The sequence below is a fragment of the Diadema setosum genome, chromosome 6 (genome assembly GCF_964275005.1).
Source record: "Diadema setosum chromosome 6, eeDiaSeto1, whole genome shotgun sequence".
Classification (NCBI taxonomy): Eukaryota; Metazoa; Echinodermata; class Echinoidea; order Diadematoida; family Diadematidae; genus Diadema; species Diadema setosum.
The window spans coordinates 39,281,924-39,354,012 of NC_092690.1; the positions used below are offsets into that span (position 1 = coordinate 39,281,924).

Genomic DNA, 72,089 nt, shown 5'->3' on the forward strand with positions numbered 1-72,089 from the left:
GATAAATAAAGAAATGAAATTAAAAAACAGCTTATAAAATAGCGTGAAATATGTTCATAAAACCATTCTATAAGAACGATTGTTACTATTTTTTCAAAATCGAATTCACCATTCTTACCACATATCTGACCTCGTTCACAATCAGTGTCATCCCTAACCTCTTCATTTACACAGAACTTATTGAAATCTTTATTTTTGAAGACTTAAGTAAGCATAGATATTGGTTCAATGATACAAATTGTTTTTAGAATTACCCCATTAGTTTTCTGCTTGGGTCCAATAATGGTGACATTGCGTTATGCATGGACTTATGGAAGAACTTGAACGCACAATTAATCATTTGCAGATTAAAAAAAAAAGCATCAGTACTTTACAAGTACATGTAATTCTAAAATGTGAGTTAGGAATAAAAACAACCACTGTAAAGATTTGAATCGGTTAAATTGATGTTAAGTATTGTTGAATATACAAAATTTGAATAATAGTTAAAATAAAAATTGTTTCTAGACTAAATCATCTACAGTTACGGTTTATTGAGACAAATACAGATACCTCCTTTTATTTTAGGCTTTTTCGCGAAAATTTTATAGGAAAGACCTACACATATGCATTAAAATGTATCCTGAAAACTTATAAAATCACTGTTCCTAAAGCTTAACAGGACCTTTAAACAAGTCATCAGTTCTCTTGGCATCAAGATCTTTCAGTCCCCGGTTGTCCTCAACGATGATATAGTCAGTCAGCTTGTATGGAGTGGTCTCTAGAGTAACTCCTCCTGAAGACATTTCGCCAGCAACCTCTATAGTATCGGTAAAATTTCCTGCGAGATCACCAGAAAGAATATGTTAGTGCATTAAAGTATTCGAGTATTAAAGAAGATCCATATATTGTAGTAAGTTGTTCAATATTGCATCAAGTTGTTCATACTGCAATACTGTGTTTATTATCATTCATTATTTATTTTTGTCCACGTTTCCTGACTTATACATCAGCAAGATTACCTTAAAATGATTTGATGTATCATCCACAGGCAAGGAAGTCTAAGCAGCTCTTAAAAGAAATAATAATGCGTCAGAAGCTTAGGTCCTACTGGTCTTGCACCAGTACATAGAGGCACATTTTGCAGAATAAAATCTTTACAAATATCTTCTCTATGACATAATAAAAAGAAATGCATTTTTTTACTCGTGTTTAAATTTAAACTCAACTAAGACTTTTTATCAAGCTTCACATCCAACTGGACCCCATGGAAGACCAGCTTAGCATAGATGAATATTGTTTATCCAGGCATATTCAGGTAATTAACAAAGAAACAAACATCCAAACAGACAAACAAATTTACATCCAGTATATTAAAGGCCAAAGCTAACCACGGTATTTGTTTTTGAGCCGAGCAAGGATGCTACCTTTCAAAATGGCGGCGTAGACTCCAAGGCTTACAAATAATTTGTAAACCTTGAAGTCTACGCCGCCATTTTGGATGGTAGTTAAATTGTGGTACCAAGAGTCTCACTTACCACTGAGGGCATAGACCAGCGACCTTATGAATGAAGACTTCCCGGCTCCCGTAGGAGCAATAACTGAAATTTTAACCTGGCTTGGAAGTTGCACATCACCAGCATAGCGTGGGGAAAAAAACCCTGGTCTATAGTCTCTGATCCTCTTCCTCCTTTGCTCTGTGCAAGAGACAGGATGTAGATCAAAGAAGGAAGTTTTGGTTTGGTTTTATTTCTGCATTTTCTATCTCCAAGTACAATAAGAAATCAAAACAACACGGTACAGAGATTATGCAAAAAAAAAAGGAGTTAAACATACATATCTATGAAGATATTTTTAATTTCATAGCACCATCATCTCTAAAACTTAAGAATTAAAGCAACAAAAGGAATACTGATCTGTATTTGTATGCAAACAAAGGAGAAATCAAGGGACTGATGTGGACAAGGCCCTATCACATGTATGTATATATATATATATATATATATATATATATATATATATCCATCACAATAAAGCTACATGTATATAAAACATATCAATTCTAACTGAAGGTACCTAACACGTATTCCTATTTAGAACAGTGACTGCGTGTTTCAAATGCAAAAACTCAACACTATATTGACTACTATAGTAAACATGGTAAATAGAAGTGTAAGCGTGACAGTGTGTCGTGTGTGCAGGTGACAGTGTGTCGTGTGTCGTGTGTGCAGGAGACAGTGCAAACATATTTAAGGTGAAATGTATGCGCTTGACCTAATGATACAATGTGCAAATAAATACCCTGCAAGAAAGCTTATGGTTCAGGGCTGACCAAGACTTGGAGAAACAGGAAATAGGTTTATATATCAAGGCTAGTTATATCAGCTGGGTGTACATTATAATTTCGATAACAAAATTCTTTCTTGCATTAGCAGTAAATGCCCCCCCCCCCCCTCCCCAACACACACACACACACACACACACATTCCGCGCAATGTATCGCCATAGCAAAAAAATAAAAAACGTGGCCGCGATGTTACAAACCTTATTTCTTTTGAGTCTTCTGCATCTTTTGACCCCAAATTTGCAACGCACGGGCATGCGGTTTCATCAATGATATATTGCTTTGGCTGCCATGTTTGTTTGTTTGTCGTTGTTCTTTTGTTTGTTTGTTTTTTCTCTCCTGAATATTGGACATGCGAGTCTTGTCGCCACAGCGAGGATATACTGTCAAAATAAACATACAACTGGATAAACATATTGTTCACTTAACTGAGAAGTTGCTGAAACGTACCTATTTCGAATTCCTTGGCAGATTTTAGAGGTGTTTGATCAGTAACCGCGTCATCTCCACCTTCCTGCTTCTTTTTCTGCTTTCCTGAGATATACATTGTACATATATTTCATATATTTCATTATATCATTCATACCCAAATAGGTTACTATTAGTACATACTCAGGCAGAATATATAATACAAAATAAAATTATGTCTTGTTAGTTGGTATGTGTGTATGTGTGAGTGTGTGTGTGTGTGTGTGTGTGTGTGTGTGCGTATTGGATGCGTCTGTGTTCTAATAGTCTTAAGTTAGATGTACTTTTAGATATTTTATACTCATTATTGTTCTGAAAATATCGGCGAGGTATTTCCTTTCTCCACCTATGGAGGCCATTATATTGCATTTTTACTTATTCGTTATCATTCCAAACTTACTTCGAATAAGGATAAAGCCAAGTACGACGGTCACAATCAGCCCTAATAAGCTGAGTGCCGGTACAGTTGCCACCACAACCGGCGTGGAACTCCCACCAGGGAGACTTGAATCTTCTATAATGAAGAAGTCATAAAAATCAGTAACAGTAATGAAAACAAGACGATAATGTAACTGACAATGCCATGTGAAACTAATCATACTTTACTTTCACAAACAGAGGGAAATGAAACAGTGACAAAGTTTTAATATGTTTGCACAAATAAAAAAAAAAGGATTAAAACTTTGTCAGTGAAAGTGTTTATGTACTTTCCTTGATACGTTGACTCTTATAAAAGACTCTTATAAAAGGTTTATACATCTCTATATTGGGTTTATTGCATAAATCATACAAGAGACGATATTCTTTCGTTCATTTCTGTTTATTACGTAGTCATAGTTTTTTTTTCTGAGTGGTTATCACATCTTGTAGAAAGAGGTCTTGGCATATGAGGGACATCTTTGTCGATAAAAATGATAATTTCTGTTTATAATGTGCACAATCAGGTGGAGCGTCGTGAGGCCATAGTATCAGCCGATATCACCAAAACTTCGAAGTAACCGATGACACAATGCTATGGCCTCCTAACACTCCACCTGATTGTGAACATTAGGCCTTATAAACAGAAATTGCATTTTTTTATTGAAAAAGATTATAATCACAAACGTCATTTAGAAGAAACGCTTTCGGTACTCTTTAAAAGTCTAAATCCAATAAGAAGACAAAATAATAAATAGACTTAAAAAGCCTTAGGCCTGTACATTTATTTTTTCAAAAAAAAAAATCTGATATAACACTAGTCCTATACGTACGCAGCATCATTGCACAGCGGCTTTCTTTTAAACTGATCGACAAGCGCGAAACAAATTCTAGTAAACGTAATCAAAATAATAGCTTGATATTCAGTTTCGGGGTTGGTAATAAGCAAGACAATTTTGTTGAATACCTTCTGGTTCTTTTTGCAGTAAGACTGCCAGACGGGAAGTCCCTCTAACTGCTTCTCCTTTTGCTTGGCATATCCGGTCTTGACCGATGTCTGATCCTGAAATCTATAAAACAAATTTCAAAATAAAATGTTCAGAATACATGCATTTGCAACACGACATTGTCCGACGGAGATCCCCACTTTGATAATTTCTCCACTTAAGGCAATTGCCTGATTATTATATTTGCTTCATAGCAAGGAGGTGATTGTAAACATATGAATGTTCCTCGTTTAAAATAATTATCGTATTGCATAATATTCATGCATATCAATCTAAGATAGGAACAATACATCCGTGTCGTAACTGGAATGTTGGGTGTTAAATATATGTCATATTGTACAGACAGGAATTCACACACGTACACACCTACACACACACACAAAAACACACACACACACACACACACACACATACACAAACACACATGCATACCTACATCGTATATATATATATATATATATATATATATATGTAAATATATGTATCTATATATATTATATACGGCATAGCCGGCGGAACGGGGGGGGGGCTGTGGGTCCGGTCCCCCCCCCCCCCACACACACCTTTCTTGCACCATAAAAAAGTTATACATAAGACGTCACCACTTTGGGCCATCCCCCCCACACACACACACACATTTTTTTTTCAACCCTGGAAGTGCGTAACTGGCGATGGAAAGGAAAGATAGAAACGTGTTTCTTTTGTTTTTGTTTTTTGTTTTTGTTTTTGTTTTTGTTTTTGCTTGGCAGCTGAAGTTGAACGAGGAAGCTGAGCTGAAGACCATTTCTTGTTTCCTTTTCTTTTTCTGCTTGTTAGCTCATGAAACCCGGAAGTGCCCCCCCCCCCCCCACATACACACACACACACACAAACACTTTTGAAAACTTTCCGCCGGCCCTGATACGGTACTAATGTAATTTATAAGGAAATTCTAGTAACAAGCCTGCTTCTCACTGCAATAACTCGGGACACGGTCAAGAGTCCCGTCTTCACGTCGAGTCTCGTCTCAGTTTCCCCCGCCGCTGGTACCACTTCGCCGGTGAGGGCGTCGATCCACGTCAAGTTAACTGCTGGTCGCACACCAACCACTTCGCATCTCAGGTGCTGAATCGTTGATTCAGATAGGTCGATGTAGTACATACACCACTCAGAACCATTTTTTCGACAATTTTCGACTACGATCGGGTTGAGCTCATCGGCGAGTGCTGATATAAAGGGAAGGATGGACATGCCAACAGTATCATATCATCTGATCTTGTGATTTGTCACTAAAGGCATATACAAACAGCTGAAGCATTGTTTGACTTTCATATTGAAAGATCGTTCTTGCTTTCATTATTTCTGTTGATATTAGGCTACGGTCACAACCCCCCAAATCAGCCTGCTTGGCGACCGGTCGGCGAGTTTTTAGCCAAAACCGGTCGGACAACGACACGGTGACCGACCAGTTACCGACCGGGCGTCACTGATTTTTAGGGCATCGGTCGGTCGCCGCTGAAGTTTTAACGCGGAGTTAAAATTTCAGCGGCGACCGACCAGTTTTCACTCGCTGGCCAAAATACGCTCGGTGTCTGAGCGGGAACGGCCCAGGCACTGACCTAATCGAGCGGTCGCTGAAGAGCGATTTAGGGAACAAAAATAATAGACACAAAAATGACAACAGCACAGAAGAAAACCAAGAGAATAGATCGAGCGGTCGCCGTCGAGCGATTTAGGGACTAAAAATGTTAAGATAAAAATGACAGAAGCACTGAAGGAAAACAGGGACTAGATGGAAAAGATAATCTAGCGTAATTTGGAGGAAGCAGGGGGAGGAATAAGAAACAAGGAACCCCACCAACATCTCAGCATCTCAACATTTCGGCAACCAACATGAGGGGCATGGAAGTCAGAGGCAACCACTTTGGGGCAAAAGAAATGAAAGCTAAAAGTTAGTGTTGATATGTTGACGTAGTAAAATATGGTTTGGTTACCTTATCATTCATTAAAGGCCTATTGATTGAAGAAGAAATGAATGTCAAGAAATGGAGAAAATTAAAATAAGAAAATAGATAGGAATATAAAAATACTGTAAAAATATATTTTGGAAAAATCTAATCTATTCTCATCTTTGTTCCATCTTGGGTGTTCCTCCTTTTTGTTTTATTTCCTAATTTCTAGTTATCTGTGGTATCACATTTGTTAGTTGATAATTCAACTCTTAGATCTTTTGCCTCGTTTTTTATCTTAATTAGTTAATTGATTAATTAACACATCACAAATCACGTTGGTACATTAATAAAAACTGGTAGCTCGTGAGAAATTTCCGGCAAAGACCGGTGGATGGCCGTCGGTACGCCTACGGGTCACCGGTAGATGACCTATCGGTTGCTGAGCGATTTCGTAAAAATCGGCCGGTGGCCCGTGGGAGATCGTCCAGTTGTCGAGGGGGCATCGCTCGGTGACTGCTCGGACTCTGCGCGTTGCAGATTCCCAAAATTTTATTGAAGATCGGTCCGTGACCGACGGGAAATCGACAGGGCACACTGCTCGGCAATCGCTAGGGTTTCACAGCCTCCTCAGCATCTCCCAAAACTGCTGAGCGGTGCCAAAATTTCGAGCAGGCTACAAATCGGTCGGTCGCCGCTCTGAGTTGTGACCGTAGACTAAGCAGTATGCTTTTCATTGTATATTGTATGTGCACACATAAATTTTGCCCACAATGTTACACAGTCAAAAATTGTGTGCTTTCGTAACTCATCTTCACAGCTGACAGAAATAAGTTTGGCAGCATTTGACTCACATGTCATTCCCTGTATTATATTCATGTGTGTTCGTTTGTGTACACACCCGCGTATATTATGCTATAGGGAAGCAGTCCTGAGATTTTCACTGTACTGATAATTAAGAAGAGTAAAAAATATAAACTTTCACCAATCTATACGCTTGGACATCAAAAATTGTCTCCGTACGCGATTTTTGAAAAATAATTCCTGCAAGCGATCGTGAAAGAGCCGGCAAAAAGATGTTACGTAGTGCATGCCCTACTCACCAAGTTGACAGCCGTGCCTCTAAAAACCAGTTTAAGTGTTAAAATGATTAGTTGCAATTTTATCATATAATGTGAAAGTTTGTGGTTTTATAATTTCAAACAAAATATTTCAAGCTTAGATATATATAATTTACGAAAAATTAATATTGTAAACATAAATTCATATGTATTTTTAAACCAAATATACCATGAACTTGACATCAAATAGGCACGGTCGTTTTCTAGCTTCCGTCCGTGTTGCATACTTCTTAGCGTAGAAACCACTCTCGCGCGTAAATCCTTACCATACCAATGTATACATACACAGTACACTCGACTCCGTCCAGTCGATTTTGGCATTCAAACCGAAGATAACCTGTGCATGAGAGAGTCGAATTCTTCAAAGAAAATATTGTTTGTATCTCAATATTTCTGTAAGTAGTCAGATAATCGCCTTTCCTCAAAAAAAAAAATATGACGTGAGCCGGGAAGGGTAAACACAGGGGGTCGTAGGGATATGATTTCGCTCCACTTTGCCGTGCATGTCCAGTCGGCACTGGCAGCAGCTAGCTCAGTGGCACTGTACTGCATTCCAACCCCGGCTGCAGGCCCACGGTAAATTAAACATAGCTAGCCACTTTCCTTACCTCTCTACGCTTTTTTCCCTCGGTTCTCTTCGAAGTCGATGCTCGAGGTGTTTCTGTTTTATAACTCATGTGAGCAAATGGTCAGGATTGCATCTGGTTTCAGGAGTTTTCTCGGTTTATAACCGAGGGCCACAGCCTGCCGGTCCACGTAAAAACATCGCTTCACAAATTGTCCACGCACAGGTAGGTCACAACACGATTTCGAGATTTTGTAGGCCCTAAGTTTCTTATGTTCGGCATCGTTGTACCGATATTTCCCAGCCATACAGCTCACCTTTCACGATACTTTTGTTGGTCTGGGACGGAAAAAAGGATTTTCCTGGGAAATTTTCTGCACGATTCGAGCAAAACTACTGATGTAAGATAGCCTGACCAGACGACGCTGAATGCGGTCGCCCCTGTAGTGTACTAGCAGGCCTGTGTAGAATCGTTTCTACCTACAAATATGTACACTCTGTACGACTATCAACATGCATGAGCGGCGACAGGTAGGGCTGCAGCTGCGCTTGAGACTGGAAAAGTGCGAAGGGCAAACCGCGTACGGGGTGCGTACGCGTATCTACCGTAGATCTATCATCTAGTTGTACCGTCCACACGTGCGAATATAATACACAATACATACACACACACACACACACACACAACGTAGAAACAATGTCAAATACGAGTCGGAGTAGCCACCGACGTCTTCATGCATCCGGGTAAACTAGGGAGCGTACGGATAACGAGCAGAACACGGCTGGGAAGAGTTGTGCATCGACGACGTATGACTCTCCGCCAAGACTTGCTCATTAGCATATTCACCATGCAGAGTCACACTTTTTCAACCAAAATGTACGAGCTTATTTGGTGATTTTAAAGTTTGTTTTTGGTGAAAGTAGTTCATTGGAGGTACCAACAACAACATATTTTTTTTAAATTTCGTGAGGACTGTGTCCCTTTAACCCTATTAAGCCCAAGCTATTTTGACCCCTGGCAGGTCCAAGGGGGGAGGAGCACATTGTGCCGCCCCCCCCCCCCCTATAACTTTTTTATTATTATTTGATGTATCACCGTCATATTTGGCACATGGGTAGAGTAACTCATACTCTACACGACCATACATTTGAATTTTCTGAAGGTCACTCATGGAGGGCGCTATTTACCAAAATATAAAGAAATACATAGGAAATATACTGAAAACATGATTTTTCTGTATAATTTCTTTATCCACATTATATACATATTATTGTAGACCAATAATTTTCATATTTGTCACAAATGATAAGAAAGTGGAATCTTATTATTTGTTATGGTTGAAATTTCTCAAGGTCACCATATGGGGGCGCTATTCATGTAAACATAATAATACATTACGAAACCTGAGATGAAATGTTTGGGATGGGTACATGTATAGTTATGACGTTTCATATTTGAATGATAGTGGAATTTTGAGATAGCAAATTGATAATATGATAAACTAATGCTATTTGAGGAATAACCTGGGTGAAGGAATCAAAATGACACAAAATAGAAGGGCAATCTTTAGAAAATATTATTGTTTTCAATTATCTCCATAATATCTATTGTTTTATGCCTTTGTCACATAAAAACCAAGGAAATAATAAGAAAAACATTCCAGGACCATAATTACTTCAAATTTTGCTCCTTCAACAAATTTCAGCCAAGAAACACCCATTTCATACACTGTAATGCTGTTAAATAAATTGGGAACAGAAAAAACGACGCAGAATCTGACTGACATGGTTGTCATTTTATGGTTGCCATGGCAACCAGCAACATCAACTATAGTTGAATAATATATCAAAATTTCGCACTAGAATTTTAGGAAAAGTCACCAAATTTGGTTGAAATCGGATTAAGGGCGAAGGAGTGGCAAATGAAAATCTGGTAGGGGGGCACAATGTGCCCCCCCCCCCCCCTTGGGCTTTATATAGGGTTAAACTTCCTTTCCTCTAAATAAAAGCAATCACAACAAATTCAGTCAAATTTATTCGCTCAAAGTGGGATTTTGGTCTAGTCTTAATGGAAAACTAAATTCATATATAGGACTGGGTGAATACAAACATAATATCAGAACACGTCGCTGGCTTGAAGTTCAAGGAAAATCGAACACTCTGTTTAAAAGTTAAAAATTATCATGTTTTTCGAGTCGCTGCTGTTGAATAAGAAGACTATAACACAAATTTTGTGATGTCACAGCTTGACTTTCATAAAGATACTACAAGGAGACTTCCACATGCCATTTTTTTTCACTTTAATTGTTATACTGACTTAAGTTAAGGGGAATGGTATTCACCTGCCTTCTGTAAGAGGTCAGTCGAAGGCTGCGTCATTATGCCAGTAATATGAAAATACATTGAATCATCTTCATCTTTTCTTCACGAATTCATGTAGTTTTGTCGTTCAGGTATGGTGGTAACGAAATAATTCATGACTTTTGAATCGATTATCACATTTTCCTTAAATGTCGTTTCGTTTCGTTTTATTTTATTTCCATCATATGATTACAACATTTGAATACACAGATACTAAATACAATGCAATGAAAAACAAACTTTGAAGAATACTGCAATTTCGTAATTTCAGAACGAGTACAGAAAAAAAAATGTTTGGAAATGGATGGACTGCTAGAACGTAGAGCTTTTAGTCTGCAGACCCTCATAGAAAACTGTAGTTAGAAAATTGATAAAACGAGGCAAAGGAAGTAAAGAAGGACAGAGACGAAGTAACATATAGAGACACATTAGCACACACGAGACAGCTCCCTTGTAATAAGGGAAAGAGGAAAGGTAGGTAAAGGTGGAATCAATGACAGGAAGAGACAACCTTCACGGTAGATAGAGAAAAGGGAGAGGGAAGAGGAAGAGGATGGGTCAAAAGTAGGGCACATTAAGCATGATGAAGTTCCTCCAAATAAAGGAGAGTAAAGTTGAGTTGTGGTAACGATAACCGATTGTGTAAAAAAAAATGTACATCATACTTTTGATTTAGTCGATCCACACCCATTTGGTTTTCATTCCTCTCTTAAAGTCAATCTTTCGCAGTCTACAGATCACCAACACAAAGTAACGAAATCAACATCCTTTCAACTTTATCAAATCACAAAATATATCTAAACATATGCCAGTCCAGGCAACTACCCTGTGAAGGATAACGCCGAAATACCCTTTAGAGGATAAAACGGGAGAACCGAGCGAGCTCGCCGAACCTGGCTCAGTGCCAAGCGAATCGCCTTCACGTGTAAAGTCTATTGGAACCGACAAAACCGCTTCGACATGCGTGTGTTTAAACACACACGGTGTATTTTGCTCCCCGCGGATTGCGCTCCTTTTCCCTCAGAGTGAAGATTACTAGTCTTTCCTTTCATAGACCCTTTTGCAGGATAATCCGCGGGGAGCAAAATTCACACGCTCTCTGTCATAGCACAACATGTTCGAACATTTTGTCCACTTAGTCTCATTCAATCCGGTCTGAATTTTGTCAGGCTATCGCTACTGAAACAGAGAAAAACGCGCACACACCGCGTGCCTCCGTGCTGTTAGCCCACGTGGAATGGTTATCGTATTGCTCTCTAGCTCGCGTTGCTTGCTTTGTTGCCACTGTTCGCTGCTGTACGAAGGAACCTTACTAATCTCACATTTGATGTAATGTACATGTAATCACAACTGTAAATTTTGGAAATGAATTATGTAGAATGAAATCGATGCTTACATCTTTTATCAACGCAGTTTATCAGAAAAATCAAATGTGGACTGATCACGTCCCTGCGTCGTTGGGAAAGTGCTGTGACATTGAAAAGGCAGTCTCGCTCGGCAGAGTGTCTGCTGTGGAAAGTTACGTACACATACCAGCCAGGGTTCTTCGGTGGGGTGGGGGAGTGATGTTGTTGTTTTTTTTATCTTAATTCCTTAGTGGGGTTTCCTCGATACCAGTCAGCTGCCACTGAGACCTTACATTAGCGTGGTACAGTCTATCCCTGTGCACTAACTAGGTAAAATTATTCAATTCTCTTTCCACCTCCCTGAATTATGGAATATACGCTGCCATGACTGCATCGATAACATTTTATGAAGACTAAGATGGCGTTTTGTGTAATATCTGCTTGGGACTGTGAGAGAATCATAACTGAAAATACAGCTGTAGTTCCAGTTGAGGAGATGTGTGATACCATCGTCTTTACAGTTCGGCAAGTGTACCGGCCACGGGCAGGTAGGAGAACGAAATCCATTCAGTTGCCAAAACTGGGTTTTGAAATTGCGTTCGATCGTCTATAGAAGATGTTCTTACTCTTATATTATAGATGCGTATATTATACTAATATCCACACTGCAGATGATACAAGATGTGACTATTAAATACAGATTGATACATCATGAAATGATTTGAAAAGAAAAAAAATAGTTTTACGTTCTTCTCAAGAAACAAGTCACAACTGTATCTTGATAACATATAAGATACTCGAATTCAACACTTTCTGAATGATGCCAGTTTTCGTTTTGTTTTTGCTTTTGATGTTGTTGACACCCTTGTGTTTGCTGTGTGTGCTTGTGCTTGTGTGCGTACATGAGTGTGGGGGAACTGTGTATTTTGTTTATTTTTTGTGTTTATATCATCCTGCAACGACGTGTACTTAGTGTAGTTTAAATTAGTTTGGATTTGTGCAAATTGTTGCAATCCATCTTAGCGCGAATTACTTTACAATATAGTGGATGTGAAGACTGTGTGTACGTGGTATCTCCCCAGCTGGTATGTGACGCTGAGACTTGTCCGGCCTGCATGTTGGTGTACAGGGCCACCCAGCTCATGGCGAGCGTGCAGCGCTCGCACGAGCCAGCAAAATCCGCAGAATTTCTAGTCATAAATCGGAACGACCGGCAATGAGAATAGAGATAACGATCGCAACGCTTCGTTGAGCCGCTGAATAGCCCTGAGAGGGTATTTCAGGTTTATCCCTCACAGGGTACTTGCTTGGACTGTATGCGTCTTTCATTTAAACATTCTAGATTGTCTTGACATGGGAAATCGATTGATGATGCTTCACATAGAATTCTTGAAGCAATTTTTTAGCATATCTATTATGAAATTGACTTTTTGCACTGCTGAGCTACAAACGTGAAACTGAATGACATACTGTACATTAAACATGAAGCGAGTTTACTCAGTCTTACCTACGACTCTGAGCTGAGTGTAGTTCGTCACGTGATCGTCAAGCCAAGCCACACGACATGAATACGTTGTCTCATCTTGGACAGACACATCGTGTATCTTCAGAGAAAAATTGGTGGTGATTTCGAACCTCGGTTCTCCTTTAGCTTTGGCTACTCCATCGAAATTCTGCGCTACAATTATTGCACCTTCATCTGGGGCGCCGGTTGAAATGTGTTGAAACCAGGAGACTGCTAAGGGTGGTTTTGAAATCTCACACGGGAGTTCCACTGATCTACCCCAGTATGCTGTTACGAACGGCTTGGTGCTCACTACTTGCTCTTCGGTCACAGATCACGGGAAGGAGGTGGAGAGGGAAAGTAATTCTTTTTGATCATTCTTAGGAAGCAACATGGATGAATTTCAGTGTACAGAATGTACATTGTGAACCTTTATCCGTCATCCCTTTCCCAAGAATATATTATATAAGTGTTACAAAAAAATCCAAGTTTTGATCCTTAAAGGTTAAAAAAACTATATATCAGATGATACTCACATTGATATGACCAATAGCTGAATAGTGTACAATTTTGTTGGTGGTACTCTAAGAAATGAATGCCTAAATCAGTTTTTACAAAATTCAGGATTTATTTTGTAATTAGGTGTTAACCCTCTATATTTAGAACTTTTTTGCACTGGGGTCAACTGGTATGAATAAGAGTGTGTGGTTAACATCCAGACAAAGGCCCTTAACAATAGCCAGGTTTTGAATGCTCCATTCCATAATATGATAATGATAATAATACTAATAGTAGTAATAGTAGTAATAATAATGATAATAATTATATATATATATATATATATATATATATATATGTAATTATATATATATATATATATATATATATATATATAATAAATCCCCTCTCACAGTTAGTCTTTATTCATCGTGAAATGTATGCAAGAACATGAAAACATTTGCTTTTTTTTTTCATGTGCTTGCATTTTACCTTTTTACCTTTTACTGTAAATTCTGAGTAACAGTGTACAGGGCAATCCGTCATGAATCTTTGATAAAGTATTCACGGAAGAAGCCTAGCCACGACCTCTGAAAAGGTGATATTCGTGGTATTCATGTTTATAAAATGGGTTCAAGAATGTAGCCAATTGGAAGCGCTGAAATGAGTCACGTGTGCGTGCATTATTCTCTTCAGGTATGCACTAAGAAGAGTCTCTCTTCCACCTCCCTGGCCTGACGTACGTCACAATGTTTTACACTAGCAGTGCGCACTCAATCAGTTGTTACAAGTGCGTCACGCGCTACTATACGCGCTGTCAATCCTGTAAACAACTTCTAGTTCGGGCCGCGGGCTGCCACAACAGCCGGCGGCCTTTCTTGTGCATAACAGTACGTGGCGTACGTATACTCTTATACGTACGCAGGGGCGGATCCAGGAATTCCGTAAAGAGGGGGCGTGTTTACAAAATTAAAGGGGGGCGCACGCACCCCTCCCCCATTTTTTTCTTTTTATTTCTTTTGTTTCAACAAAAAAATAAAGGGGGGGGCGTGCGCCGGTTGCGGTCCTCCCTGGATCCGCTCCTGCGTACGTACAGTACTTATGTGCGGGATTTCCGAGTGCGACGTGCGTAAATGTTTGGGACGAACATCTTCGGACATCTTGACTTTTGAGCGAGTGCTACATGTAGCTGACTGGTATTGACCCACAAAGGTACGTGAATAATGCTGTTAGTTTTCGACCCATTTTATAAAACTAATGATGCACAGGATTATTTCGTGGCGTTAGTGAAGGTGCGGCTCACTCTCGAGTATTGACAACGGTTGCAAACATGCACTCGGCTGCGCCTCGTGCATGTCGCACCATTGTCAATACTCTCGAGCGCGCCGCACCTTCACTAACACACTCTATCCTGTGCATCATTAGTATACTATTGTTCAGGGCCATTACAAGCACACACTCACATACACACCATTGGTTCTTGTGTGAAACTCCATTTTGTACAGAGAGTTTGAATTTTACCAAAATCTGGAAGTTAAGTTTAGAACTTATCATGGATTTAACGAAACTAATTCATTCTCTCATTTCTCTCAAATCACCTCCAACTAAACTGTACACTACTCAGCTATTACTCAAATCAGCGACAGTGTTGTCTGATGTATAGTTTTCGAACTATTAAGGATCAAACATTTATTTTTTTTTTTTGGTAACACCTAGCAGAATAAATGGCTACAATAAACACTCCAGTCTACATGTATCTGAGAAATCAATTGAATGGGAAAACTAAAACTCGTGATCAAGAAAAGAAGAAGATGGTGCTGAAAATACAAATGTGTAGTAATGTACATTAATATAAAGATGGCTTACAAAATTATAATGAAAAATAAGAAAATTGGTAAAGATATAATAATCGTAATGACAACCAGTGATGGTATGCAACTACTCTGATGACACTCCGTCTTGTTCCGTTATTTTTTACATCTGTTTACTATTGTTAACAGTAAAATAAAGGCATGTATAATGTAAATCAATTTCTATGTCGACGAAATTGCCAAAAAAGAGAAAATGCGATAGGTACTGGCTTCGCTCAGTCAAATTAGAATGTCCTGTTATACCGTACAAGTGTGTTATATACTAATGATCCCGAGTCTGGTATTGTTCTTCAGACATCTTTGATCATTATCCTATATTTACACAAGTACCAATAAAGTGAACTCTCAGGCAAAAATCATCAACAGAAACGTCGTAAGATTACGACAAATAATATTATTGATTTGCAAAATACTTAAGATAAAGATTGGTCTTTTGTACACAATAGTACCTATCTTCATTTGTCTTGTGATTATCATGAAAGCTATCACTTCTAAAATTGATGAACATATTCAGTTTTGTACAAGGAAAAGTAGTTCCAAAAAAAAAAATCCAGACTCCCCTTGGATAACCTAATCTCTTTTAAGATTGATTAAGAGATTTTTTTTTTTTGCATTGATTGAAAAAAAAGTCATCACAAAATTATGTCTTTATCTAGTAAAGTGTTTTATGATATATCATCTAAGCCCAAAAGTATATTTTGACCCCACATATAATCAAGAACTTATTAAGATTGTTTATAATTTGAAAGAAGAGAAAACTCCGGGTTCTGATAGAATCGATAATCATTTGTTGAAAAATATAATTCCCTAATAGTTAACGGATCCTTGAATAGTACACATTATTAATTTATCGCTCATGACTGAACTTATTCCAAATAAGATGAAGACTGCAAGTCACTCATATACGTAATAAAGGGTGGAAGAATGATGTCAACAATTTTACAGACAAATACCGTTATTAAATTCAATTTCCAACATTTTTGAAAGAATGGTATATATCCAACCCATTGCATTTTTAACATGAGTAACATGTTATACCGCACACGATTTACGTACCTTTGTTGAGAGGATAATACATGCACTCGATACATTTTCGCATACAATTGGCATCTAAATGGACTTTTCCAACGATTTTGATACGATTAAAGGCACAATTTACCATTTGCATATGTAACAAAAACCAAATAGCAACAGTGCTTTGAGATAGTTCTAAAATGTGAGATAGGGATGAAAAGAACCACTGTAAAAACTTGAATCCGTAAAATTGATGTTAAATATTGTTAAATGCACATAATATGAACAATAGTTATTATAAAACTGTTTCCAGACTAAACCGTCTACCTATGGTTTATTGAGGAAATAGTGATATCTTCATATATTTTAGGCTTTATTGCATCAACTTATATGGTAGGATGTTTTGTGAAACATCAGATCTACACATATACATCGAATGTTATATCTTGAATTTTTTTTAAACCACTGTTCCCAATAAGGTAAACAAGACCTTTAATCACGGTATACTTCTCTCTGAATTATACGTGGAAAAGCCTTGTAATGGTTCACGAGATATTCATCTAACAGATTGCAATATGTACGTCAACTAATTAAATCAATCTCCTTCAAAATGAAAAGCATTAAGTTTTTGTCATTTCCGTTACATGATTGAAATGCTTGTTATTTAAATGATAATGATACATTCTCAAAGGTGGCATAGAAATATCCTCCTCGATGACTGAAACAGACGTGATTTGCTGCTGTGAATTGAAATGATTGTTATACCAGTGCTAGCAATATTTATTTATTTTTTTGATTGAAAAAATATATACAAATTACATGATGTATAAATTTCAGCAGTTTGAATCCTAAAATCTCGTAAATGTTTGTAGCTGTATCACTTTGAAATGTTAATCTTTACCGATTAATGAGTTGGCATTGAGAAAACAATGGACAGTTTCCTCAGTTTCTGGCAGTCTTCTAAACCCTAGCAATTGCTTAGTGGCGAATCCGGGCAATTACCCCCAGCTAAATACTGGTTAGTGGTAAAGTTAGAGTAAGGACTAGGGTTAGGGTTAGGTTTAGGGTTAGGAGTTTAGGTTAGGGTTAGGGTTAGGTTCAGCATTAGGATTAGGGCCAGGGGAAGGGTCCGAGGTAATTGCCCAGGGGGTAATTGCCCTAGACCCGCCTTATAGTGGATTATAAGGTTATATCCCATACCATAAGGCCTATTCGAGAGTATGGGGGAGGGCATGAACGCACTGCTGAGTGACTTTCCTACCCAGACACTTTAGGCCTATTTAGACGTGGATCTGTGTCATCCGGCAAAGCAGTGCATGAATCGATGATTTACAAGAAAAACATGTATCATCCATATCTATCGTGGCAATCTATTAGCTGTCATTTAAAGTGATTGTCAAGTTCGAAAAAAGGGGTTGCACTGCGTAGAAAAGTCCATGAATTCACGAGGTATACTTGAAGACAAAATTAAAGATATTTCCGGACGGTCATGTAATCTGATATACGCCAGAAATTGGATGAAGGGACATTCTAATTGTATCAAAATATGACGTCTGTCGATACAAAATGTTATTGTATGCTATAATACAGTATCCCGTCAATTAAAACCAAGTTTGTGAAGGTTCTAGGGTTAGAGGACCCCAATCTTTCGGGTTTCATCGCCTTGTCTCACTACCAATCTCGAACAAGATGTGCATGCAGGTTAAAATTCAAACACTTTTCCTAAAGAGTCATGTTACTTTTCGGCCAAAACGATATAAAAGATACGTTTTTGTCACCAGCGAGGTGTTAAGAAGACGGGGAACTGATTTATTGCCTTATACAAGCATAGCGCAGTCGGTAATGGGGTTTACAATCTACAAAAGCGCCAAAACGCATACACATAATTTTCTATACAAATGTACAAAATCATACACACAGAGATTATCTCATGATGCACTTATGAACTCTACTACCCTATATGGTACAATGTATTATGCTTCCTTCATGGTCATGATCGCTCATTCCTATGTAGGCCTGTTTATGATGCGCAACTGTGCATTCAGGAGGCAGGAGCGCATTTTCTCCCAGCTTTCCTGTTTAATTCTGAACTTACCTTCAGCAGATGACGCAACGATCACCAGAAGGCAAAGCAGCGAAATTTGCAAAAATATCATTGTCTTCTTGATAGGATATCATACAGGTATGAAACCATCTGTCGATTCGAAGCAATAATAGGCGTGGATACGCCGTAAAACATGAATTACGTGGGCTGACAACGATGTCTACAGTTATGTACGCTAGCTACGGGAGGTGCACTTTAGACTCTCCAGCATTGTTATTTTCCTACGGTGGTGCACATGCTTTTGTTCGTTCCCTTGCTTTTTTTGCCCATCCTTTGTTCCTTATTTTAATGGATCGCGCACTTTGTGAGCCTACTGCATCAATCATATATATATATATATATATATATATATATATATATATACATATACATATAGCAATAATAAAGTCACAACAGAGGAATGCAGGGAATGCATTTATAGCCAATCTTGATTTAATGAATAATCCGAATTTTCGAGGATCTTTCCTCTTCTTCAGGGATGACAGTGTGAATATTCACAATGATTATTGAGAGTGAGGTGTTACTACCCTACCAGCGCGCGCAATATGTGTAACCATAACAAAAAATAATAGATGATAACTACAAACGCATATTGTGCGACTATTAGCGCCAATACGCGGAACAACTACAATATATATATATATATATATATACTTATAGATAGAAATATAGATAGATAGATAGATATAATGCCATATGTCCCAAAAGCAATATTCAACGGGACTCTCCGCAACGATAACTTTTAAAAGAAGATATCAATCCAAATACAATATCAGGGTATGAAACATTAACTTATGACGCACGTTTTGCAGAAAATCTCATCCGATTTGCTTCAGTGATCAAAGAGAAATGAGGATTTTAGTAGAGAATGTCAGGAATCCCTTCCCTCCAAGTTTTGTCTATTGTGTTCACACATTAAGGCGCTGTACCAAGAGCATCCAAGTGCTGAACTTGGAAGAATCACATCCATGACATGCTTCACAGCGATTCACATTTCTCCGTGACCACTTAACCAAACTGAATTGGGTTTTCTGCAAAATATAGGTTAGATGCTACATTTTAGACCCGGAAATAGCATTTAGACAGTTAAATCATATTGGAAGTTATCAAGTCCAAAATCAGATAGTATTTTTTTTTGGGGGGGGGGACATGCTGTATTATTGTAACGAAATGAGGTGAAACCGATTCGGTTTAACACGATCGGTTACAATTCGCTGTTATCGATTGTGCCTTGTGGCAATAATAGTATAAAAAAAACGACGGCAGTATGTATATGGATTGTGTTTAATGTTTGGTGACAAGAAAACATCAGAGTGTAAAGATTACGAAATTTATGTTAAGACTTGGTATATTTCGGTTTATATGACTTTGTTTCCATTGATGAAAATGATTACGAAATTGATGTAAAGATATTTGTATGATATTTGTTGGTACATTTTGTTTCCCATTGATGCAGAACAAAATATTCTTTAAAACAAAAAGAGAGCATAGTAAGGGCGTCACTATCGGTTTAGATGGATGTTTTAATGTGGTAGTGCATTATGACGAGTTCAAACATATGATGTTTAATATTTGGTTACTTGTTTTCTGTGGATAAGGTGGGATAATTTATATACTCACACCCATTTAGACCGATGGTACAGGTCGCTTCTTAGCAACCATGTTGAAGTGATACTGCTAAAATCCATAATCGTTGTTCTCTTCTTTGCACTGAGTATGAAGTATACTGTATCATGTGCTTCGAGACAAACGTCTCCGTTGTGACTTCTTGTGTCCAACTTTGTCTAACAGATCGCATTAATATATATATTAAAATGTACTTTGAGAAATTCCACTTTAAAGCCTGCTTCTTACTAGAGTAATTCGGGACACAGTCACGAGTCCTGTCTTCTTATTCACGAGTCTCGTCTCGGTTGTCCTGCTGGTACCACTTCGCCGGTGAGGGCGTCGATCCATGTCAAGTTCACTGCTGGCCGTACGCCGCTCACTTGGCATTTCAGCTGAATCGTTGATTCAGATGGGGCGATGTAGTACACACATCTGTCAGTACCATTTCTCCGGCAGTTTGCGACTACAATCGGGTTGAGTTTATCGGCAAGAGCTACGATGATAGAGAAAATGGCCACATATTAAAAGATACATTCATCTTTCAAGTGTTCCGAACATACTAAACAATGTTTGGACCACTAAATTCCGCACGAAACAAACCCGGCCACGCTCGTCACGGTACCTTTCCAAAACTATTATTTTCTTAACCTACTTTAGAATTTGGAACATATCACACTAAAACAGGACTAATTTGCAAAGAAAAAAATGATTATCCTCACAACAAAATCTTTCAAGAGCGACTTCGCATGGATAGTGTATACACATTAAATTAGCTCGATCGAGGCGTGCAATTGAAACAATTTGAAATTTCATTTGTACTTGGAATACCTCTTTAAGGGCATCATGGCGACCTTGTGGGGACTTCCTGGCGACTTGTTTCACGTCACGAAGAGTTCCATAACTTGCTCCTGCGACAATATTGCTCCCACAAAATATCTGCACGCTAAACGAAACATACATTCTACCAACAAACATAATCCTAAACCCGAAACCTATAATCCTCACATCAGAGAAAACATAAAAACCTATCACAACCCTAACCCAAACCCTAACCCAAACCCTAAGTCCTTGGAGAAAATAAGACAGGAGCAATTGTCGCAGGAGCGAGAATGTGTCACTGTCACGGAGACGTCCTTGAGGTCTCTTTGAGGCTGGCCTGGTCTCCAGGGAGCCGCTAAAGAATCGAACATATTAACCAGGAAAATAATACAAACTTCATTCATGTTTGCTTGAAAGACACAGCAGCTGATGGGATAAGTTCTACCGTCTCTGAGTGGCATTTCACTGAACCTCCTAAATTCCTATCAATATTGCAGTCACAAACAGTACTAGGCCTATATTAGACCTCAAATGGAGTTAAAGCTGCCCACACTGCTGAAAGTGAATAAAGCTCAAATATTCACCAAGTGGGGAAAAATGCAGAAATTTCCTTTGAACGCATTAGTAAAGCATGACGGGACTCGGACAATTCGTTCACAAGTTGTCGATCTCTACATTTGATTTGTTTTTGTCACAACTCGCTTTTAGTGTTCTTATCCAGTCATGGCGTTAGCAACGAATTTTTATCATATTGGTACACTGACATCTTGAAATTCATTGTCGACCTACAAACTAAATGAGACCAGGCCGGGGGGTTGAAAGAACCTAAATGGAATACAATACTGTTATAGGAAATGGAACGAGTCTTACCTACTACTCTGAGATGAGTGTAGCTCGTCATCTGGTCGTCAAACCACACCACACGACATGAATACGTTGTCTCATCTTGGACGGTCACGTTGTGTATCATCAGAGAGAAATCGGAGGTGATTTCGAACCTCGGTTCTGTCGTAGCTATGTCCTCTCCATTGATATTCTGTACCACAATTTTAGGATCTTTATCAGGGGCGCCGGTCGAAAGGTGTTCATACCAGAAAACTGTGTAGGGTGGTCTTGAAATCTCACACGGGAGCTCCACCGATCGACCCAAATAGGCTGTTACAAACGGCTTAGTGCTGACTTGACCTTTGGTCGGTGAGGATGGGCCGAAAGGGAAAGGAATTCTTCATATATCATGCTGACTCTCAGTGTAAATAATTCATATTGTGAATCTTTATCGGTTATTACTTATCCAAATAATAAACTCGGTCTATCTGAGCGATCAGTTGAATAGGGAAACTAAAATTCGTGATCAAGAAGAGAAGATGATAATGAAGCGCAAATAATAATGTATATTGACATCATAGATGTCTTACATGATTATAATGAAAAATAAAAAGTAAATTCATAAAGATGATGGTTATGTTGTATCATGATGCTAATCGTAATGGCACACAATAATAGTATACAACTATTCTAATGTTAGTACGTCTTGTTCTATTTTTTAACATGTGATTGCTATTGTTAATAGCAAAATGAAGGTATATACAATAATGAAAAAATTACGAAGTCGATAAATATCCATTGCCCCCCAAAAAAGAGAGAATGTAATAGGAACTTGCTTCACTCAGTCGTATCAGACTCTTCTGTTGCAACGTACAAGTGTTTTTGTATACAATGATTTGTATTAAATTGTCGGTATGAAAAGATTAACAGAAAACATATGCCCAACTGTGAACAGTATGACGTTTATATCGTTGTCATAATAGTCACAAACCATTAAGGATTCGAGTGTCAATCTCGTTGAGTGCAATTTTTTTTTTTGTATAATATTAACTTCTGACTACCCAAGCACTATTTAGACGTGGATCTGTTTCACCTGGCTGAGCGATACGTGGATGGATGATTTACGAGACAAACATGTATCATTCATATCTATTATTGCAATATACTAACTGTCTGGTTAATTGATCGGCCAGTTCAAAAAAAAAAAATAAAACGTCTGTATTTCGTGACGGGGTGTTTACAGACAAATTATAAGGTATTTCTTGGTGTCCAATCCTCGCTGAGTGTGTATTTGTTGTATATGATGTAAACTACGTACTATACCCAAGTACTATTGACATTTTAGACGTGGATCTTTACAAATAATCTAGGCCAAGAATCGGATGAAGGGATATCTGAATGTATCAAAATATGACTTCTGTCGATTGCAAACGTTATAGTATACAGTATCCCTTTAAAGAGGAAGTCCACCCTAAATACATGAAATATATAGACATTTGGAAAAAAAAAGAGAAAAGTATTCCCAACAACGCGATATGTAAAAATGAATGGCAAAATCTTAATAAGAAATAAGGGAGAAATAAGATATTGAAATTTCACATTTTTCCAGAAATAATTTCTTGGCCAGTCCTTATCAATATTCAAATAAGCATGTTGATGATGTCAAGCCTCACAATTTTTTTTTTCTGTTTGGTATAAAAATTGGGATCTGTTTTTTGTTATTCAGCTAATACAGGTGAAATCATGCTCCCATACCAAGATATATCAGAGTTAACATATTGTTTGTTGTTTGTTTGTTTGTTTTTTCATATTTGGTAGTTTGAAGGCAAGTCTTATATTTATACAGATGTGATATGAGGTCTTAGTCATTTCTGTATCTGAAATGAATAAGAAATTGTGAGAGAATGACGTCGTCAGCTTTCAAATTCGAATATTCATAACGCCTGGTCAAGAAGTGTCTTCCGGAAAATGTGTGAAATCAGAATGTCATAACTTTCTTATTTCTTATCATTTTTTATCTGTTCTGCAGGGATATTTTTTGTCTCCTCCTTATGAAACAGATAACAATTTGTTGGATTTCTTCTTCAATCAAACCCTAATTCGTGAAGGTTCTTTGATGAGCTCTAATCTCTCAGGACTCACTAAATATCTCAGGATTTCACCTCATTGCCTCACTACCGTCAGATGCGTAGTATAAAATCTAAAACCTTTACGTAGAGGATGCTGCAAATTTCGGCAATAAAAGATACATTCTTGTCACCAGGGAGGATTGGTGTTTGAGACGAGGATTTGATTAGTAACTTACTTAGCATAAAACAGTCGGTATTGGGGTTAATAAGAGACAATAAGCGCCAAAACATATACACATAATTACACATTGCATGTATACATAATGTATACACACATATCTCACAATTGATGCACTAAAATGTATGAATTATTCGGTTTGGTGACCATGCTTTGTTCATGGGCATGCTCGTTCATTTACGATGAATAAATTAATTAACACAACTCTGCATTGAGGGGCAGGAGCGATATTTCTCCCAATTTTCTGTTTAATTCTGAGCTTACCTTCTCCAGACGGTGATATAATCATCAGAAGGCAAAGCAACAAAATCTCCGAAGATACCATCGTCTTCTTGATAGGATATTATGCAGTTAATATGGAGCCATCTGTCGGATTGAAGCTTTAGACGTGAATACGCTATGTAAAACATGAGTCATGTAGGCCTACAACCCTACCTGCATGATGCATTACGGGTAAGTGCACTTCAGACTCTCCTATCGTTTGTACAAGGCTGACATTTTCTGCACTACAGGTTCAGGGGATCGTACTTTGTACTTCTTCGATCATGTACTATGCATATTACAGTTAATATGAACAGCTGATATTTGCTGTTCATTGTCCAACGATGATGAATGTTCGTATTCTTTTAACTGTTGGTACACTTAGTTGGTACATAGCAATTTTAGTTGTAAATCTAGCGATGTGGTGTATACTATATAAATGCAAATTTTGGCTACAATATGACTATTTGTGACTTAGATATCTATGCTTTTGTAGTAGGTGTTTGTTGTTGTGTTATTATTATTATTATCATTATTATTATTATCATTATTATTATCATCATTATTATTATAATCATTATTATTACTATTATCATTATCATTATCATCATCATCATCATTTTCATAAATATTTTAGGCATGAGAGGAAAAAGCTTGCCTGACCTATATGAGAAGGACCGCCGAGGCTGATTTTGAAACTTGGTAGGTATGACATCAATGTTCTTCAAATTTTGTGCATTAAGATTATAAGGTAATGTTCCACACATTCATGATTCATAATTGATTAAAATGTAGAATAAAGAAGAAAGCGTTATGCACACCAACAAACAATTCCATTTGGTTTCGAAAAAAAAATGGTCAGCCAGATTGTGGCCACCTCAATGCCTATATATACAATGTACCTCAAAGAGCCGACCGATATCACTTCAACAACGTGGGAAATGTAATCCGATTTATGTGCTTTGTTATTTCTCGATTGTAGCAGATTTTGTTGGTATTGACGTTTGTTGGTAAGCCGTTCACATTTACTTCATCATGCTTTTTGAGTGCCTTCCCTTCTTAGCCCCTCCTTCAGTTATCTCTTTCTTTCCTTCTAGTGCCTTTTTCTTTATCTTTCCTCTCCTTCTGCAATCTTCTTCTTCTTTTCTTCGTACTCCGCCCGTTTACTGCTAATAATTATATTTGTGTAATGATTGGAGTGATTTTGGGAGTAAGAAATCTGATTATATACCTTATCAGTTTATTCATCGTGCATTGTTTTTTAAGGATCATTTTATTTCATTATACTTGGGGAATTAATATGTGATAATTTTAAAGATGTATGTGTAATATATCGTAAATTTTTAATGATGTATTAATGATTATGTTCAAAGACATTTTAAGTTTATTGTAATCAATTGTGTAACTGTGTTTTGAATCTATGTTTTGTCAGTTGCAGTTTATCTGTTAACTGTTATTTTTAAATGTTATGTATTTTTTATGTATGTTTTTATCCATTTGAAGGGACCTCATATAAAGCTTTTTTATAACTGACGAGGCTGCCATGGTTAAATAAAACTTGAAATAAATAAATGTTTAAAAAGGGAAGCCTTTCATCATTTTCATACGGAAATGCTGACAGTGACACTAACCAATCGATATATATGTTATTACTGAATTGTCATATTTGTCCCATGAAAACAATAAGACAAGTAACTTTATGATATCGTTTTCACTTGACTGGCTGTCTATCTTCGGACTCATATTTTGAATTTGGCGCAGAACCATCGCTATGAATGACTTTCACTAGATATTATAGTTTTGCGATCTAATTCAACATTCAATGTTCTTTTTGCTTGTGAAATAAATAAAATAAAATAAAAATAAAGTGTAATCATTGGTAATGGTAGATACTAATCACTTTGGGACAATCTGAATCAGAGGATCTAGCTTCTCTACCATCACTGACAACTTTATAACTTTGCAACAGTATCGGCACTATCTTAAGTGATCATTTTCATAGAAAAAAAATAGGTAAGTGAATAAATGATAAGTATTTTTAAATCATGAGGTGTTGGTGTTTTATTATAAGCCTAATTTGTTTAGAATTTCAAGTTCTTAATTACTCTTGTTTTGGTGACCTTCCCTGATAACTGAATTGTAGACACCCGTTTTTTGTGTCTCTTCCTTTCTTTGTTAGGCCTATCTTTAGCTTGTTTTCTTGCCTGTTCTGTCCTCGCTTGTCTTGTCATAGTCATTTTTTGTTTTTGTTTTTTCGCCTGACATCATGATATCAAAATTTTCATACATAAATTCCTTGACGGATCTTGAGATGCCCTCATCTCCTAGAGTAAGTCACAAATTTTACAATCTGTGATTTTCTTGTGAGTTCCTCTTTTCCATATAGAGTTACAAAATACATTTGCATTGCTTTGTTTATCTATAGATAAAAACCAAAGTTGAAATCATTGTAATATAAAATTCATATTTTGTTGAAACTTATGTGATTCGAAGTTCCTTATAATGTAATGTACTCTTGTAAGCATTATGTATATTGCTTGATATTACTTTTCATGAAAATTAAATTATTTGAATTGATTTGTATTGTTTTGAATTGTATTGAATTGAATTGAACTGAATTGAATTGAAGAGTTGAGTCGCCTCTACCTTTTGATTTGTCAATCCATCGACAAGATGATTAAGTTCAAATGCCGGAAGCAAAAATGGTAGCATTTTTTAATAGTTTTTTTTTCTTCTACCGTGAATGTGTCAATGAAGTGAAAAAAAAAGGAATTTTCTGTGTATGAATGTTTTACATGTATTTTTAGTTTTTCCAATAAATCAGTCTCATCTTCAAAAACATTAAAAGTTATGTTTTTTTTTTCCAAAATGTGTCTATACGTTGGGTTCTTTCCATTGCGTAGTGTTGAATAAATTTTCGACTTCGATATCTTTTGTTAAAACAATTATTTTCATTATTGATGTTATTGTTATTATTATGCAACTAATAACGCAGTATTGTTAGTATTCTAATTAATCGTTAATGGAAACATCATTCCAGAATTTCTGTCTTCAATGAAGAGAGGAAACTTATACCAAAAGTTGATATAAGTTTTTGTGGAGTTAAGGTAAGTATCAAATGTATCAGTATTGTGTATTTGTGTGTGGGGGGGGGTGGGGGGTTAATTTCTCACATGCATATACCCAATTGGCTGTTAAATCAGAATTCTAAGAGCATTTCACTAAACGGTGTGATTATGTCAGATACCATTTGCGATTTATCATGCAACATGGTCACGCAAAGCATTTATTCTTTAGTCTTTAATCATGTAATTTTCTCCGTATATTGATATGCATGTAATGAAGACAAATAAACAATGATTCGTCGTCATTGAAAACGTTTAAATATACACACGATGTGAGACGTGACTGTTTGCTCTTTTCTCTCTCTCTCTCCCTCTCTCTTTCTCTCACACTATTTCTTCATCTCTTTTACCCCTAACTCTCTCCCCCTCTATCTTCTGACATATGTAATATAATACAATATCATGTTTATGGAAACCATTTGAATACTCGTCATCCAATGTATACATTTCATTTTTATCATGGAACCTTTAACTAGCGTACAAAAATGTAACAGTGAATTTCAAATAAAAAACAGACATCTTGTGGTCAACAGAATTAAGTACAATTAACTGCATTGAAAATCACAAATGATATCCACTATCTTATTAAAATTACAAATGATTTTTACTATCACAAATGATACACACTAATAGTAAATACAAACTTTACGTTATTACCCAGGATATACAATCAATAACAAAACGTTTCCACTCCTCACATATAAGATACTAATTTCCATTTTACAATGCTGCTCAAACTTCATCAATACAGACAGACAGTAACATTTGCAAGGTTATACATAATCTCTTGTATTGAAAAAAAAATAAAATCAGTACCATTAAGCATGAAAAGCTTAATTCGCATTTCACTTCGAACAATCGAGATTGAAAACTGCATTAGAACGTTAACTTACACTACACAGCGGCAAACAGTAAACAACAGTTTTTCTCTCACTGCCCTCGGAGAAGAGATTTTCAGAGGATTAAATTGAATCATCTGTTGCATGATGGGTAATGTGCAGCGTTGCAGCTGCTGGAAAATTATATTCATCTTGAGGAATATCATTTTTTTTAAATGATGTGATGGCATCATTTGATTTGATTTGATTTGATTTGATTTGATTGGTTCCTGCATTATATCATTGCTCATGCAGATACATACACATTATGTCATACACATTGATGGTACCATACATATAAATGGATATACATAAACATTAATTGCTAACAAGGTAAGTTTCTTCATTACCTTTAGAATGTACAGCAATACAGTTTCTTCATTGCCTTTACATAGCCCCCATAGGCTACTACGCAATGACTAATGCACAATACTTCATAAAATTTCTCTCTTGTTTTAACCAGAGAAAAAGAAGGTGCATCCATTGGATCAAATTTACTGGTTTGTGGCGATGAACTAGCAATGACTATCTATATCGGGAGACAGTTTGTACATCCGTGTTGTGCAGTTAACCTTACCCGAGACCCATCCAATCTACCTGAGTTTTGACTAGTAGAATTGTTGCTTGTATCAATCCGGGGTTTATTTCCCATCGATTTGGCCAGTTCGTTGAATCGTGGGAGGTGGTAGACTTAGGCAAGATGAACTGTAACACTTCAGCTAAATTGATAAGATTTTTTTTTTTTTTTGGTATACTTGCCAAATTAATAAAAAAAACTAAGGGAAGAGCTAAGAGTTGTTACCATCAACATAATTTTTTCTCTCACCTTATTATCATTACCCTAATGTGCATTCTGGCACGATTCTTGCAACGTTTATGTACATGTAATATAAACAATTATTCCATCTTTACAAACTATATACGTACGTGTATAATTATGTATCCTTATGCATTTTGTAAATGAATAAAATTATGAAATAAAATGTACAAGTTTAGAATCTCATTACTTTCTTAATCTACGTGTGACTTCTTCTACGACTCTGTTCGCCTGATCCACCTTCTTAGGACTACCACACTGCAAAAAGTCCGGTGTTAAATAGTGAACACCGAGCTGGTGTTAAATTTTCGGTGCTCATTTATGGTGTTTAATTAACACCTACGGGTGTCATTTCCAAATTTTAAACTGTTTTTTGAAGAGTTTCTTAGTAACTGCACTTCTTTTTGATTTTTTATTTAAACAAGACGATCAAGAATTTTACATTAAAATACTAGATTTTTGAAAAAATGTGAAAATAGATTTACACCAAAGTATTAAACACCAGCTGGTGTGGTCCCTTATTGAAGCTGGACGGGTGTTAAACCATTGATATTAACACCAGCAAATATCAAATCAACACCATGTGGTGTCATTTTTTAATTAACACCATTACAGTGTCAAAATAACACCAGGTACAGTGTCAAATTAACACCACGAAGTGTCAGGTGAACACTTTTCAACACCATCACAGTGCATTTTTAACACCTGTGGGTGTGGTCCTTTATTGAAGTTTGATCGGTGTTAGATTTAACACCCGTAGTGTTAAATCTAACACCGATGTTTTTAAAGTGCATGGTAATGAATTACATGTCAGAGAAGGGAATGTTTTCTTAGTCGGACAATTCTTGGCTGATTAAAAGTTTTCAAAAATCGGAATGCAATGGTATTAATATACATATATCTGGTTACATTCATGCTGGGCAAGACTGCTAGCCCCATCAGATTACATGCAATGACATACATTTACAATTTACAATTCACATCACAATGATAACACACTGGAATATCTATAGATGACAGTTTTCGCCCTCTTGCAAGATCGGAAACGTAAATCATTGGACGTTACTACTGTTACAAATTACTAGTGACGACCGGCATAAAAAAAAGTGGTCAGAGCCAGAGAAATCACAAGTAACATAACTGCTTCTCACACTGTATATACGGTTAAAGCATAATATTACCATGCTTTTGTTTGTTTGATATAAGATAATATGTCTTACCCAGCTGCATTAAAAAAAGTAATAATAATGCATGGATTACAATGCTGATGACAAGGTTATGAACGATCACCTATCATACCTATTTAATATTACCACCACCCGTCATTGTTAGCTTCCCATTTGCTGGGGAATAGAGCACAAACTTCAACTTGTACACAGTTTTAAAAGACTGGCAAAATAGTTGCGGCGGCTAGCGGGACGAAAAGCTAAATAACGTCAACTCTCTCTTTAATAGTTAGGTTTCATAGCAGTCCTAATCACCAGTATCACGTCAATGATAGTCCCATATTGGAGCCCAAATGATAAGTCAATCCTCTATTGTAGTTTACAAAATATTGAAAGACCAGTTAGTGTGGGGAGGCCATCTTGACATTTAATAGTAAAATTTAATTCCAATACCTGTTTAAGTTGACTATAATAGGGACGGGTAGAATGAAAGAAACAAAATGGCAGAATCTCTGTTAAAATTATACAGGAAAAGAATAAAACAGTTATCGGTGTTGTTTTTCAAAATGCATGTATACATTCAAAAAACGTGCTCACAACTCGCTAGCGACATATTATAAATTTAGTTTTCTTTTGAAAAAATCCTTGAATCGACCAGGCTTTTGCTGCATTCCATCTCCTCCCTCCGTGTTTGCTTCTGGGGACGATACAGCCCCTGATGCATGCCGAACAAGATTGTCGTCGGCAAAGTCCAGAAGCTTGAGGAACACGTTGAGGAATTCTAGAGTTCTCACTTCAAGTTTTGGATCGTCCTCGTCCAGCCTCTCGGTGAAGTTTTCGACAAAGAAGAGTTTTTGATCCAAGGCACCTACTGCTTTGGCCTCATCCATGATGCTAACTTTCTTGCCTTCCGCTTCGGCATCGTCGCGGTGGGTTAACACTAGTACGGGGTGGCTTCCTACAATGGATGAGGCATACCAGTAGAGCTTACTCCCTTTATCCTATTCAGGTCTTTATCTCCTATACAATAATCATTGATGTCCTACATCATTTGTACACGAGGCAGTTAACAGTGGAAATGATGGAGCAACCACAATGCCATCAGGCAAGTTAGGCATTGCATGCAGTGGAGGTGGTTAACTAATCAGATGTTCCTTTTGAAAACGATTGATTTAAACGTCAACTGGCTTCTACGTCCACTAACGCTACCAAAAATGTTATACGCAATTGCTGCAAGACCACCTTTGTCAATCCGATGAATACTACAAATTTTGTTCTACTTTTGGTCCTATCACTGCGCCTGTAACTGATTTTAATTTTCATGATTATGATCATGATTTGCATGATACAGCAGTAAAGCCAAAGGAAAGAGTGATTGTAACAACGACTTTGACGCTAATTCCATCACAATTAAGAAAAAATGGCATGTGGCAAGAAAGAAAAGAAGTGCAGCAACTTATTACTTTAATTCAATGTTTCTTTAGCTAAGACTCTCGTTAGATCCCATAAACTGGAGAAAGCGTGACAAAATAAAAACCATCTAGGGCCTATATTATGTAAAATTGAATACACAAATGTTTTCGAAACACGTTACATGAAGTGCGATGTAACGATAAAAATCTATATCAGGGAAATAATTACTATGATATTGTATATTTCCAAGATTTGTACATATCTATAAATCTTCATTAGCATCAAAAATGAAATAAATGTACATTCCGTGCATTTTTGAATATTCTTGTAGTCCAGAAATAACTCATGTTGCTAAAAATAGATGGGCACCAATTCAAGCACTCCTGTGCTGTTTTGTTTAAAGACTGAAATGACGTATCTACTGCTCTTGTTGTTTGACTTGTAATCAAATGCCGAATTATCAATTGCAATCCAGTAGATTATAGCGTCAACAAAGTGCGAGGGTAGAACTTACCAAATTCCTTGCGATTCCTTGAAGTGAGCTCCGATAGAAAGTCCCTCACTGAAGCAATTGGCTGAAGAGAGCTAGTGTTCAAAGCAAGTAGTACGAAGATTAGCTACAGACTGACAACTCTGTAATAATAATCATGCAAAAGTATGGATCGGTAGAAGTTGTTAAGGGTGTATAATTCATTCTTCAAAATCTTTGTTTCTTCAATCAATCAAAAATGTTGGCTAGGTGATATAACTTGATGCCATGGAAACCTTTTTTTTTTAATGGGGTAGAATATGTTGACATAATGTAGGCCCATATCAAATATGGACTAAGATAACATGTACTCGACGCATTTGAACAGTATCGAAAGGTGCACTCTTTCAGAGTTGTTTAAGGTTAGAAAAATGCCACGACATAAATGCATTAATTGATTTTATGCAGTCTTTTGCTCATATTCTTATACAGACAGGATGTTTTACATAATTATTATGCTTGAAAATTATTTATATCCCCTCCGAGCATGTTGGAGTAAAATGATTCGATCATTTTTACAACTTCATATCATGTAAATATTGAATTTCATTTTGATGAAACAAACATTGCCTCTTCCACCTTCAATCACGAACTAGACGGCAAACATAATTAAAGAAACGAACGCCCATATAAAAAAAAATCCTTTATCAAAAGCCACATTGGGTTCTTTTAAATGTGTGAGTCATGCTATTTGAAATGACAAACGGTTGAATATCATTGTTCATTAATCTTTTTCAAACAATGAGTACACAACGATGACGCATTCCTTTATATGTATTATACCGGTATTAGGCAAAAAAAAATAACTGTAAGGAAATGTCATACTCACTTGTACACTAATATAAGGCAATGGACTCCTCTGCCTCCTTCATAGATCAGATATGTGAAAAAAATATATAAAAGAAGAATTATATTTCTATATTCCAAAGTGATATTACTGTATTATCCCCTGATCTATTCAATAGTTTGACTGTTCTAATTTATGGATTGTGAAAATGATGAATGAAGCATTGAGTCCTGGTTAAAAAGAAAGCAAGAAGTCACAAAAGACACAGGGATTATTTCAACCTATATGCTATATCCACATTTTGAATACATGATGTTAACATAATTTAATTCAGGGGGTGCGTCGGGTGCCAACCTCCTCCTCCCCCCCCCCCCCACCACACAAACCTTAGGAAATTTTCCCTTAATCCTTCATTTACTATGTTTATACAAAACTTATTAAAAACTTCATATTTGAAGACTTTAGTTTAAAGCACAGATATTGGTTCAATGATTCAAATTGTTGATAAATTCCCCTATTCACTTTTTCTGCTTTGATCCAATAATGATGAGATGACGTTATTCATGGACTTACGGAAGAACTGAAACAGGACATCAGCTTGCTTGGCACCAAGATCCTTCAATCCCTTGTTGTCCTCAACAATGATAAAGTCGGTCAGCTTGTATGGAGTGGTCTCCAGAGTAACTCCTCCTGTAGACATTTCGCCAGCAACCTCTATAGTATCGATAAAATTTCCTGCGAGATCACCAGAAAGAATATGTTAGTGCATTAAAGTATTCGAGTATTAAAGAAGATCCATATATTGTAGCAAGTTGTTCAATATTGCATCAAGTTGTTCATACTGCAGTACTGTGTTTATTATCATTCATTATTTATTTTTGCCCTCGTTTCCTGACTTATTCATCAGCAAGATTACGTTAAAACGGTTTGATGTATCATCCACAGGCAAGGAAGTCTAAGCAGCACTTAAAAGAAGTCATAATGCGTCAGAAGCTTAGGTCCTACTGGTCTTGAACCAGTACATAGAGGCACATTTTGCAGAATAAAATCTTTAAGAATATCTTCTCTATGACATAATAAAAAGAAATCATTTTTTTTTTTACTCGTGTTTAACTTTAAACTCAACTAAGACTTTTTATCAAGCTTCACATCCAACTGGACCCCATGGAAGACTAGCTTAGCATAGATGAATATTGTTTATCCAGGCATATCAGGTGATTAACAAACAAACAAACAAGCAAATTTACATCCAGTATATTAAAGGCCACAGTCCCACGGCATTTGTTTTTGAGCCGGGCAAGGATGCTACCTTTCAAAATGGCGGCGTAGACTCCAAGGCTTACAAATAATTTGTAAACCTTGAAGTCTACGCCGCCATTTTGGATGGTAGTTAAAGGGTGTGTACAGTTCTGGTCGAGGTGTAGATTTAGCTTTTAACATTTTGCGAGATATTCAGAAACCACTCTTTGAGATGTAAGGGGGAATGCAGTTCTAAGGGGTATCAAAAGTTTATTCGATGAAAATCGGTTTTGAAATGGCTGAGATATCCAAACACAAGGTGAAACAAAGAGATCCTAATAAAGTTGTGGCATGTCGCCTTTTATTATTAACACTTTTTGGGATATCTCAGCCATTTGAAAACCAATTTTTATCAAATAAATGTTGAATCCTTCTTAAAATTACATGCTCTTTCATATTTCAGAAGAGGCTTTTCATTATCTCACTTAGGAATGTTCAAAACATGAAACCCTACCTCAACCAGTACTGTGCAGTCCCTTTAAATTGTGGTACCAAGAGTCTCACTTACCACTGAGGGCATAGACCAGCGACCTTATGAATGAAGACTTCCCGGCTCCCAAAGGAGCAATAAATGAAATTTTAACCTGGCTTGGAAGTTGCACATCACCAGCTATATAGCGTGGGGAAAAAACCCCTGGTCTATAGTCTCTGATCTTCTTTCTCTTTTTCTCTGTGCAAGAGACAGGATGTAGATCAAAGAAAGAAGTTTTGGCTTGATTTTCTATCTCCAAGTACAATAACGAATAAAAACAACACGGTACAGAGATTATGCAAAAAAAAAACATACATATCTATGAAGATATTTTTAATTTCTTAGCACCATCATCTCTAAAATAAAGCAACATAAGGCATACTGATCTGTATTTGTATGCAAACAAAGGAGAAATCAAGGGACTGCCATCAAAGGCAGAGATTGATGTGGACAAGGCCCTATCATTATATGAAGAGTTTGTTTGCAAAAAAAAAGTCCATTTTTGAAGATTTTGAAGTATGGTCTCTGTCATAAAGTACAAAATGATACCTTTTAAATGATATATTGGTCACTACATATAAAGGTACATTTTTGAAGTTATGGTCAAAAGAAGCAAAAATTTTCTTATTATTCTCTTTATTTTTCTTGACCTTTAATGGCAAATATCTCCATTTGACAAATATGTACATGTATATATATATGTATATATATATATATATATATATATATATATATATATGTATAGGTATATATATATATATATATATATATATGTGTGTGTGTGTGTGTATATGTATACGTATATACAATCCCAATAAAGCTATATAAAACATACTATCAATTCTAACTGAAGGTATACCTAACACATACTCCTATTTAGAACAGTGACTGCGTGTTTCAAATGCAAAAACTCAACACTATTGACTACTATAGTAAACATGGTAAATAGAAGTGTAAGCGTGACAGTGTGTCGTGTGCGCAGGTGACAGTGTGTCGTGTGTGCAGGAGACAGTGCAAGCATATCTAAGGTGTAAGGTATGCGCTTGACCTAATGATACAATGTGCAAATAAATGCCCTGCAAGAAAGGACGAGAGGGAAGAGAAGAAATAAATCTGAAAGCATTTTGTTATGGTTCAGGGCTGACCAAGACTTGGAGAAAAAAGGAATAGGTTTATATAGTTATCAAGGCTAGTTATATCAGCTGGGTGTACATTATAATTTCGATAACAAAATTCTTTCTTACATTAGCAGTAACCACCCCCCCCCCCCAACACACACACACACACGCACACACACACACACACACACACATTCCGAGCAATGTATCGCCATAGCAAAAAATTGTGGCCGCGATGTTACAAAACCTGTTTCTTTTGAGACTTCCGCATCTTTTGACCCCAAATTTGCAACGCACGGGCATGTGATTCTATCAATGATATATTGCTTTGGCTGCCACGTTTGTTTGTTTGTCGTTGTTCTTTTGTTGTTGTTTTTTTTTCTCTCCTAAACATTTGACATGCGAGTCTTGTCGCCCCAGCGAGGATATACTGACAAAATAAACATATAGGGCCTAAACAGGATAAACATATTGTTCACTTAACTGAGAAGTTGCTGAAACGTACCTATTTCGGATTCCTTGGCAGATTTTAGAGGTGTTAGATCAGTAGCCGCTTCTTCTCTTCCTTCCTGCCTCTTTTTCTGTTTTCCTGAAATATACATACATTTCATATATTTCATTATATCATTCATATCCAAATAGGTTACTATTAGTACATACTCAGGAAGAATATATAATACATAATAAAATTATGTCTTGTTATTTGGTATATGTGTGTGTGTGTGTGTGTGTGTGTGTGTGCGTATTGGATGCGTCTGTGTTCTTAGTCTTCAATAAGTTAGATGTACTTTTAGATATTTTATACTCATTACTGTTCTGAAAATATCGGCAAGGTATTTCCTTTCTTCACCTATGGAAGCCATTGTACTGCATTTAACTTAATCGTTATCATTTAAACTTACTTCGAATAAGGATAAAGCCAAGTACGACGGTCACAATCAGCCCTACGAAGATGAGTGTCAGTACAGTTGCCATTACAACTGGCGTGGAACTACCACCAGGGAGATTTGAATCTTCTATAATGAAGAAGTCATAAAAATCAGAAACGGTAATGAAAACAAGACGATACTGTAACTGACAATGACATTATTATATGCTTTTTTTATGAGAGACTAAGCTCACTTTACATTTACAAACAAACCGAATTAAGACAGTGACAAAGTTAACTATGCTTGTGCAAAAAAAAAAAACAACAGAAGGATTAAAGCCTTGTTAATAAAATATTTATGTTTCATCGATACAGCTACTCAAGTTTATACAAATAGGATAAGATGTAGATTCCGTCGCCTTACAATCATCTATTTGCACCTCTGTTCACGTCTGTTTTTGGTTTGTGGCATGAATCGTAAAAGAGGGCACTGTATTCTTTGGTTCAAGTTTTTTTTTTTTAATATTATGTAATACTTTTTTTATTAGTGGTAATCACAACTTGAACAAAATGAGTAAGTATCAAAGCGGTCTTGGCATAAGTATGAGGGACATTTTGTCGATAGAAATTGCAGTGATCTCTCTCCCCCTCTCTCTCTCTCTCTCTCTCTCTCGCTCTCTCTCTCTCTCTCTCTCTCTCTCTGGTGATCAAACAAAAGTAATAAATTCAAGATTTTGGTGGTCAAAAAAGGAAAGACTATGTACACTAACATGATGATTTTTTTTTAAAGTTTGTTGGCCCGACATCAACTTTAGTGGCCCTGATCAACCGGCCATCGCCAATGTAGAGCCCTTGATAGATTATTGTTATCACAAATGTCATTTAGAAGTAACGTTTTCTTAGTACTTTTTACAGTCTTAATCCACTATGAAGACAAAATGATGAATAGAGTTTAAAAGCCTTAGGCCAACATGTATCAACAAATTCTGATACGTCGCAATATTACACAATAACTTTCCTTTGAAACGACCGACAAGCGCGAAACGAATATACAAAATTAGAATAATAGCTAGATTTTTCGTTTTTTTTTTTTTTTAAATAAGCAAGACAATTTTGTTGAATACCTTCTGGTTCTTTGTGCAGTAAGACTGTCAGACGGGAAGTCCCTCTTACTGCTTCTCCTTTCGCTTGGCATAAAATCATCCGGTCTTGATTGATATCTAATCCAGAAATCTACGAAACAAATATCAAAATAATATGATCCCACTTTGATCATTTCTCCACTGATAAAGATAAAAGGCAATTGACTGATTACTATATTTGCTTTATAGCAAAGATGTGGTCCTAAATATATGAATGTTCCTCTTTTAAGATGTTTATTGTAATGTATAATTTTCATGCATATCAATCTGAGATAGAAACAATACATCCGTGTTGCATATGGAATGTTTGGTGTTAGATATACTACTTGGGGGTGATTAAGGGCAAATGCTACATTGTATAAAAAGACAGGAATTCACATATACATGTACACACACACGTTTATACATATTAGATATATATATATATATATATATATATATATATATATATATATATATTTATATATATATGCATACATATTTATAATATATCAACGATATTAATGTACTTAGAGAAATTCCAATTAAAAGCCTGCTTCTCACTGCAGTAACTCGAAACACAGTCACGAGTCCCGTCTTCGTATCCACCCTCTCATTTGTTTTCCCCGATCGTAGCATTTCGCCGGTGAGGGCGTCGGTCCATGTTAACTTCACTGCTGGCCGTACACCAACCACTTCGCATTTCAGCTGAATCGTTGGTTCGGATGGGTCGATGATGTACATACATTTGTCAGTACCGTTTTTCCGGCAGTTTTCGACTGTAATCGGGTTGAGCTCATCGGCAAGAGCTGCGATAGAGAAAATGGGCACAGATTGATGCATTTATTTTTAAGTGTTCCGAACACCCTAAAGAATGTTTGAATCACCCGCTGTTTCATTCTGCAAGAATCGAATCGGGTTTTGCTCGTTTCGTTGCAGTGTCAACTGTGGGAAAAAAAAGTCAGCGGGAACACATTTGCAGTTTTCTCCTTGTTCCTATAGCTTAAGATATAAAACTGGCATTGCGGTATCTTTACAAAACTATCATAATTATTTTCTAAACCTACTGTAGAAATCGGAACATATACACTAAAACTGCATTAATTCGCAAAAAAAAAAAAGGGAGAAGAATCCTTCCTGTGAAATTTTTCATGCGCGACTTCGAATGGGTAGCGTATACACATTTAGCTTGGTCGATCCGTGCAAGCTCCAGTGCTGTTTCCAACTAATGACTTCTCTGCATATTATCATAAATTAGATCTGAAGCCTTTTTCCAAATTTGGCGAGAAAGCGCTCTCAAACTGCTCTATGTATGTCATGTCAATTCTCAATATTATGTATATATAGTGGAGGACGAATGTTTTATATTAGAGGGTAAGGATTTGTCTAATAAAAATTGAAACCGTTTGAAATTTCATTTGTACTTGCAATACTTCTTTAAGGGCATCATCGCGACCATGTGCCGACTTGATGGCGACTTATCTCGCTTCAGTCGGGGAGGGTTCCATAGTTTGCTCCTGCGACAATTACTCCTGTCTTATTTTCTCCAAGGACTTAGGGTTTGGGTTAGAGTTGTGATAGGGTTTTATGTTTTCTTTGACTTGAGGACTATTTTTCGGGTTAAGGATTATGTTTGTGGGTAGAATGTATGTTTCGCTTAGCGTGCAGATATTTTGTGGGAGCAAACTTGTCGCAGGAGCGAGAATGTGTCACTGTCACGGAGACGTCCTCGACATCTCTTTCAGGCTGGCCTGGTCTCCAGGAGCCGCTAGAGAATCGAACATATTCGAATTTTACCTTGACTGCTTCCAGTGTCTATCTGGTCTCGGAGACGTCTTGGCAATATTTATTCTTTGCGACGTTTAATTCAATTCATTGTATTCAAAGGAAACAATTTCAAGGGCAATAAAGGAAACAATCTCAAGGGCGACGTCTCGGAAATCACCCTTGAGTCGCTTTCCTTTCTTTTTCATAGCGCCGTCATTTCTCTTTTACATTTTTTTTTCTATTTTTTTTTTTGTCTTTCGAGTCGCGCAAGTTCCTGTGACGTCTCTTCTTGTGAGATTACTTCGAGAGGGACGTTCCTTAAAAAGTGATAACCAGGAAAATAATAAGAGCTTCATTCCACCAAACTTTTCACGTAGTTGGTAATGTTTGTTTGGAAGACCCAGTAGCAGACGGGATAAGTTCTACAGTCTCTAAGTGACATTTTACTAAACCTCCTGAATTCTAATCAATATTGCAGTCACAGACAGTACTAGGCCTATATTTGACCTCAAATGGAATTCAGCTGCCCACATTGCTGAAAGTGAGTGAAGCTCAAATATTCATCAAAATTAGTGGGGAAAAATATAGAAATTTCAGCTGAACACATTAGTAAAGTATGAAGGAACTCGGACAATCCGTTCTCAGTCTCATTCTCATACTCTATATTTGACTTTCGTTATTATCTTTTAGTTCAACTGTGACCTCATTACTCTCTTTTTGTGTTACAGTTTGTATTATCCAGTGATGGAGCACTCTTTGATACAATATAGGCCCTATTAATACACTGACATCTTGAGAATTTTATTGTCGAGCTACAAACTATACGAGACCAGGCCGGGAGGTAGAAAGAGACTAAATGAATTGCAATATTGTAATAGAAAATGGAACGAGCCTTACCCACTACTCTGAGCTGAGTGTACCTCGTCATCTGATCGTCAAACCATCCAACACGACATGAATACGTGGTCTCATCTTGGACCGTCACGTTGTGTATCATCAGAGAAAAATCGGAGGTGATTTCGAACCTCGGTTCTGTCGTAGCTATGTCCTCTCCATTTATATTCTGCACCACGATTCTTGAAGCTTCATCAGGGGCGCCGGACGAAATGTGTTGATACCAGAAAACTGTGTAGGGTGGTCTTGAAATCTCACACGGGAGTTCCACCGATCGACCAAAATAGGCTGTTACAAACAGCTTAGTGCTGACTTGACCTTTGGTCGGTGGGGTGGGTGGAAAGGGAAAGGAATTCTTCATACTCAGTATATCATGCTGACTGTCAGTGTAAATTATGTAGGCCTATATTATGAATCTTTATCGGTTATCACTTACCCAAAGAATAAACTCGGTCTGTCTGAGAGATAAGATGAATAGGGAAACTAAAACTCGTGATCAAGAAGAGAGGGCTGATGGTAACGAAGTGCAAATAATAATGTGTTTATATAAGTGCAGAAGTGCAAATAATAATATAATAACTAAAACACTGATCAATTCAGTGCTTATTTACGTTGATGTAGGGCAATTTGTCAATCAGTTGCAGTTAACATATTGTTGTTGTTTTTTTCACTTTTGGAAGTTTGAAGGCAAGTTTTATATTAAAGGGAATGTCTAGTAACTGATCAGTGGGAATGAGAGGGAATGCTGGGGAATGGTTGTTCCAATTCTTGTGGGATTCATTTAAAAATACATTATATATATTGTTGTGTGAAAATTATTTGCGTCAGAATGGTCTCATATTCAAGTAATGTGCAGTTTCATGCAGTTTCCGTCACTGTACAGGCATGCTAACCTGGAACCATTAAACTGCACATTACTTGAATATGATACCATTCCAAAGCAAACAATTTTCACACAACAATAGATTATAATGTACTCTTCAATGAAAAAATTAGAACAATCATCCCCCAGCATTCCCACTGATCAGTTACTAGCCATCCCCTTTAATACAGAGTTGAAATGAGGTTTAAGTCATTTCTGTATCTCAAATGAATAAGAAATTGTGAGAGCATGACGTCGTCAGCTTGCAAATTTGAATATTCATAACGCATGGTCAAGAAGTGTCTTTCGGAAAATTTGTGAAATCAGAATGTCATAATTTTCTTATTTCTTATCCGATTTTCATCATTTTTTCTCTGTTCTGCAGGGATATTTTTTCTCTCCTTCTTATGAAACAGATAACATTTTGTTGGATTTCTTCTTTAATCAAAACCTAATTCGTGAAGGTTCTTTGATGAGCTTTAATCTCTCAGGACTTCACTAGATATCTCAAGATTTCACCTCATTGTCTCACTACCGTCCGATGCGTAGTATAAAATCTAAAACCTTTACGTAGAGGATGCTGCAAATTTCGGCTATAAAAGATACATTCTTGTCTGCAGGGAGGATTGGTGTTTGATTAGTTACTAACTTAGCATAAAACAGTTGGTACTGGGGTTAACAAGAGACAATAAGCGCCAAAACACATACTCATAATCTCACAATGCACTAAAATGTATGAATTATTCGCTTTGATGACCATGCTTTGTTCATATGCATGCTCGTTCATTCACGATAAATTGATTAACCCAACTCTGCATTGAGGGGCAGGAGCGAAATTTCTCCCAGTTTTCTGTTTAATTTTGAACTTACCTTCTGCAAACGACGTGATGGTCACCAGAAGGCAAAGCAAGAAAATATTCAAAGATAACATCGTCTTCTTCATAGGATATCATACAATTAATATGAAACAATATGTCGTATCGGAGCTGGGTGTGGATACGCTATATACAAAACGTGAGTCATGCGGGCCTACAACACTGCATGTGTGATGCAGTACGGGAAGTGTACTTCAGACTCTCCTGTCGTTAGTTCAAGGCTGACATTTTCTGCAATGTAGGTGCAGGGAATCGTACTTTGTACTTCTCCGATCATGTACTAGCACATTATGGATTAAGAGAAATTATAGTTTATATTTGCTGTTCAATGTCCATCGATGATAAATGCTTGCATTCTTTTAACTGTTGGTACACTTAGTTGGTACATAACAATTCTTAGTTGTAAATGCAGCCATGGGGTGGATACTAAATACAAATTTTGGTTAAAATATGACTTTTGTGACTTAGATATCTATGCTTTTTGTAGTAGGTGTTTGTTGTGTTCTTATTATTTTCATTATTGCTCGGTGTTATAATTATAATTATTATCATTACAATTATTATTAGTATTGTTATTATTATTATCATCGTCATCATTACTATCATAATTTTTTTAGGCGTGAGAGAAAAAGCTTGCCTGACATATGAATAGAAGAACCACCGAGACTGATATTTACGTGAAACTTGCAGGTATAGGTCTGACATCAATGCTCCTCAAACTTTGTGCATTATAAGGTTATTTTAAATGCTAAGTCAAATACTGTTTAGTAATTGGCTAAATGCAGTCACGTGATGGAGGCAAATTGGTTATGTTCTCCCATGGGAAAACATTTTCACGTAACAAATGACAAACGATACCAACTCATAACAGATGATGGTATTTGACTAACCCATATAATATAACAGATGATGACTTTTGTTCTCGGGAACATGTACCAAACGTTCCACCCTAAGGGTTTGAAATGCTATTTCGAGAGGCTATAAGTCCTTCGACGTCGTCTCGGGACTTTAACCTCCCTCACAAGCATTTGAAACCCTTCCCGTGGAGCATTCGGTATGTTTCCTCCCCCACCAGTCATCATCAAATGCTCCTCACATTCATGATTCATAATTGATTGAAATGTAAAATGTAGAAGAAAACGTAATGCACACCAACAAACAATTCCATTTTATTTTAAGATTTAAAAAAATGGTCAGCCAGATTGTGGTCACCTCAAGGCCTATATACCTTGAAGAGCCGACCGATATCAATTAAACAACGAGGGAAATATTTTAAGGGATGCCGTTCATCATGTTCATAAGGAAATGCTGACAGCGACACTATCCATTCGATATAATTACTGTATTGTCCTGTTTGCCCAATGAAAACAATAAGGCTACGGTCACAACCCCCAAAGTCAGCCTGCTCGGCGACCGGTCGGTGAGTTTTTAGCCAAAACCGGTCGGACAACGACCGGTGTCCGACCAGTGACCAACCAGGCGCCACTGATTTTTAGGGCATCGGTCGGTCGCCGCTGAAGTTTTAACGCGGAGTTAAAATTTCAGCGGCGACCGACCAGTTTTCACTCACTGCCCAAAATACGCTCGTTGTCCGAGCGGGAACCGCCCAGGCACTGACCTAATCGAGCGGTCGCTACCGAGCGATCTAGGGAACAAAAATAATCATGATAATAGAGACAAAAATGAGAACAGCACAGAAGAAAACCAAGATAATAGATCGAGCGGTCGCCGCCGAGCGATTTGGGGACTAAAAATGTTAAGATAAAAATGACAGAAGCAACCAGGGACTAGATGGAGAAGATAATCTAGCGCAATTTGGAAGAAGCAGGGGGAGGGATAAGAGGCAAGGAAACCCCATCAACATCTCAGCATCTAAACATCTCTGCAACCAACATGAGGGACATGGAAGTCAGAGGCAACCACTATGGGGCAAAAGAGATGAAAGCTAAAAGTTAGTGTCGATATTTTGACGTAGTAAAATATGATTTGGTCACGTGTTGGTTACCTTATCATTTATTAAAGGCCTATTGATTGAAGAAGAAATGAATGACAAGAGATGGGGAAAATTAAAATATGAAATTAAATAGGAACAGAAAAATACTGTAAAGTATAGAAGCAAACAAGATATTTTGGAAAATTCTAATCTATTCTAATCTTTGTTCCATCTTGGGTGTTCCTCCCTTTTGTTTTATTTCCTAATTTCTAGTCACCTGTGGTATCACATAGATGAGGTTTGTTACCATGGTTACTGTAGTTGATAATTTAACTCTTAGATCTTTTTACTCGAGTTTTATCTTAATTAATGAACGAATTAATTAATTAATCAATTAACACAGGTACATAACACAGGTAGCTCGTGAGAAATTTCCGGCAGAGACCAGCGAGTGGCCGCCGGTACGCCTACGGGTCACCGGTAGATTACCTATCGATCACCCGTCGGTCGCTGAGCGAATTCGTAAAAATCGGCCGGTGGCCGGTGGGAGATCGTCCAGTTGCCGATGGGGCATCGCTCGCTGACTGCTCGGACTCTGCGCGTTGCAGATCCCCATATTTCGCCAAAATTTTACTGAAAATCGGTCGGTGACCGACGGGAAATCGACAGGGCACTGCTCGGTCATCGCTAGGGATTTACAGCCTGCTCAACATTTCCAAAAAACTGCTGAGCGGTGCCAAAATTTCAGCAGCGACCGACGTGACCGAGTAGGCTACAAATCGATCGGTCGCCGCTCTTGAGTTGTGACCGTAGCCAACGACAAGCAACTTCTTGATATCGTTTTCATCTGATTGGCTGTCTATCTTCGGACTCATATTCCGAATTTAGCGCAGAACCATCGCTATGAATGATTATCACTAGTTATCATAGATGTGAGGTCTTTTTGCTTGTGAAATAAAATGCCGATAAAGTGTAACAGTAGATACAAATCACTTTGGGACAAGGAGAATCAGAAGGATCTAGCTTCTCTACCATCACTGACAAATCAATGACCTTCCCTAATAACTGAATTGTAGACACTTGTATTTGCTTCTCTCCCTTTCTTTGTTATGCCTATCTTTAGTTTGTTTTCCTGCCTGTTCCGTCCCTGCTTTCGTTCTTGTCCTTATCATAGTCCCCTTTTTTTTCTGTTTGCTTCGCCTGACGTCAGGATATCAATTTTTTCATACATGGAGTCCTTCACGGATCTTGAGATGCATCATCTCCAAGAGTAAATCACAAATTTTTCAAGCTATGATTTTCTTGTGAATTCCTCTTTTCCATATTGAGTTTTTAAAAAAGTTGTATTGCTTACTTGTTTATTTATCTAAAAACCAAAGTTCATATCATTACAATGTTGTATCCATGTTTTGTTGAAAGTTATGTGATTCAAAGTTCTTTAAAATATTCTGTAGACCTACTCATGTAAGCGTTATGTATATTGCTTTCTATTACTTCATAAGGAAATGAGATCATTTAAATTAAATTGAATTGAATTGAATTGACTTGACTTGAATTGAAGAGGTGATTCGCCTTTCCCTTTACGCCCACTGCTTTGTCAATCAATCGACAAGATGATCGAGTTGAAATGCCAGACGCAAATATGGTAGCCCTTTTTTTCTTTGTTGTTGGGGGGGGGGCTACCGTAAATGTCTCAATAACGTGAAAAAGGGTATAGTTCCTTGTGTGAATGTAATATTCTTAATTTTTCCCAAAAAGCTGTCTCATCTTTCGGAAACATTAAAAGCGATGGCTTTTCTTAGAGATTGTATCTAAACCTTGGGTACTTTTCATTCACTGACTTCTTCCACTTTGGGTTTTTTTTTTTTTTTTGTATATACGACGGTTCAATTTATCTTTTCGTTGATGTTCTTCTCCAGAGGGACCCATATACTACAAGCTCTGTCTTTTTAGTGGGTCCCTCCATGTTTTCGCATTTAAAACAACGGTATACATGTATTTCGCTTTGATCACTTCTGTTTCTTTCTTGCAATACAATGTATGATTACTATAGGTCCTCAATTGTTGTAGTCTTTTTATTTCACTATGTTCTACTTAGCTTATTTTCTGTTACTAAATGAAGTGAAACATATGTTTTTGTTGAAAAATGAAATAAACTTTGAATTGAATTACTTCGTGTTGAATAAATCTTTCGATTTCGGTAACTGTTGTTAAAACGATTATTTTCATTATTGCCGTTATTGTTATTATCATGCAACTAATAACGCAGTATTATTGGTAGTCTAATTAATGTTAACATCATTTAAGAATGTCAGTCTTCAATGAAGAGAGGAAACTTATAACAAAAGTTTATGTAACGATTGTGTAGAGTTGAGGTAGACATTAGATGTATCAGTATTGTGTGTGTGTGGGGGGGGGGGATTAATTTCTTACATTCCTATACCCAATCGGTTGTTAGATCAGAATTCTAAGAGCAGCATTTCACTAAACGGTGTGATTATGTCAGATAGCATTTGCAATCTATCATGCCACATGATCAAGCAAAGCATTTATTCTTTGGTCTTTAATCATGTAATTTTCTCCGTACAACTGTGTATATTGATATAGGCCTACACGGAATGAAGACAAATAAACAATGATTCGGTGTCACTGAAAGCGTGAAATATACAAGCGATAGGAGACGTGATTTTTTTCTCTCTATCTTACTCACTCTTTCTCCCTAACTTTCTCCCTCTCTATCTTCTCATATGTTTTGTAATACAATATCATATATGGAAATCAATGGAATACTCATCATCCAATGTACAGATCGTTTTTATTGTTGCACCTTTAACCAGCGTACGAAATTGTAACTTTAAAATGAATTTCGAATCTATATTACCACGACAGACGTTTTGTGGTCAACTGAATTAAGTAGAATTAACTGCATTTAAAATCACAAATGATATCCACTATCTTATCAAAATTACAAATGATTTCTACTCTCACATACGATATACACTAATAGTAAATACAAACTTTGCGTTATTACCCAGTATATATAATCAATAACAAAATGTTTTCACTCCTCATATATAAGATACTAATTTCCATTTTACAATGCTGCTCAAACGTCGTCAATACATACAGACAATAACATTTGCAAGGTTATAATCTCTTGTATTGACAAAAAAATAATAAAATCATTACCATTGATCATGAAAAGCTTACTTCGCGTTTCACTTCGAACACTAAAAATTGAAAACTTCAATACAACGATAGCTTACAACTTATACAGCGGAAAACAGTAAACAACAATGTTCCTCTTACTGCTCTCGGAGACTAGATTTTCAGAGGATTAAATGGAATCACCTGTTGCATGATGGGTACCGTGCAGCGTAGCAGCTACTGGAAAATTACAGTAACTTTGAGCCATAGTGTGTTTTTTTTTTAAGATGGTATGATGGCATCATAGCCCCCTAAACTACGCAATGACTAACACACAATACTTCATAAAATGTCTTTCTTTTTAACCCGAGAAAAAGAACGAGCATCCATTAAATCAAATTACTGTTTTGTGGAGATGACCTAGCAAAGAATATCTATATAGGGAGACAGTTTACACATCCGTGTTGAAACTAGTAGAATTATTGTTTGTATCAATCCGGGGTAGAATTTTCCTTCGACTTAGTCAGTTGGTTGATTTGTGGGAGGTGGACATGGGCGAGATGAACTGTAACATTTCAGCTAAATTATTAAGAAATAACAGATTTGTGTGGTATTCTTGAAGAAAATAAAAACAATAGAAGAGCTAAGTGCAGTTACCATCACCGTAAGTTCTTTCTTTCACCTTATATCATTATGCTAAGGTGCATTATACAATTTTGTATGGTGTTTGTGTACATAAATAGATGGAAAGGTTATTATCTACTAGATGTCGTGAATTGCTTATGACAATTAAAGCGTTAATGTGTATGTAGTATAGATGATTATTCCATTTACAAACTATTATGTACGTATGTATATAATCATGTACGCTTATAAACCATATGCATTTTGTAAAGGAATGAAATTAGGAAATAAAAATGTACAAGTTTAGAATCTAATTACTTTCCTAATATACGTATGAACGACTCTTTTCGCCTGATTCAACTCCTTAAGTGTACCATGGCAATGAATTACCTGTCAGAGGGAGGGATTTTTGTGGTGTCTTTTGTGTGTGTTTTTTTCGGGGTGTTGGATGTTGACAAAAACCTATAGGAATGTTTTTTTAGTTGGAAATTCTTTGTTGCTTAGAAGTTTACAAAAATCGGAATGCAATGATATTAATATACACATATGAACATGTGTTTGTATAAGGCCACGTCATTCATGCTTTTCCAAGACTGCTAACCCAATCAGACTACATGCAATGACGTACATTTACAATTTACAATTTACAATCACATCACAATGACAACATACTTGAATATCTATAGTTGGAAGTTTTTACGCTCTTGCAACGATTAAAACGTAAATCAGTGGACGTTCTTACTGTTATTAACTAACTATTGACAACGGACATACGTGAAAGAGTGGTCAGAACCCAAGAAATCACAAGTAACATAACCGTTCCTCACAGTGTATATACAGTTAAACAACATTACCATTGCTTCTCTTTGATACAAGTACCCTTCTTCATTGAAATAAAAATAATGCATAGATTGATGTTGAAGGCAAGGTTATGAAAGATCACCTATCATACCAATAAAATATTGCCACCACCCATTTGCTGGGGAATACAGCACAAACTTGAACTTGTACACATTTAACCCGTTCCATACTAAATTCTGAAACGGTCATAGACATAGTACACGGGCCACCATGTTCTCGTACCGAACAGGTTAAGAGACCGGCAAAACAATGATAATTGCGGCGGCTAACGGGACGAAAAGCTAAATAACGTCAATTATAACTCTCTCTTTAATAATAGATACGTTTCATAGCTGCCTAATAATCAGTATCACGTCAGTGATAGTCCCATATTGGAGCCCCAAAGGTTAGTCAATTCTCTATTGTAGTTTACAAAACAGTGACTGACCATTTAGTGTGGGGAGACCATCTTGACATTAATAGTAAAATGTAATGCCAATACATGTTTGAGTTGACTTTAATAGGAAAGGGTAGAGTGAAAGAAACAAAATGGTAGAATCTCTGTCAAAATTAGAAAAAAAAATAAATAAAACAGTTATGAGTGTTGTTTTCAAACTGCACGTATACATTCATAAAACGTGCTCACATCTCGCTAGCGATATATTATAAATTTAGTTTTCTTTTGAAAAAATCTTTGAATCGACCAGGGTTTTGTTGCATTCCATTCCCTCCGTCCGTGTTTGCTGCTGGGGATGATACAGTCCCTGATGCATGACGTACAAGACTGTCGTCGGCAAAATCCAGGAGCTGGAGAAACGCGTTGAGGAATTCTAGAGTTCTCACTTCAAGTTTTGGATCGTCCTCTTCCAGCCTTTCGGTGAAGTTTTCGACAAAGAAGAGTTTTGCATCCAAGGCACCGACTGCTTTGGCCTCATCCATGATGCTATCCTTCGTGCCTTTCGCTTCGGCATCGTGGCGGTGGGTTAGCACAAGGACGGGGTGGCTTCCTACAATGGATGAGGCATATAGAGCTTACTCCCTTTATTCTATTCAGGTCTTTATCTCCTATATACACAATAATCATCGACGTCCTACACCATTTGTACACGAGGCAGTTAACAGTGGAAATGATTGAGTAACCACAATCCCATTAGGCCAGTTAGGCATTGCATGGTAGTGATGGTTGTTAAGATAAAGATGAAGAATCAGATGTTCCTATTGAAAACGACTGATTTAAACGTCAACTGGCTTCTATGTCCACTAACACTACCAACAATGCTATACGCAATTGATGCAAGACCACCTTTGTCAATATGATGCATACTCCAGCTTTTATTCTACTATTGGTCCTATCACTGCGCCTGTAACTAATTTTCATGATTATGATCATGATTTGCATGATACAGTAGCATAGCCAGAGGAAAGAATGATTGTAACAGTGACTTTGACGCCAATTCCATCACCATTAAGGAAAAATGACATTAAACAAGAAAGAAAAGAAGTGCAGCATTATCTATTACTTTAATTCTATGTTTCTTTAGCTAAGACTCTCCCATAAACTGGAGAAAGCGTGACATAATGAAAACCATCTAGGGCCTATGTAAAATTGAATACACAAATGTTTCGAAATATGTTACATGAAGTGCGATGTAACGACACAAATCTATATCAAGGAAATATGATATTGCATATTTCCAAGGTTAGCTATAAATCTTCAACAGCACCACAAAAATAAATAAACATTCCGTGTATTTTTGAATATTCTTGTAGTCAAGAACTCACGTTGCTAAAATAGATGGGCACCAATATTCAAGCACTCCTGTGCTGTTTTGCTTATAGACTATTGCTCTTGTTGTTTGACTTAAAGGGCATGACTAGTAACTGATGAGTATAGGAATCAGTGAGAATGCTAGGGGATGATTGTTCCAATCCTTGTGGGATTCATGTAAGAGTGAATTATATATCTATTGTGAAAATTATTTGCTTCAGAATGGTCATAATATTCAAGTAATGTGCAATTTAATGTTTCCAGGTTAGCATGCCTTTACAGTGACGGGGCATTTAACTGCACATTACTTGAATATGAGACCGTTTTGAAGCAAATAATATTCACAAAACAGAAGATATAATGTACTCTTAAAAGAATCCCACAAAAATTGGAACAATCATCCCCCAGTATTCGCACTGACTCCCACTGATCAGTTACTAGCCATCCCCTTTAACATTAAATGCGGAATTATCAATTGCAATTAATGAAATCATGTAGATTAGTAGTATGAGCAAAGTGCGAGGGTAAAACTTACCAAACACCTTACGATTCCTTGAAGTGAGCTCCGATAGAAACTCGTTCAGTGAAGAAATTTGCTGAAGAGAGCTAGTGTTCAAAGCAAGTAGTATAAAAAAATGGCTGTAGACTAACAACTCAGTGATAATAATCATGTAAAAGTATGGCTGGTATACAGGCATGCGGATCGTTAAAAGTCTTTATTAAAAGGTTTATAATTCATTCTTCAAAATCTTTGTTTCTTAAGTCAGTCAAAACAAGTTTCAAGTTTCAAGTTTCAAGTTTACTTGAAACTTGTTTTGACTGACTTAAGAAACAAAGATTTTGAAGAATGAATGAATGAACTGTTGGCGAGGTGATCATACAATAGGTTGATGTCATGGAAACTTTTTTATGGAGTATTTTTTTTAATATAATGTCACAGAATACCGCCCTTTGCGCATACTCCTATACAGACAGGATATTGCCAAAAATTAGTCTGATTGATGTGCTTGAAATTGACTTCTTTGCACTCCAGTTGTGTTGGCGTAAATCTATTCGATGTTTTGATCTTTGAGTTAACATTTAAATGAAGCCCCATTCTTTTTTAACGAAATGTAATACAGCCCACTTTGCCAACTTCGATCGCAAACCAGACGACAAAAAAAAAAAAAATAAGGAAACAAAAAACGCTATAGGTCAAACTTCCTTGATTAAATACCTATTGGTTTCTTTTTAAATGCGTTAGATCTGCCATTTGACAAGTTGTTTGAAATGACAAACGGTTTAACACCATTGCACGCTTTTAAAGCAAAGAGTACACGATGACGACACAAATGATAAAAAATTACGTAAACACAAACAAAAACACTGAGTATAGAGAAGTATAATACTCACTTGTACACTAATATTAGGCAATGTACTCCTCTGTCATCTTCACCGCCTGTTAAATGGGGACAATTTCAGCGGATTATAACATTTCAAATAGATTTGGCTCATACTGTCTTATGATTTAGTTATTAGTTTTAGTATTATTTCTTAGTGTAAAAATGATGAATGCAACATTTTGAGTTTTTTAGTAAAGAGAAAGCACGAAGTCACAAAAGACCCCAGAGACTTCAGCCTGTAACGCTACATGAAATTTCTAAAGACATGATGTGTACAAAAGACACTCAGCTGAGGGTGTGCGTCAGGTGCCAACCTCTCCCCCTCCCCCCCCCCCCCCCCAAAAAAAAAAAAAAAAAAATCTGAAACGTTCACTTTCACTTTTTTGTACACTTATTCTTTAAAATGACTTATTTCACATGTCGGTCTTTCGCTGGCTTTTACCTCAGAGTGCTAAGAATCTAAAGCACTATTTGATCAAAACGAAAATCTCGAGATATTGACACAATAGCTTATTTGAATAAAGAAATAGAACTAATTTAAAAAATGAAATTATCATACGGTTTATTTTAAAATAGCGTGAAATATGCTCATAAACCATTGTATAAGAACAATTATTGTTACTATTTTTTTTTCAAAAACAAATTCATCCTTCTTACCACATATCTGACCTCGTTCACAATCAGTGTCATCCCTAACTTCTTCATTTTTAATACACAGAACTTAAATCTTTATTTTTGAAGACTTTAGTAAGCATAGATATTGGTTCAATGATTCAAATTGTTGTTAAAATTACCCCATTAGTTTTCTGCTTGGGTGCAATAATGATGACATTGCGTTATGCATGGACTTATGGAAGAACTTGAACGCACAATCAATCATTTGCAGATAAAATAAAAAACCAAGCATTATTACTTTAAAGTACATGTAATTTTAAAATGTGAGTTAGGGATACAAACAACCACTGTACAGATTTGAATAGGTAAAATCGATGTTAAGTATTGTTGAATATACAAAATTTGAACAATAGTTAAAATAGAAATTGTTTCTAAACTAAATCATCTACAGATACGGTTTATTGAGAAAAATGCAGATATCTCCTTTTTATTTTAGGCTTTATCGATAAAATTTTGTGGTACAACAGGCCTACGCATCAAATGTCATATCCTGAAAACTTTAGAATCACTGTTCCCAAAGGTTAATAGGACCTTTAAAGAGGTCATCAATTCGCTTGACATCAAGATCTTTCAATCCCCGGTTGTCCTCAACGATGATATAGTCAGTCAGCTTGTATGGAGTGGTCTCCAGAGTAACTCCTCCTGAAGACATTTCGCCAGCAACCTCTATAGTATCGGTAAAATTTCCTGCGACATCACCAGAAGGAATAGGTTGGTGAACTTATGAATATTATTCAGGTATCAAAGTAGATCCATATAGCTGTACGCTGTTCCATATTATTGTACTACTTTGTTCCGTATATAGCATCAACTTGTCCTCGTTTCTGACTTACCCATCAGTAAGATTAATTTCACTCCACCATCCACAAGCAAGGTTGTCTAAACAGCTCTTAAAGAAGCAAAAAGCTTAGGTCCCATTTTAACTGGTCTCGCACTTATATATATTTCTCCAGAGACACGTGTGGACCCATTCCCATGGGAAACAATGTTGTAGAATAAAACCTTAAAAAAGATGTATCAAATCAACAACAACAAAAACCACAGCAATGTCATGCGTGTTTAACGTCGTAGTCAAATAAGATGTTTTTTTCTTTTTACATCCTGCTGATTTAGAAAATTTTCTTCCTACTTTGAATTTTGGCATTGTTCAGGTTTTAATTCTTACGTTTATATATTTAGGATGGTTTAAAGAATGACTTTGGTTTCCATATGTTATTGTTTGTATGAACCCATAACAGAGATGTGAAAAACATACACAAATTGTAACCAAACAAATTGCAAAACTCTTGACAAAATGTACAATCCTACGGAATATAAGATATTAAATTCATAGGCCCCTATTCTAATCGTCGAACCAATCATTGGATTGTTGTTTTTGTGTGCTTGTTGAAGTGCTTTTGTGCTTATCTCCATTTCAACCAATGAGAGCCACAAAAAGGCAAAACACTGTGAAACTCGGTGTTTGTTGCTAACTTTCAAAATGGCGACTGGGACTTCAGGATTGACAAATTGTGGTTCCAAGAGTATTGTTGAAGCAGAGCCCGAAGATCAGTTTACTAACCTTTGAAGGCGTAGTACACCGACCTTATGAATGAAGACTTCCCAGCTCCCGTAGGACCAATGACAGAGATTTTAACCTGGCTTGGAAGTTGCACATCACCAGCTATATAGCGTGGGGAAAACCCCCCTGGTCTATAGTCCCTGATCTTATTTCTCTTTTTTTCTGAGCAAGAGACAGAATGTAAATCAAAGAAGGAATGTTTCATCTTTAATGCTCTTTCTACAATTGCCATGTGCTAGAATTGAGATAATAAAAAAATCATATACACATGTACATCATTTCGGTGAAAAGAAATACGGTCAAAAGCCCGAGACTTTTGGCCGTATGCACTGTTGTGCAGTACACAAGTAATTTGTCTGTTCGTTGGTAGTTGTCTTTTTTTATGTGAAGATGCCAAACTATCGGAGATGAAAATGATAGCGTGCGATAATCTAATTATATACAAAGTGGAAAATGTTTTGTTTGAACAGATTTTATTTTCTGCATTTCATATTTTCTTTCAGAATACAAAAATAACAAAGGCAGGTTCAATTACACAAGTACAATTCTGAAAATTATTGACATATTACATAGTAAGTCATATTTTGTATATAAAGACAAATGAAACGTTAAATAACATACAAAATGTTTATATGGCCAATAATGACTTGATTCACAGTACAATATATAATATATACATATGATGCAGAGGGCCGCCGTTATAAGCCGTGCTTGAACAGACGGACAGCCAGAGTTAAATTACCATTTTTTATTGTAGTACTTGAACACTAATACGGATGGGCCATGTTAAAGTGCGTGTAAATCCAGTTTTATACAATTACTTGGTAAACAGGAGTGGTGCCTGTGAGTGCGTGTGCAGGTGATGAAGCGCGAAAGTGTTGATGGTCAGCACTTCTAAGAAAATGATTGAATATGTTATAATATGGGCGAAGGGTCAAGCAGCAAAGTAAAAGAAAAGGAAAAGGGGGTGGACCAAATATTGCCTTGTTGTTGAGTATAAGAGGTACATGTTTAATGATTACTGTACCGTATGATATTGTGCCAAGAAATATTTCTTTGTATTTGCCTTAAAGGAATAGAGAGATGTGCACTGTTTTATGTGGAGAGGGAGTGAATTCCAAATATCAGGCCCGTTATGCCGAATTGATTTTTGAGCTAATAGGAGTTTAGGGTTATTCAAATGGAAATCATTACGATGGCGCGTGGGGTAAGCATGGACATCCCTGTTAAGGGAAAATGCGTTGTGGAAGAATGGGAGTAGATTTTGCGTGTATTTGAACATAAATATTGCTGTTTGAAATTTGTGTATATCGTCAACTTTAAGAACTTTTAGTCTAAGGAATAATGGATCAGTATGTTCTAAATAATGTGAGTTGGTACATATTCTTATTGCCTTTTTCTGTAAAAGAAAAATAACATTTACTTTGGTTTTATTACAGTTTCCCCAGACAACATTACAATAATTAATATACGGTAAGATTAATGCATTGTATAACATAGTGAGTACTTTTTCCATTACAAAATATTTTAATCTCCGAAGTATTCCAATGACTTTAGATATTAATGTGGTTATATTGTCAATGTGGTTATTCCAATTTAAGTTGGAGTCAAGGGTTACCCCTAAGAACTTGGTTGATTTTTTTCCAATAATGGACATACCATCAATAATAATGTTATTAGGCATTATCGGTTGCAAATGTGAAGTATTAAAGTTTATAAAACACGTTTTATCTATATTTAGTGATAATTTATTGCATTTAAACCATGTAGAAATTTTTGCAAGCTCAGAATTAAGTATATCCACTAGTGTGTTTAAACAGTTGTGAGAGTAGAGAGTAGTTTTGATGATATCCAAACAATCTTGGAGACATTTCTCTTGTGATAGTGTGTAGCTAGATTTAAAAAAGTATATATTTTTATATAATTACATATATATATATATATATATATAGAGAGAGAGAGAGAGAGTTATATACTTACATTTATTAATAAAAACAGGATAAACAAACAGTGTTCGCTTAACATAGAAGTTGTTAGGACTTACCTATTTTGGATTCCTTGGCAGATTTTAGAGGTGTTTCAGCAGTAACTGCTTCATCTCCTCCTTCCGGCCTCTTTTTCTGCTTTCCTGAAATATTCATACATTTCATATATTGTATTATATCATTCGTATTTGAAGAGTTTATTATGATCCGATACTCTGACAGAATATAAGATAGTAATGTCTTGTTAGGTGTTTTTTTTTTAAAAATTCAAATGAATTTATCAGGAATATTCTGCATCGAATAAATATTACAAACGAAATACAGTCATTTCTTTTTGTTAACAAGACAATAGAACATACAATGTGTACATCCGAATATAAAATTGAGATATATGCGTGTACAGATTAAAGAATAAGATATCACGTCAATTGGGAACCAATCGGGATAAAGTGAATTAAATTATCAGACTGAATTATGGTACATGTATTGGGAGTGTAAATGCAAAAGACTGCCGTCAAATAAGCATAATTATAGCTTGAAGATACGACAGCCTTGAAAGAAAAAAAAACAGAAAATGGGTAAAACATGAAGTTTGTATACTTATCGAAAAGAAAAGTTGGTGTGTGCGTGTGTGTGTGTGTGTGTGTGCGCGCGCGCGTATTTGGATGCGTCTGCGTTCTTTGTCTTGAGTTAGTTGTACTTTCAGATATATGATACTTAATACTGTTCTGAGAATATCGGCAGTATTATGTCCTTTCTCCATATACGGGAGGCACTATGACTTCACGTGTGTTATCCCTTATCGAGCCAAACTTACTTCGCCAAAGGAACCAGCCAATTACTGCCACAGTCAGCCCTACCAAGATGAGAGTCACTAAAGTTCCTACGACAGCCGGCGTGGAGCTCCGTCCAGGTGGCGGACTCGGATCCTCTAAGATATGGCAGCAGTAATGGTAACGAAAACAAGACGATACTAATAAACTGACAAGGACATAATTACAAGTTTACTTTTACATTTACTCTAGTAGATATCAGACTGAAATGAAACAGTGACAAAGTTAAAATGCTTTTGTACAGAAAGGGATTAACATTTTGACAGAGTTATGCAAGCATATACCCAGAGATTTATATTTCATCGAAACACTGGTGTTATTCGTAGACACATATACAAACAGGATAACTGTATATTCCGTCGCTTTACATTACATTGCATCGCTTTTGCAGGGATGCAAATCGTTGTTTGGTCTTTTAAACAAGTAGACACAATATTCTTCAAGTAAATCTTATTACCTTTATTGATAAATAGTAATCAAAACTTGTCAAGGATCCTCTGATGTCGGGGATATTTTCTTTAAAAAGAAGATACATTTTTATTTAGAATATTCATAATCCGGTTGGTGTTAGTGTGAAAACATGACATTATGGAATAATATAGGCCTTCTTCGAAATTGTGATTTCGATTGATAACTTGTTAAAATTCTATATTTATTTCTTTTTTTATATCTTCTCAGGGTCAACAGAAGCTTGCAATTTTCTGTTATCCTGGATTCATGCTTTTGAACATGATTGTAGAACATCATACGGAATTAATGAATTTTTCCTAAATTAAGCCTTCAAACAGAAGGTCTTACATTCGAATCTTGATGATGATTCATGGGTCGGCTTCGAGAAGAGTGTTTGCAAAATATATGCCATGCCATTCCATACTTGTAATGACTTTGATATAGAAAATAGAATTGAATGAAAAATTGGAGAGGATTTTATTTCATTTTATTTTATTTTATTTAGATAGCGTGTTGACGTACAGGTCTCCCTTTAGCTTCCACGAAATTCCATCTGCGAAGTATAGAATAGATTTCATTTATTGTTGGCCCATACAGATATTATCAGAACATCGAGAGAAATACTTTCATTATGTAGTTTTGTAGGTGAATTGTCATTTAGTTCATTTAATTCATTTAAATCAAATATTAAAGGGAAAACTTATGGAACCTAAAAGTTTCGACGTCAACAACTCACAACTCCCCTTTGAAAATAAAGACTGGAAACCACATTACGTTTGGCTAGAAAAGTTATGCAAGCAACTCAGTAAATACCTTGGGGTTCCTTCCGCAAAAAGACATTTAGAATGGAAGTCCCTCTAACTGATTCTCCTTTCGCTTGGCATATCCGGTCTTGACCGATGTCTGATCCAGAAATCTACAAAATAAGTTTAAAAATAAAATGATCAGACTACATAGATTTTCAACATGACATTGTCCGACAGAGATCCCCACTTTGATCACTCCAAAATCTCCGAGTGATCTCTGAGGTCACTCCAAAATGAGTGAAAATGAACATTTTCACTCGAAATTCACTCCAATTTCATTCTAAATTCATTCTATTTTGTATTCACTCCTTCAAGAGTGAAAATTTTCTCTCGATTTTTTTTTTTTTTTTTTAGAGAGTACATATAAACAGTGCATCCGTGTTTCATCCGGTATGTTGGATTTGAAGAGTTCTACATGTAATTAAAGGCAAGAAAAGTGTTATCATAATAAATTGTCGTACAAAAAGACGTGGACACATGCACGCACATGGATCTAGCTCCAGCTGGGAGACATAATATAGGCCTAATAGTGATTATATTAGGTCTCCCAGCTAGAGCTAGATCCATAGTTACATGTAGGCTATTATGTATGGAATGTGTGTCTGTGTGTGTGCGTATTATAGCATAATGTTATATGCTATGATTTATGTCTCCACAACTTTTGTCAATTTAAGTGTATAATTATCCATTCAATCACAGTATGCTTTACTGCCGACATTACTTATCAGCTACACAATATTTTCCTAAAGTTGGATCCGGAGTTGTATTAAACACACACAGACTATAAGGGTATTTCCAGCGGCAAGCCTGCTTCTTACTGGTGTAACTCGAGACACAGTCACGAGTCCCGTCTTCTCATCCACTTTCTCCTCGGGTTTCCCCGCTGGTAGCACTTCGCCGGTGAGGGCGTCGGTCCATGTTAAGTTCACTGCTGGCCGTACACCAACGACTTCACATTTTAGCTGAATCGTTGATTCGAACGGGTCGATGTAGTACACACATCTGTTGGTACCGTTTTTCCGGCAATTTTCGACTACAATCGGGGTGAGCTCATCGGCAAGTGCTTAGGTAACAAGAATGGGAAGGGCATTGACATTACTATAATAATCTTCAATTTTCCCAAGCTGTTGACTAGTCCTTGTCCTAGCAGCTGTGAAGACGCGGTATAGTGTAAAGCTTTAATAATTGTACTTTTACTGTTTCACTTCCTAAACTTCCTTTGCACTCAATAACATTTTTCAAAGATGATTTTTAGCGTCAAATGAAAGTGCTTGAAGTTGGAAGAGTCTTCATGATTAACTTAGTTCACGCATCATCAATAGAAACTAATGTTAAAGCAATAGATTAGCACCCTTTCAAAAATTCGCAGTATAATCACAAATACGTGTCAAACATTAATGACTGCACTTAAAGTTTTGAAAATAAAAAATATATATATTGGTGACCGCAGGCAATCTCAATACTCTAAATCAACAAAATTCAACATTATTCAAAGATGATTTTTAGCGCCAAATGAAAGTGCTTGAAGTTGGAAGAGTCTTCATGATTAACTTAGTTCACGCATCATCAGTAGAAACTAATGTCAACGCAATAAATTAGTACCCTTTCAAAAATTCGCATTATAATCACAAATACGTGTCAAACATTAATGACTGCACTTAAAGTCTTGAGAATAAAAAAATATATATTGGCGACCGCAGGCAATCTTAATACTCTAAATCAACAAAATTCAACATTATTCAAAGATGATTTTTAGCGTCAAATGAAAGTGCTTGAAGTTGGAAGAGTCTTCATGATTAACTTGGTTCACGCATCATCAGTAGAAACTAATGTCAACGCAATAAATTAGTACCCTTTCAAAAATTCGCATTATAATCACAAATACGTGTAAAACATTAATGACTGCACTTAAAGTCTTGAGAATAAAAAAATATATAATGGTGACCACAGGCAATCTTAATACTCTAAATCAACAAAATTCAACATTATTCAAAGATGATTTTTAGCGTCAAATGAAAGTGCTTGAAGTTGGAAGAGTCTTCATGATTAACTTGGTTCACGCATCATCAGTAGAAACTAATGTCAACGCAATAAATTAGTACCCTTTCAAAAATTCGCATTATACTTATTTTATCATAATCTTATTATCAATACTACATAAATTCTTAAGTCGTATTGTTTTTATAACAACTGACTAGCAAATTGCCTTACATCGACTTAAATAAGCACTTATTATTCTGTGTGTTGATAATTAGCCATGATATCTTGTTTATTTACGTTGATGTCGGCCAGTTTGCAATAAAGGTTATCTTGCTAACGGACATGGAACAAACTGACGTAGTCTTACCCACGACTCTGAGGTGAGTGTAGTTCGTCATCTGATCTGGATTCCATGCCACACGACATGAATACGTTGTCTCATCTTGGACAGACACATTGTGTATCATCAGAGAAAACTCGGAGGTGATTTCGAACCTTGGTCCTGCCCTAGCTATGTCGTCTCCATTGAAGTGCTGTACCACAATTCTTGCATTGTTATCCGGGGCTCCGGTGAAATTGTGTTGATACCAGAAGACTGCGAAGGGCGGTCTTGAAATCTGGCACGGGAGTTCCACTGATCTACCCCAGTAGGCGGTTACAAACGGTTTCGTGCTCACCGAGTCCTGTCCTTTTGTCACTGGTCACAGAATTAATGCCGGTGGGGGGGGGGGGGGGGAGGAGGGGAAAGAGAACGGAGAGTGAATTCTTTAAAGTCATTCATACTTCGGAATTAACAACATGCCGACTGAGAGTGCAAAACATTATGATTTTACTGAATGAGTCTTCACCGATGACCACTGGAGAAATGAGAAGTCTATTTGTGGCTTTGAATTGGGAAATTTAAATTTGTGATCAGAATTGAAAAAAAAGGAAGGTAGGTATGCTTAGTCTCATACGCTCATATCAAAGTTGGTTTACATAATTATGACGAAAGTATTCTGCATGGATTAATGATGATGATAATGATAATGATAATAATAATAATAATAATAACCAATAATATCTATATAATAGCGGGAGTCATTTTTACCACATCATTACATACAGCGTCCAACATTTCCACGCAAACTTTATCTTCTTGGGGGTCTTTTTTTTCCCGAGGATTCGAAGGGAAAAGAGTGATAAGGTGATAAGATACAACTCCATGCAGCCAAATGAGAGAAATGAACTGATTCTCTAGTGGGTTACAAACATCTTGTTCAGTTGTACTTTTAGTTTGAGTAATTTCTCTTTAGTTTACATGATGAAATCAGTTATTTTCAGATCTATGTCTCCTTCGTTATGGAATTCTTTCCATCTGTTTTCCTTCCTGCTAATACGCGGCTAGCAGCACAAATTATAATACAGCAATAAGTATTGAAGAGTGTTTTTAATTGAAAAACAGATATCTTTAAATTTGTTGAAGTGATTAAGATCATCACCAAATATTACACTGGTTACATAACAAATATTCTTCAAGAATATTTGTCGAATCATCACATGTATCTTAGCTATTTATTTTCTTTGTTTTTTCAGCAGCTTTACTCTCAGATATCTAAAATTCATACATATAGAATATATATTTGTTTTTGCATAATATATCTCTTCAATGACTAACTCGCGCCTGATGTCTACAATGCAGTCATCGTGTACAGTGACAATGCCTCAAGGATAAGATCATGTATACATCCCATAGCCTTGTTCCACACTCCTTCCTGCTACATGTGCCTTGAATAATTATGTTTGCACATCAACACATGAATAAATTATGCCTGCGTATAAATGCGCATGTGTTTGTGTGTATGTGTGTGTGCAAAGTTTTTGTGCAGCATGTGTCAGTTGGCAGCAGGGAGGTGGTTGGCAGTGACTACATTATTAAGCTTGAAGAATCCATGTATCAAAAGTCATACTTGTATTTCATGAAATAACTTATATCAACTTAAAAGTTCGTTAACAATCAAATTCGTAAGCAATCGTTAAATCCAGGCAAAATCTAAAATTCCCTAGAATTCGCTCCGTTCGCAAACATTCGCCCCTCAGTGATACCCCTTAAAGGACAAGTTCACCTTAATGTACATGTAGGTTGAGTGAATGCAGCAATATTGATAGAACACATCAGTGAGAGTTTGAGGAAAATCGGACAGTCCGTTCAAAAGTTATGAATTTTTGAAGTTTCTGCTCAGGCACGGCTGGATGAGAAGACTACTACACCTTGTGATGTCACATGTGTACGACGACATGTCTTAAAGAAAGTATACAAAGAAAATTCAACATATTTTCACTTTTCTCGCATAACAAATGAACATTTCTCTCTTTGAGAAGCCAAGGGGAATGATATTACCCTTAACATACGTCAGCAACAAGTCGAAGAAAATGTGCACTTTATTCAAAAAATTAAAGTTTTGAAATTTCCTTGTTATTTGCCTTATATCGTTCTACGGATGTGACATCATATACACTGAAGTAGTCTTCAAAGCAGTGATTGCGTAGATACTTTAAAAATTCATAGCTTTTGAGAAGATTGTCGGATTTTCTTCAAACTTTCACTGATGTGTTCTACTAATGTTGTTGCATTCACTCAATCCACATGTTTGATAATGAAGGCGGACTTGTCCTTTAAGAGTGGTATTTCTTTTCAACACCACAACGTCCGCTCCATGTATGAACCACAGAAATATGATGACCCTCAAATGATCTGCCTCGAATAAACCTTTCAACGTTCTACGCACAAGAAGAAAGAAAGAAAGAGTTGTCGCTATTCACTTTCTTGCCATTTTACTACCAAGGAAAATGACACAGTCCTGATCGCGGTTTGATGCAAGATAGTCACTATTGTGAAAAACACGTCGATTCGTGACAGCATGTTAAGTCGGAAATTCCTTTAGGACAACAACCAAAGGTGTTTCCTGCAAAGCATGCAGCTTGACTCAGAACGGCATAGCAGTGCGGTAATCGATCTCTCAAACTTTGTTTGTTTTGTTGTTTGTAGTTTGTATTTTGCACAGTAGTTGTGGCCGAAAGTCATTGGGAAATGTTCCGGGCGGGAATTCCCATTTTCCAACTATAACGTGACTAGCATTACACTGTCTCCATAGGCCAATCGTAGGCTAGTACATGTATACCTGCATAGCTGGCTTACTGCAGCCTCATTTGTTACAACACCACATAATGAAGAGCACACGATAAGATTTAACCAAGATTACACTCAAAAGATTTTGCTTTGGAACGTTGACTGTCCATTCATTGTAGAATCCACGTTGATTAATTACAAAATGTAGCAAACAAAATAAATGTCAAGGGACTGGAACCTAGCTGTAGCAGTGGTTTTATGCAGAGAAAGCTAAAACGAGTCAATTTTCCAGATATCTCGCAAAAATGAGTTCTTCGATTCTTTCACCCTCCAGAATTTCAAGCAATGAGCAGAGAGCATGCAAGAAGCCGCGCCATGGTGAATAGGTTTTACGCTCCTTTTGTGTCTAATAAGTTTAGCTACACACTGCCTGATTTTAATGTTTGTTTGCTCAAACGTCTTAGAGATCGAAAAGAAGGCGAATATGGAAAAATAAACACGACTCAAATATCATGCATTCCACGAGCACCAGTCGGGAAGCGTGTTTTTTTTAGACGGCACAGGTTGGGGAAACTAAAAATCTATCGGGGACCCTATCCCTAAACCTAACCCTAATCCTAATCCTAACCCTAACCATCAAACCCTAACCCTAACCCTAACCCTAACCCTAACCCTAACCCTAACCCTAACCCCAACCCTAACCCTAACCCTAACCATAACCATAACCAAAAACCCTAACCCAACGTTTTTCCCATAGGTTTAACACGCGCCATGCCCCAATCTGTGCCGTCTTTAAAAAAAACGCAGTCGGGAAACTCTACGTCATTCGACGAGTAGTCTTAAGCCAAGGATAGGTGCTGAATTCGTTTGTTTTATTTGCTTCCCTTTTTTCCTAAATACGCCTGAATCCATGGCTAACAGCGATTGCAGCTACAGTTGTCAATATACACGATGCGACTTCGTATGAGACTATGCTGAAGTGGGGAATCCCAACCACAGAACTGATCCCAACCTATATCATTCTTCAATTACCCACACCAGCTCGCGCCCCCGGCCCGTTCCACAATCTGACAATGCTAATGTGGTATTCCCCAACGACAATTCCCTTATGACATTGAAATGCTACATCATTGTCTATAGTGGGCTTTGTCATAAATAGACTTCTAGATCATACAGAGTTGCGGACTTTTCAGCAAAATCAAACAAAAAAGTGCTGAATTACTGAAACTGCATTGCACTTATTGGACATAGTTCAAGCACATTTAATTTCATATTTCAATTATTTACATTGATGCAATACATGTAGGCCCTACTTATACTACCCCCCCCCCCCCCGAAAAGACGAACAAACAAGATATTGAATATAAAATACAGTGGATCATGACTAGAAAGCGTGACAGCATTCGAGATCTAAAAACCAAAGTTTGTTCTCAATAATATTATGTGAAATATGAAGGAACCTCAAAAGCATAGCTTGTAACTGTGGGTTCGAAGAACAAATACCAATGTGAATACGTCCTGCAATGAAAGTGGGACACAAAGTACTGATAACACAACTATGAGAGCTAAAACAGCAAGATACTAAGTGCAAAAGAAGTAAAGGAAATTGAAAGAAATAAAGAAAGGTGGTGATCAAGATGAAAAGAGTAATAAGGACTAGGGGAAGAAAATAAAAACTGGCATAATGCATACAAGTATATCTGCAGCTATCCAGTTCATAACGAATTCAAAGTATGAGAATGAATTAGTGTAATGATGATATTAGAAGCTAAACGCTGAAACCAGAGGCAAAGCAAGCGAACCTTAAATTGATCCGCCATGCAGGCCGGTTTGAATTAACAGGTTAAAGGGTTCTAATCAGGCAAGCTATAATCATAGAGGAGCATTGATTATAGTTTTTGTATGAAAATGAACAGAGAAGAACATTCAAACTTTGATTAAATCTCCGGGATTGAAAATCATTCCAAAACATAAAGGTCGCGGGATAAAACAATTGTTTTCTGAGTTTGGACAGCTGGAGTGTGCGAGTACGTGGAAGGTGAAATGAATCTTTTTGTCTCGACATAAATCACATGCTTTTGAGGTAAGAATTAACTGTATCCATGCAGCCACAGAACGATACACCGCTTTTTCCACCATTTATCACTTGTGTTAATGACATAATTACGAAGGATATACTGTACTGAATGGTGAAAAACATGTGAAACGATGGTTAAAATAAAATATTAAGGTAATCATGAATGGTATACAATGAATGAAATGATGAAAATGTGGTTCACACAAATATCCATTGACAGAGAACAGAATATTTTATTGATAACTGCTCCACATATAGAAATAGGAAAATGTAAAGAGAATTGTTGTAACATCCAGATAAATTCATAACCAATTGATACAGTGAAAAGGAGTATATTTGAATAGTGTATCTGGGATGAACTTAATGTGGAATCATTGTTTTGTAAGCAAATTGGTTAAAGTAAAAGATAATAGCTTGAAGGGAACTCAGTGTTAAAGTGTTGTATATATATTCATTACCGGCAAAGATGGATTTGTCTAAGTGGATTAGTAATGGACTAATACTAAGAGTGATGTTTGTCAAACAGATGAGGGTATAAGACATGCTCTTATTACATATAGAATAAATAGGAGTTTTTGGAATCATGTCTCCTTGTTAATCTAACGAGTTTTTAATGTTCATATTAATGTAGGCCCTAAACATCAAAATTCAAGTTGCACCTTAATTAAAGAGCAATGAAGCGAAGAAAGTAGATGATTTTATGAATACAGTGCACTTCCGTTATAACGAACACGGCTATAACGAAATTTCGGAAACAACGAAGTGAAATTAATTGCCCAAAATTATCATCTAGATTATCTTCATACACTTTAGTTGTTAGGGTATAACGAAAGAATATTGCCGGTCTAAAGGCCTAAAGCTTCGTTATAACGGGAGTTGTCTGTATACCTTTTTGCTGTATTTATGAATTGATAGTATTTCGTACACAAGGACCTAAAGGTGTTGATTACAGAGAATTAAGATTGACATATAAATTTCTATACAAATGAGAGCAAAAGGCATGAGGTAAATAATAGAGAAATATTGTACCATAGTGGGTGTAGGCCTACCTTTATATGCATATCACATGTGCTAGCTTGCATGGAAATACTGAGTATCAAACGCTTAACATTAGTTATAATGAAGAATACTCTAACGACGTGAACCTTGTTAGCAAGTCTCTAGAATATGACTCTATAAGATTTTAAGAAATTGGAGGTCTGTTAGTGACCCTCTTTAATAAACATTGATCAAGATTTAACCGTCATTGCAAAAGACAGTGAACTATTGGCAATACTGATATGGAGGCAGGTTATATGATATAAACCTGTCTATATGACTAACAACACCTCTTTTATACACACCCTTTAGGCACCTTCATAGAAAGATACGCGGCAGCTATTTCTGCGGCATAAAAGACAACTCTGATTTCAAATTGTCCTTACTTTATTCCTTTATTAATTATGCGGTCTTTTCCGTACGCCGGCACATTAACTTCTTAAAATTATATCTACTTTCAAAGTCAAGTGGATAGTTTGGACTTAGTATCAATGATGAGTGGATTTTCATTTTGTTTTTTGATCATGTCTAAACATAAGAAAGGCCGCAGAACCAGGGAGGGAGGCTGCACACCTCCATCACAACCCCCCCCCCCCCTCCACACACACACACACACACACACACTCTCTCTCTCTCTCTCTTCATTTTGGCTTACAGGGGCTGGGGGATCAAATATACGTGTAATTATAAGCTGCTAATGTGATACCTATCCACCAGTGTGATGCTATGAAAAACGTCTTACTAGTAATGCGTCTTTCATAGCAGGTGGATAGTTATCACGTTAGTGTGTTTAGACATGACCGAAAAAGTATACATTATTGAAGCTAAGTCTAAACTATCCACTTGGCTATGAAAGTAGATATGAAATATACTAATACTAGTGTACGGAAAGACTGCAAGTAAAGGAACAAGCTATGGAAAATTTGAAATTCGAAAAATTATGCAAAAAAAAAAAAGTGATCTCGTATCTTCCTATAGAAGGTGCGTATAGGCAGCTGCCTCTTATTGTTAACGGACTTTGAAAGTCGAAATGCAGTGTATACATAAATTGATATGAAATTTGTCCTGCTTAGATCACTGTGCTAACTATGAGGGTCTAACGACAAAGGCGCACACGCACTCATGTTGCATTCTACGACGCGCCACTCCCTCGTTGTATATTCGGTTCATCGTAAAGTCATGCTTGAGAATGATTCACAACTTACCCCCTGCAGAAAATGTCATAATCGCAAGGATGGAAAGCAGGAAAATCTTGGAAGATTTCATCGCCTTGGATGCAGAATATCAGACGGAGAGGATAGTAATGACCCTTTCAAAGCACACTGTAAATAAGCTAGTGTCTGCTGCAGTGTCATTCATGTGATCTTTGTACCTCGCCAGTTAGCATGCAGGAAAAACGCAGATAAATTTCGGGGATTCCCCGGCGCTCGCTCACATGCCATTGCGTGTGTGCAATATTGCTTGTGGAGCCATGAATGTGCAAAACCCCCGTAACCGTGCAAACGTCTTACCCGCAATGGGTCCTTGCAACCCACAGAGTTTCTTTCCACCTTCCTGATCAATGCCTTTTGGTTTGATTAAAACCTTCATTATTAGACAAATATTCATCATTATAACTATTTGTCATTTTTCTCTTTTTTTCCCCTTGCACCTCATTAAAGGGGTGGTATAGGTTTTGCTGTGATGGGAATTCAGGTTTTAACTTTTTGTGAGATAATTAGAAACCATTTATATGCAATATTAAATGGCATACAATTTTCAGAGGAATCAAAAGGATTTTTTGGTAAAAATTGGTTTTGCAACTGGCTAAGATATCCAAAAACAAATTAAAGAAGGTGGTCCTAATAAAAGGTGGGTCCCAACGTTTATTAAGACTACTTTGTATTTAGCTACCTCATGCAATTCAAAATCTATTTTCTTCAGATAAACTTTTAATTCCTCTTAGATGTATGCGTTTTAATATTCCATTCTAATGGTTTCTCAGAAAAATTGTCTCAGAAAAAGTTAAAACCTGCATCTCCATCTGAAGCAAAACTATACCATCCTGTAAAAGGCAAAAAAAAATCCAGATCATCTTCATTCATTTTCCAGCTGTGACATCATCCTCCTGAAACACTTGAGCTGAACAATAGACACAGTTATGTGCCATACGTTTCATTGTTACGTCAAAAATGTGTCAAAACATTTGCACGAAAAAGAACATGTGATGCTGTTGTGGATAAGTGCAGGTATGGTAATACAGTGGAGGATCCAGAGGGAAATCACTGGGGGCGTGCCCCCTCTTTACTTTTATGTAAAACAAAAATAAAAGGAAAAAATGAGGGAGGGTGCGTGCGCCCCCCCCCCCCACCCTTAATTTTGTAAAGGCGCCTCCCATTTACTGAATTTCTGGATTCGATCGGCCTGGTAATATTAGCAAGGAGGTGCAATACTATTATAGCACTTTCTTGGTTAATGGCAATGAGAGATGAAGAAACGAAATCATATCCAATTTAAGGGTACAGTTTATCATTGGGAGCAGTGATTTAAAAATGTTCGAGATATCACATTTGATGCATCTGTGTAGGTCAGTTTTATCACAAAACATCCTACCACGTTAAAATTTGCAATAAAGCTTAAAATATAAGGAGATATATTATCACTATTTTTCTCAATGAACCATAACTGTAGACGGTTTCGTATAGAAACATTTTTATTATAATTATTGTTCACATTTTGTATATTTAACAATACTTATAATTGTACTTATTCAAATTATTACATTTGTTGTTTCCATCTTTAACTCATATTTTAGAACTATTTTGAAGCACGAAAACTGTTTTTTTTTTTTGTTTCATCTGCAGATGGTTGATTATGCCTTTAAGCATTGCGTGAATATAAAATGCAGTATCTTTTTAAGTAGCATCAAATTACATGTATTCCCAACTTCACATTTCCAAATAAGATGCGTTGTAATTTTACCGTCATGCCAGCCTAGTATCAAGAATTAACTTGCAACGCCCCAATTAGCCGAAATAAATAAAGAGAGTTTCATTTTGTTTTCTTTGCTATTTGTCGATGAAATTGATCGAGATATTACAGTTTCGAAATTCTATAAACATTATATTGATGTTTATTTGTTCGCTAACTTTTGCTGATGCTATACACGGTTAAGTGTGACTTTTTTGAATGCCATTGAGTGGTGTCTTGATAATCAGTTGTCAAAGTCATACATGCTTAATCTTGATGATGATGAAGAGGAGGATTGGTATGCATTAATGCACTTATGTGTTTGTATAATTGTTGTATAAACCTAACTGGAAAGATCACAGTGCTCCACAGTGTGTTTCTGTGTGTTCGCGTAGTCGATTTTGTGAAAACGCTCGAATTTAACAGTGTGAAGATGATATCACACTGTGGTGCGGTTTTCACATAGTGTTCACACTGTGGAATGATGACTCACATCGTGTTCACACTGTTAAAACCCTCGAATTTAACAGTGTGAAGACATTTCACATTGTGTTCACACGGTTTCACAATGTGTTTCACACCGTGTTTTCACACTGCGGGACACTGTGTTCTTTCCAGCTGTAACAATGGAAAATATCAAATTGACGCTTATCTTTTTCTTGTAAATGAGAGACAGAATAGGTCATTTAAATTTTGAGTTTTTGATCTTTCTCTCTTTCTCCACAAAGGGAACAAGATACAGCTTCTACTGAGTTCAGATTTGAAATGGATCTGAGTATAGCCACAAGGAAAATTGTAATCAAAAATTGTTCTGAAATTGTAAGCCTAATGGAATGAAATGGTATTATCTGGTTCCTCATCTGTGTAACGTGTGCAATTAAATGACACCTCTGGATGATTTTCAGACTTTTACATTTGAATAACTATGAATAGGCTTTACTTGGCTCAGAGTTTCAGAATTTGTAGTGATTTGGATGAGGGATAAGAATGTTTTCAAGATGTATAACAACTCACAATGAACAAGCATGATGACACGGCATAGCTTCACCATAGGAATGCATGAGTTTGGGCTCAAGGAAGCAGAACAAAGAAGAACGCATGCATAAATTCTACACAGGTGAACTTGCTAAAGGATGCTTTATTGTAACATAATTACATCTCTACATTTATAAAAATTTGTGAGCCTCTGATGTCATCATCTTTGTTTCAGGGAAATTTGTTTTGGGGTTTTTAGAGTATTGGTTTCTCCGATCTAGAACCACAATGAATTCCATAAAATCTTTACATGGCGCAGTCGATTTATGAAATTCGTGTGAATGTTCTCTTTAAGAACACAGCATTGACAGTGGACACTATTGTTGAGATTAATTTGGTATATAATATCTACTCCGCTTGTGCCATTCCTAGAGAGGCATCTTGATACCATCTTCAGTGACGATAACGCATGTGCCCAAGTTGGCAATTGTCAATTGTTAAGGACTTGATCCCTGGCCAGCTACTCGCCGGATATTGAGAGCTTGCCAGAGACCATCAATGGGGCATCCGGCCTGGCGACACATTTCAAGAACTGGGTGGGTACCTGACTGCAGAGAGCACTGCAGAGAGGGTGGAGAAACGTTCCACAGGTCAAAGTTCACCGAGTGACATTCAGCGTGCGATGTGCCATCATGACTGCATTGACAGTTATGTTTGCTCAAAAAGATACTGATCTCTAAGAAAGAAAGACTGTGAAGAAAGGGAATACTGACACTGAAGAAGAAAGGATCATTCTTGTCTTTGTGACGATCAATTTCTTTTCAGGTGCTCTGAACCATGCAACCTTTCATTAGGGTTTGATTTACTCTTTTTTTGCAATGTTATTGAATTTTGATGAGTTTGACTTTCAGGGAGCGTTCTGATTTTTTTTTTTTTTTTTTTTTTGCACATTGGAACAGGTAAATGACTGTATATTATTTCTAAGCGAATATTTTGCTTCTGAGTTCACCTACCCAGTTAAAAGACAAAATGTTATTACCTTGAAATTCATAGTTTATTGATTATTGTTAAAGTCTTATGCAAATTTATAACTGAATTTTAAGCAAGTGTTTATTATTTTTTTTGCTGAGTATGTATTCATTTATCTATTTAGCTATCTATTTATTTATTTGTTTATTCATTTGTTCATGTATGTATTTATCCATTCATTCACTCACTCACATTTGTTGTATTGCTGTATTCGTCCCAAAGGACAGGTTCATAGTTTTTATTGGTATAAGGATACAATTGACTATTAAACAAACCTATCGGGAAACTATAACATCTCTTTAGGCTACATGAGGTGTTCATAAGCTGACTATATTAGTGGCAAAAATAATCTGAAGGTCAAATAATATGAAAGTGAACATTATCTAGTTCTCCGGCCAAAATATCAGATAGGGATGTGCAGCTATAAAGGAAATTATTAGAATAAATAGCGAATCATGCGTTTGCAGTGACACTGGTAAAAGGTCAAAGGCGAAGGATATGTCACATTCAGCCCATGAAGTCTGCTTTACTTATATTGGGTAGGAAATATATTAAGGTACATTGCTAAGCGTAAGAGCGTCAACCAACAA

At 36.6% G+C, this 72,089-nt stretch overlaps 2 protein-coding genes across 2 annotated transcripts; both read right to left on the reverse strand.

Moving 5' to 3' along the window:
• Window positions 1-20,422: 20,422 nt before the first annotated feature.
• On the reverse strand, window positions 20,423-24,411 carry LOC140229871 (uncharacterized). Its single transcript, XM_072310081.1, has 3 exons — window positions 24,351-24,411; window positions 21,825-22,139; window positions 20,423-20,628 (listed from the first exon to the last, which is right to left on the reverse strand). Exons 1-3 carry the CDS (start codon window positions 24,409-24,411, stop codon window positions 20,423-20,425), a joined length of 582 nt encoding a protein of 193 aa, XP_072166182.1.
• A 6,536-nt stretch (window positions 24,412-30,947) lies between these two features.
• On the reverse strand, window positions 30,948-42,394 carry LOC140229790 (uncharacterized). Its single transcript, XM_072310024.1, has 8 exons — window positions 42,334-42,394; window positions 40,605-40,928; window positions 38,505-38,749; window positions 37,944-38,052; window positions 36,854-36,967; window positions 34,870-35,031; window positions 33,636-33,797; window positions 30,948-31,291 (listed from the first exon to the last, which is right to left on the reverse strand). Exons 1-8 carry the CDS (start codon window positions 42,392-42,394, stop codon window positions 30,948-30,950), a joined length of 1,521 nt encoding a protein of 506 aa, XP_072166125.1.
• Between the last annotated feature and the right edge of the window lie 29,695 nt (window positions 42,395-72,089).

Excerpts from the sequence above, each read along its gene's own strand:
- LOC140229871 (XM_072310081.1), bottom strand. The coding sequence starts at position 24,411 with ATGGTATCTTCGGAGATTTTGTTGCTTTGCCTTCTGATGATTATATCA. Across the intron at positions 22,140-24,350 it reads TATATCACCGTCTGGAGAAG|GTCAAGTCAGCACTAAGCCG; the intron begins GTAAGCTCAGAA and ends CACCGACCAAAG. Across the intron at positions 20,629-21,824 it reads CACTCATCTCAGAGTAGTAG|CTCTTGCCGATAAACTCAAC; the intron begins GTAAGACTCGTT and ends CTATCATCGTAG.
- LOC140229790 (XM_072310024.1), bottom strand. The coding sequence starts at position 42,394 with ATGTTATCTTTGAATATTTTCTTGCTTTGCCTTCTGGTGACCATCACG. Across the intron at positions 40,929-42,333 it reads CATCACGTCGTTTGCAGAAG|CGACCAAAGGTCAAGTCAGC; the intron begins GTAAGTTCAAAA and ends CACCCACCCCAC. Across the intron at positions 33,798-34,869 it reads GCTGGTCTATGCCCTCAGTG|GAAATTTTATCGATACTATA; the intron begins GTAAGTGAGACT and ends GTGATCTCGCAG.